This window comes from Mytilus trossulus, chromosome 5 (assembly GCF_036588685.1).
Source record: "Mytilus trossulus isolate FHL-02 chromosome 5, PNRI_Mtr1.1.1.hap1, whole genome shotgun sequence".
NCBI lineage: Eukaryota > Metazoa > Mollusca > Bivalvia > Mytilida > Mytilidae > Mytilus > Mytilus trossulus.
Genome location: NC_086377.1, coordinates 25,383,241 through 25,455,329, shown reverse-complemented (window position 1 = coordinate 25,455,329; position 72,089 = coordinate 25,383,241). Strand labels below are relative to the sequence as shown.

Here is a 72,089-nt window from a genome sequence, read left to right as displayed (position 1 = left end):
CAAATGTGTTTTAAGCTGCTAAATACATGATTCAAACGCTCAGAAAGTCCTTTGTTCTATGTTTTTGCTCTACATTTTTATGCAAAACCTTTTACATTTTTATTTTATTGGTTATTGCTGAAGGTCGTACGGTGGCGTATGGTTGTTAACACATACTTCCTTTGGTTTCTTATGGAAATTTGTTCATTGACAACAAACATACCACATCATCTACTTTATATAAGTATTGTATAAATTACAACGTATTTTGGTGATTTTGCAAAATGATCGTAATCCTGAAAATCGTAAACATATTTTCTTATCTTAAAAGGGGGCAAGAAGGGTTCCATTAACAGGCCAATAAATAAGATTACAGTTAGTTTTAAAAAAAATATTTAAAAATAGGTGTATTTTTTCTCTCATAATAACAGTAAACAGATTCACAACAATGTCAATTTCAAGAAAGCAGACACCAGCTAATAAGTCAATAACAGTACAGCATCAATGATCTTGAATATATGCCACTTTTAACTAAATATAAAAGCACAGAACCAGGACATAAGAGCACAGAACCAGGACCGTTTTTCTTATCACCAGCACAGCGTCAGGACAATTCCGTTTAACGAACTTGCACGACTTTTGCAATATAAAATTGTTGTAATATACTTTGCATGGTACTTATGACACATCTGAGAAAAAATAAGCAACAAAACAGTCGTTTTATTGCCGTTCTTATACAATGTAAACAAACCCACCAGCACAGAATCAGGACCCACCAGCACCCGTCAGGACCAAATCACCAGCACAGTACGTTCTCTCGCAGGACAACCATACCCACCGTGTGAAAGTCGAATATCAACTAATTTACTTTACAAACACCCCGTTTGTAAAGTAAATTAGTTGATATTCGACTTTCAAGTATTAATTTCTTCCTAGGGTTGTTTATGTTGTGCATTCCCCCAAGGGGTTTTCTTGTGTCTTTCTTTAACAAAGGAAACAACTAAAACCGTTCTTATATAAATATTTTATTATAACATCGATAACATTAAATACCAAAAAAATATATTATAACAATATGATGAATATTTAGTATTTCTTATTATATGCGATAATGAAAAGACAAAAATGTCTGGAAAAAATAAAACGAACATTTTATAAATTTGTTCTTTTGATGTGGTGATCGCGATTTATCTTCACCTTTTATAGTTTAACCCAAATATACGAAAGCTTATGATGTTTGAGAACTAAAAATACTCGAGGAGCTATTATAAATATGACCATAAGTTACAACCTAATACAGAAAGTCAATATCAATCTGCACCAGCTATCCTCGAGTCACTCCGCTGCTCTTCATCGTGAGGTACGGAATAGGCCGAGTTGTTACGAATGTATCCATCTGAGGTTATCCATATATTTGCATAATGGAGTTTTACGTCAAACGTCGGTGTTGACATTTTTTTTTATAATCTGATTAGATATCTGCATACGATGTAGTAAGTATTCTCTACAGAAATGGCAAACTGAAGTGCTTTTAATCGAAATATAATCATACATTAACTGTTTATATATATTTATTTTAATTATTTATTGCAAAACAAACAAAAATTATGTGTGGTTATAGCAATACAGACAACAAACACAAGAATATTAGCAATAATAATAATATACATGGTAACAGTTATTGCGGCGTTTTGCATTTGCGTCGATTTTATTTTTTTCATTTGCGCCTATTTTTTTACAGGTAAATTACAGGTAAATACAGATAAATAGATATGATAAGTTTATCAGGACACTCGCCTTCCGATATGTATGACCGCCGATGATAAACGAATTGACGCCTCGGCTCGTTTCAGTGCGCAATATGTCCATCGTATAACAGCGAAGTTCAAGAACAATATGAATCAAAATAAACTTAAAAATGGTCTACTTTTATAAATTATTACTTGATGGAGAGCTATCTCATTGCCACTGATACCACATCTTCCTATATCTATTAATCATAAGTGAACAATGTTGATAACCAATATACCCTCAAAGTATAGTACATGTTAAAGTATTAACTTACCTGTAAATTCAAATAGGAAAAATTATAAAATCGGCGCAAATTAAAAAATGAAATCGGCTTCAGGCTGCGTTGTTTATATTTTTTCGACAGGTTACACATCCTACATAGATATGCGATATTTACCAGAACTTGTACTTATCCAATACAAAATTGGAAAATGGTTTGAGCAACTGTTACACATAATCTTTTTATTTTGTTGACTCTTGTCGAGTTTAAACCAGCTCGACTAGAGAAGTGTAAAACAAAAAATCAAATAACTTTATAATTATTTAATTTATATAGAATATCCTCCTTTTTCATAGGATACACTTACTTTTTAAAAAAAATTTTTTGATGTTTTTTCAATACTACAATAAAATAGTTATTAGTAATTCTGTTTCGAATACGAAAAATACTAAAATTTGAAGCTCTGTCAAATGAATATAATTATTTCAATATAAGGAATATAATTACGAAACTACTTTATATCCAGTTAAATCACAATATTCACATAAATTCCAGAGTTCACTTCTTGCCTAAAATTTTGTTCTGCAATATGATGAATAATCATCATCAGATTTCAGGAAATAAGCTAAATGCTTGAAAATTTCAGACCATAACTTAATACATAGGCGTTAGCTTATTGCCCAGGATTTAAGCTAAATGCCTAATTTCACTTATTACCGCTAATACATATAAGCAATTTGTCTTTTCCCAAATAAAACACCCAAATTGTATTAATGTATTTGATACAACGTATAAGATATACCATATAATCATGATAATAGTTAAGGATGTTCGCTACTCTGTGGAAAAATAACAAGCTTTTTAAAAGACTATTATGAATTGATAGTATATAAATAAAGAAACTTAAAAGTAAAAAAAATGGAGGGTCGTTTTCGAGATATAAGCCATTAAAAATTAGGCGGGAAATAATTCTCTCTAGATTTTTCGTATGTTTAACATTGACACCTTATTTGTTTCAAAAACTATGAAAAAATAACAAGACTTTTATAAAATTTTGAAATATGGCTTTTTAAAATTTATGTAATAATATTATGCAAAAAAAGTAGGGGTTAATGGGCAAATTTTGTTAATGTCAATACATGGATAAAACTAGAGGATTCCTAAAATCTGGCAAAAAATCAAAAAATGGAGGAGCAAACATCCTTAACAAAAAACTAACTATCACTTTCATAACAATCACAAATAACAAACAGACAATAAGTTGGACAAAAAGAATTAAAAAAAAATGATTTTGGTATAAAACATATTACACACATGCAAATGATTTTGGTATAAAACATATGACAAACATGCAAATGATTTGGAGCATATAACTTTAAAATAAATAACCGGGATAGATCTTTTCTGCATCCTTCCTCATAATATAAAGAGACAGATAGAAACAATGCATATAATTCTGAACATAAACCATTCAGAGTTGTCTAATCTGACATGTCTAAGACAAACAAACCACAAGAAAAAGATACAAGAATACCTATTTTATATCTTGAAGCTGTAACAAAGATTGTCAAATGAAGCTACATATATCAAACTGTTAATTAAGGGGTTCAAACTGGTAAGGGGATCAAAAGCTGTAACTGGCATGGAGTTACATGCTAGAAAGTCGGTGTCCATAAATTTGTTCTATTAACTTAAGGTGATTCATTTCATACAGGAAATAGTCTGCAGTCTTCAGTGTCTTTGAAAGTAAAAGTCCCAGCTACTACTGATATCATAATTGGTTAGCGAGGACTGTAATAACTGACATGTTCCGGTTGTTTTTTGATAATTATAGTATTACTCATTACAGTTTCAATAAGGAAATAGTCTGAAGTCTTCAGTGTCTTTGAAAGTAGAAGTCCCAGCTGCTACTCATTATATAATTGGATAGCGATGACTGTAATAACTGACAGGTTCCGGTTGTCTTCTGATAATTATACCCGTTACAGTTGTCACATTGTAAACAATACAGAGCACATCTTATACTGCTTATTATACCTATTCTATCTTCTATGTGTCCAGTTGAACCCTTTGCACCTGCATATTGAATGAATGTAGCCTTTTTATCTGAAAAATAAATTAATTTCGACGTACCGGTTTGTTTGATATTCCACATCTATATACAAAGGAATTTAGATGGTTAAATGTTTGTTTGGTTTACGTATATTTCGAACTCAACACTGCTAGACACCTTATTTTATGCACTAGTATTATGATTAAGGAAAAATAAAAGGAAGGATTGGACAGAAATTCAGAATAAGAGAACGAATTCAAAACATTTAAAAATGATCAAGATCCTTTTCCAACACCTCTGTTTCAATATACTCAAGATACAAATCATGTCAAAACCATCTTATTTTTTAAGACTTATGTAAGTTTATTGGTTTAATGACAGGCGTCTCTGCACTAGGGAACTCAAATGGGTATTGTATTACTGATCGTAAGTAACGGTGTGAAAAACACAAAGTGTTGTCAATATTTTCATTAAAGATGTATATTTGAAACTACTTTGGCTTTCGATGTATGATTTTGATGTTCTATAATTAGTGTTTCATATGGGATAACTCTGAGGAAATATATGACCACTCGAATAAATAGCAGTTTTGTGACAATTTGTTTCATGTAACAATGTCAATATCAATGTAAAAAAGAGACAAGAGATACGAAAGGGACATCAAAGTTTTCAAGTCTACAACAAACTTACAAGGCAATGACAAACATGATAAACGTCCAAAATTCTTTAAGACATGCAATTATATAGAAAAAGACACACAGATAGCTATAAACAGAACAACCCGAATCCAAACGAAACTGGGGTGGATCCCAGGTGCTCCGAAAGAGTACGTGTTTTGATTTTACTTTATATACCTCTATTGTAACCACCACATTGTCCTGTAGTTTCATTGTCACTAGTTATAAATATTGACGGCAAAGTTGAGTCTGGTACTGTTGTTGTTGTTGTTGAGTCTGGTATTGTTGTTGTTGTTTTTGAGTCTGGTATTACTGTTGTTTTTGTGGTTGGGTCTGGCATTGTTGTTGCTGTTGTGGTTGAGTCTAGTATTGTTGTTGTTGTTGTTATTGTTGTTGAGTCTGGTATTACTGTTGTTTTTGTGGATGGGTCTGGCATTGTTGTTGCTATTTGGTCTGGCATTGTTGGTGCTATTGGGTCTGGTATTATTGTTGCTGTTGGGTCTGGTATTATTGTTGTTGATTTTGTGTCTGGTAATGTAGTTGTTGTGGTTGGGCCTGATATTAGTGTTGTTGTCGTTGAATCTGATATTGTTGTGGTTGAGTCTGGTGTTGTTGTGGTTGAGTCTGGTGTTGTTGTGGTTGTTGTGGTTGAGTCTGGTATTGTTGTTGTTGTTGAGTCTGGTATTGTTATTGTTGTTGTTGTTGTTTCCACCGTAGTATTTACTACAAAATTTAAATAAATTTAACACAAGACGGACTGATTGTTCCAGCAGATGGTTTAAGTTGTTTTATTATCCACATTACATTCACACAACCCTTAAGTAGGCTGTTGCAGCTATGAACACAAACAATTCCTATATTTGTCAAAGCATGAAAGTACACGTGCTAAGCAGTTTGAGTAACTAATAAATTGTCCAATAAAATATAAGAAATAAAAATTCAAATTAAGTCATCATTTGTATATTTGTTATTCAAATACCAATACATTCCCCGCTTTTTTTGTACGAGTTTTTAACCAAGTCCTGTGAGTTATTTAACACAGAACGTTTTTTAATGAGTATTACTGTGCGTGTTGCTATCTTAATTCTGCATTAGACAGAGGAAACGGGGTAGTGTTGAGAAACCATAGAGGATTTTCAACCCTGTTACATTTAATGTAAGGTCCATCTCTGCTGATCTAGTAAATATTGTTGTTGAAACCCGCCTGAGGTCGCGGAATTGTTCCTGCATCTTTGAAGACGTATAAGTGACTTTTGGTCGTTTTGTTCGTTTTGGTCGGGTTGTTGACTCTTTGACACAGTTGCCTTTTCCATCTATCATTTTTGAATTTAATGGGGGTAGACCTTGGTCCAGGGAGATAACTCTCTTTAATTCAGTGATGCGTTTGTAATAGTAAAGTTTTATTAATGTATTTTAAGCATTTACCTGAAACAGATTGAAAATAATCTATGTATCCTAGAAGCTTAGAGCGTATTTATGAAAATGGCTGACACAAAAATACTGATGATTTTAAGAGTTATTTCCCTTAATCTAGGTCTACCACCTTAATGTGTATAGGTATACACGTATATGTTTCCTGATAGCGATCCCAAGATGACCTGAAGATATTTTGCTCATATGTTTTGTTTGAATGCCATCAATGTGTTTCCCTTTCGTCCAGAATGACTCTAGTTTAAAAACAACAAACTAAGTTTAGGAATTGTTGAACTCATTTTATGGCGGCTATTCCCTGTTTGTTTAAACAGTTTAAATTTTAGTTTACGTATAACAAGTAGAGTCGAATGTTCTTTAAGTAATATAATACGCAGCATAGACTAAAACAACTAATTTTCGCCATCAATGTGTTTCGCAACTTTCGCGAGCCAAAAAAAAAACGCAAATAGAAATTGACGCGAACATGTCAAACTTGGATTTCTTTTATTATTTCCTTAAGTATTTATCTACTCAAAAATTATAATTTAGCAATATAAAAAACAGTATTTCAATTGAACATACCTGTTCCGGTTAGTTTAATCATGTGACTGCTAGACGTACCCACTGCATTTCCCACCTGACACCAATAAGTACCAAAATCATCTCCAGCATAGTTACGAATGGTTAGGGACGGATGTGTTACGTTACTTCCGGAATATTTCAAAGTGTTTCCTTTGTCTATAAGACCACATATATCCGATATATCACAATGCAGCCATCTAACATCAGGATCAGAGGGGACGTGCGAGTCAGAATAGGTACAATGCAGTTCGACTGATTGACCTATCGGGTCAATATCCAGAGATGTCATGGACGATGATACGGACGGGGTACCTGAAAATCCAAATATTTTTTTCTTAAAACAAATTATATTTTGTAATTGTTGAATAAATTTCCATGTCGATTTTCCTCAAATTTCAATTTCTCGTTAACGTAGTGAGTTATCTGTAATACATGTAACATGCATCCCCTTACGTTCACCTCTAGTTGTTATTTTATGTGTCAGCTGGTCTCTTGTGGAGATTGGCATTCACACTACATCTTTTTTTTTATATATAATGTCTATTTTATGTTCCCTTAAATGAAGATACAAAAGGGGCGAAACATACCAGAGGGATAGTAACACTCATAGGTAGAATTAAACTGACAACGCAATGACTAAAAAGGAAAAAAGGCAAACATACAACTAATAGTACACATGACAGAACATAGAAAACTGAAGACTTAGCAACACGAACCCCACCAAACACTGGGGATGAACTATGGTGCCCTGGAAGGGTAAGTAGATTATAGTCCACATGTGTCACCTTCGTGTTGCTCATGTTATTACAAAGCCAGTACACAGTCTAATTCGGTAGGTCACATTTATCAAATAAGATTAGATGAGCAACCTTACCAATCATTTGAAACAGATAAAACAGAGTTTCCGTTTGTCACGATGTCTATGTTTTAAGTATGCAAACTTCTCTTCATTGCTGTATATCTTTCAAATAAAATAATTAAGATTAAACAGTACAATATTTTTCTTCAATAGGTCCCAAATATAACGGGAATTATGGGATGACGTCATATATGGAATGACGTAATTTTTTTATTTGGACATCTGACGTCACAAATATCAAACTGTGGTTGTGTCTGGCGCACGAAATGCAACATTGAAAAACTACTGCCAGTAAGAGGGTTAGAAATGTTATTCTAGCAATATTGTTGGACGTTTGAAAAAAAAATATTTGTTTACTCACCTGTCTCAGAAAGTATTATAGGTAGTTCAAGATGATAACTATCTACTCCGTCAGAGGCAAAACAATCGTAAAATCCAAAGTCATAATGACCTACTGAAAATATCAGGAGCTCGGACGGAGAATTAAAGAAGTGGTTCACGTCATTTGTAATTGTTGTCTTAGATCCATTCAAATTCTGGAGAACCCAGTTTACTGTAACTGGTGCTTGAGAAAACTGAACATTCATTGAAACAAAATCATTCCGATTTACTGCCATTGTTGATACTGTACTTGTCACTTGAATTATTGCTTCTAAAACTAACAAATACATTACTGTTAATGTATTAACAACAACTATAATTATAAATTTGTAGTATATTTTAAAACCCGATATGAATACCGCCTGTCATAACGACATGTATTTGTATTTCACTATTTGTATAATTACTAGTAGATTTATTTTAAACGAAGTTGCAGAGGTATCATATTTTTTCGTTAGTCTGTTTATCTGTCTTTCTGTCCATCTGTCCGTCACCCCTGTTTCGCAACAGAATTTCATGAAACTTTATAGATAAAAAGGACATACGACGTAGTTGTCTTGTTTCGACAGAAAATTATTATTTAATTTCTTTTTCTAAGAGTTATGCCCCTTTGAACTTATTTGCTTCAATATACTTCTGCAACAGTTTTTCATCACAAGTCAACTGAAACCACGCAACATAATTTCACGAAACTTTGTAATAAGGACATAAATAAATGTGCATATCTCCCATGACAATATGAAAACATGGGGTATGTGAGTGCGCTCAATAAGGTTTTTAATTTTTTTTATCGGCCATTTGTATATTTTCCATTTGATCTACCCAATATTAATGGATCATGTACAGGAATTGATACTCAAATTCATTAGGCATTGAAGTCTTATGTCAGTGCTGCAACGTCTTGTGCTCAAGTGAAATAGCAGTCATTTATCAATGATATGCACAAGACTTCATTCATAGCGCTGAACAATTATTCCAACGTTTTGCACACATAAAAGTAGTTTTACTAATAAATTCGATCTACTTCATATTTTTAATCAGAAAATACCTATACAGTAATGACAAATTGTCGATAAAAAGAATAAGGGCATTTTAAATTTTGATACTGACTTCATCATTTTGAACATAAATTCGCATTAACGAGCTCGCTTGGTATTCTTGTTAATATAGTCAGTATAAAAAACAAGATAACCGTGATTCTAAATTCATCAGTCCATGACTGTATATGTAGTACCCTTAATTTTGATTATTTCTAATTATATAGATGAGTTCAAATACTTTGAATGGTTTTATAATTCAGTATGTAATTTGCCTCATATGAATTAAGAAAGAACTCAGAAACAGATGAAGCACAATTGGTTCCCTGTACCAAATCAGAAATATGACAGTTCTTGTCCATTCGTTTTTGATGTGTTTTGTCATTTGATTTTGCCATGTGATTATGGACTTTCCGATTAGATTTTCCGCTGAGTTGAGTATTTTTGTGATTTTACTTTTTTTTCAATTTAGATGGCGATTTACTATTGAAAAACAGATCCTGTAAACATAAAATTTTCGAAGGAAGTACACATTTTCGATGTTATATAATTTACATAAATATCAAGTTAAATCTGAAAACTGTTTTTTCAAAATATAATTACTATCTCTCATAAAACCATATTTGTATCAAGTGAGCCTTCTTATTTTTAGAATCTAACGGAACTAACTTCAGTTAAGGTTGGTGAATAGCAAAATAAATGTCTTAAATTTTGAATTATACAAAGAAACATAAAACTTACAAATGATGTTGCATAAACAGATTACAATGCACAATATAATTCTTCCCTGCATGGTCACATCTATAATCTATTTCTTGTAACTTTCTTCACATACAGTGTCTGTAAAAAAGGTCTGAATGCTAAAATTATGATAGTATTACACATAGCTAGTTGTTCATATTTCCAAGGCTGAACGTTTTCTCGATTGTATGTCATAAAACGTTGTTCTTTAATTTTAGTAGCATAAAACGCACAAATCGATGCCAGATAGCATATTAAACTAGTTTAAAAACATAAAGTCGTCTGCTACATGTGCTAGTGCAATCGTCAAAGAAAAGTTAGTCATAGAAATCAAAATAAGAAAACGGTTTATTAATAAACAGAGTACACGTACGACACAAGTTAAATTGCCCGTTTTTAAGCGTTTCACGGCAATGCTTATAGAATCATTACATAAGCCTCTGTTATATCATCTGAAAAACAAATTGTTATAATGTCATATACATATTTCTATTTTGTCAGAATATAGTTAAGAGGATACGAAAAGAAAATAAGATTTTAAGTTAGAAAACTCGTATACCCTTTGGTGGATAAATCCTATTGAATGAACTGTATAATGTTACTTGTTCCCTGTCATTTTATTTTAATGTTCTTAAAGGGCGTTTTAGGGAAATACAGAGAGTTCATAGACATTTTAAATTACTACAAATATATATCCGCTAGGTTAGATACTTTTATAATGTTTTACATGTAGTAATTTCGAGCGTTTACTGAGACCACGGTATTTTGGCTTGCATTTATTTGGTGACTATAGCTTATGGAGTACAGTGTTCTGTATGCCTGTTCCATTCTTGTTTGGTTATTTAAACCTATGTAATTCCCCATGGATGAATTGACGGCTGATCAGGATGAGAGGCTGATGGATGAGAGGCTAAAGATACCAAAAAAGATATTTAAACTGAAACTCCAAATCAATCTGAAAACGTCATGATTGCAAAAAAATATAAATGACCAGTATACAAACATCGACATAGACATCTAACGATTGCGCAACACAATTCACAACATAACATGGGTTTTTAACGTGCAACATAATCAGAAGCCATTTCATGCCAAAAAGATGTTACTGACCGTCTTGAGATATATTATCTATATGTTGTTTGTGTTGTGAGTTAATTACTGATGCGATATTGTTAATATCTATTTAAGGTTTCATAGAGTCTTGTATTGATCTGTTAACGCGCAATTTTATCAAACAAATTGAACTTTTCTTACTTGTAAAAACTTTTTAATAAATATTAAAGATTTTGTTAAATTCTATAGCTATGTATAGGTTATCGTACTTGAATCAAAATATGTATGATTTGTTTTTTACAATCATTAACCTTAACAAACGTATTAAAAATACATTCACATCTCTGGTGAGATAAAAAAAAGTTATGACAAACTCTATCGTTGAACGTCTAGAGAATAATCCATTAAACAGGAAAGATGTGATTGTTTTCTTTCCGAATATGAATTGTCGTTACCATGGTTCAAATGAAACTACGATATTTTATCTAAGTGCATGTACTTATCATTATTAAACATTGATTTCGTTTTCATAAGATCGTTTTGATCAACTATCCATTGTTATGATTTTTTTTACAATTCAGAAAGTTCATTGAGGTATTATCATCTTAACAGTTAAACCATGATAATAGTTTCTGTAGTAAAGATGTGAAGTACCGGCTTCATTAATTACTTAAAAGATTTGCCAAGTGCAAAAAAATCAGTCACTACAAAAAAAAAAGTTAAAAGTAAAATAACAAAAGTACCGAACTTCCAAGAAAAATTCAAAAGAGAGTATAATTAAAAATGTCAAAATCAAATACACCAAACGAATGATAAGCAGCTACCGCATTCCTGGTTTGGTATATGCATTTCTGTAATACACAAAAAAATAATGGAAATATGAAATATAAGATTGCTGCAGTGATTAATGTTTTAAGTACAATTACTTATATTTCATGGGTATTCATGCCATTATCAAATAAACGACAACTCAAATAGTGATTTTTGATTTCTGGTTTATTTATATTTTGATACCAATGTTCATGTTTAGTTATTCCATTTTCAGTTGATTTATGCAGATGTGTAGGAAATGCGTATTATCACCAATGTCCACCGGAGAGATATAAGGGATATCAAGCTCTTTAGTTTTGAACTTGTTTGGCTTTATAACTGTTTTGATTTGACCGTTAGTAATGAGTCTAATCTAGACGAAACGCGCGTCTGGCGAATTAAATTATAATCCTGGTACCTATTTACCCCACTGGGTCGATACTACTGCTGGTGGAGATTGCGTCCCCTAGGGTATCACCAGCCCAGTAGTCAGCACTTCGGTGTTGGCATGAATATCAATTAAATGGTAATTTTTATGAATTTCCTGTAAACAAAAATATGAATTTTTCGAAAAACTAAAGATTGTCTCTTTCCAGGAATAAATTACCTCAGTCGTATTTGCATAACTTTTTGGTATTTTGAAATCTCAATGCTCTTCAACTTGACTTGGCTTTATAACTATTTTGATCTGAGCATCACTAATGAGTCTTATTTAGACGAAACGCACGTCTGGCGTAGTAAATTATAATCCTGGTACATTTGCAACTACTTAACCCCACATATGTACAACGCAGTGCGTACAGCACCTCAGACAAAACTGCTGTGCAAGTTTTAAATCTGAAAATGTAACTTTCTTAGATGAAAAGTATCATAGCACATTCGACCGAGTAGAATAATAGATATGTTTAGCATAAAAAGCACGATACCTATCCACAGAAGAACACATACTATTTTTAATTACATTTTTACAACGAAGGCTACAAACAGTATATTCACATTAGTTTCCTTTTCCTCGTGTCTTTTATTGGTGTTTTTATTTGATTAAAATTAGTTACAAAGATAAGCCTTTGTTTACATTTTGATGTAATATTTTATAGTTAACAAGATTACATAATATGTGTACTTACATCTAGATACACCCAACACATTGAGTTTTAAAGTGTCTTTATGTGTTTGCAACATGTTGAAAATTGTAAATTAGAACTATTGGTTGGATAATTATTTATTATAAACATATCCAAACCAGGAAAAACTTGTACTCTAATATTTACAATGTCCTTCCATTTTGAATAAAGCGTAGGATTACAGACACATCAACAAGATTTGTCACAAAAGAAGATTGATTAACTATATGTTTCCCTACCGGTTATTAACAATCATGCGTTATAAGCTGTAAATTGAAAATGTCGTACAATTTTTAACCAATCAAATTAATATAATATTTCCTGGTAATGAACGATAAGAATTGTTCTTTTACTTTTATAATGAATTCTATAAGTATTGCCTTTTTTTTGAAAGCTCCTTTACGATTATCTGACAGTATAGATATTCAATATAACTGTAAACCCAACTCGCACTTCCTCAGAAACATATTATGAATATTGTTCAGTGGTTTGTGAAATTTGATTACATAACAAACTGTAGGTGAACAAACTTTATATTTTCATCATATCAAAACAAATCAATATAGAAAATACCGATGATTAACAAAATGTGAAATACTTCTAACAGATGATGTCGGTTAAACAAAGAGGAAAATTACCCATTGGAGAATATAAATCAATATAAAATCAAAATACTATTTAATATATAACTTTTAGATTTCAACTTATTGATGTTATTGCAACTGCAGAATATATGTCTTTGTGTTTTTCATTTTATCTTGATGATTGTAAATAAATGAAGGAGATGTAAGGCTGACTACACAATACTGGTGTAAGTGTTTTCTCATAAATAGATATATAATATTATAATATTTTGTACAATTAATGACTTTTGATGATGTTAATACAATGATGTGTCAAACCCAGATATATGTAATTCACCGAAGCCAACGTCCGAGGGTGAATTTCATATATTTGGTTTTGATACATCATTGTATTAACTGAAATCAAAAGTAATTTTTTCTTCATTTTGCAAGTAGTTCCTCAAGATACTTTATAAACTTCTCACTGTTTGTATACTAAATGTATAATGTGTTTTGCAGTTTCTTTTTTTCATCAGTTGATATACTCAATAAAGTTTGCTAAAAAATACAACAAAACAAGAAATGGCAAAAAGGACACTGTGTTCCATGGAATATCTATACTTAAGTGCATAGACGCTGTTCCAAATCTTTTATTAACCTCTCGTTATTTTAGCCTCGGTGAATAAAACGTTTTATCGAGGAGGATTTCCTATGTGAGTAAATAGAAAATGTATAGTCATTTAATAAATAATAACGGTGTTCTGTTATTTGTTACAATGAGATGCGAATAAATTATACAGCATTGTCTGCGAGACAATTTCAACAGACGTTCTTGTTACAGGTTCTTTGACAATAAGAGTAAAATAAAAAAAAAGAGTTATAGTGTAATGTGTCAATGAAGCAACTATCTACCAGAGTTCAAAGATTGTAAACGCCTAGATCATTGTACGAATTTCGAAAATGAGTTAAACAACTATATTAGGCCTCGACTTAAAAAAATATGCAATAAATTTTACGAAAAATAAAACAAACGACAAATAAAACGGATATGCATGCAGATGTATGCCGATAACATGAATAAGGCTGGTAAAATGTTTTAATTATTCTTCCTATAAAAAGATTCTAGTGTGCTTAAATAAATGGAAAACGTCAGGTTAATCTAAAATAAGGTATGCAAAATCAGTGAACAAAAACCGCGGGAAAGGAAAATTCATAATGCTGTACCTGCATAAGAAATACTTTTTAGTTTACCCCAAAGTCGAAGACATGTATGAGTCCCTTACTGGTTTTGAACATACACATAAGGGATATATCAGGGTAATCATGAGACATGTTGGTAATTGTTCAATAAAGTTATTGTGGTACTTTGTGTTTCTAAAATTGTGTCTTAAAGCAGTCACATTTAGTAATTATGTTAGTTGCAATTTCTGTATCTATCAAAAATGCATGGCACCCCCGTATTATTAGAAGTATGGAGGCCACTTACTTGTCATATAATGAAGAAAGAAGCTTTAAAGGAAAAGAGACAAGGTACTTAGATTTGTAAGTCGATATTTTTGTTTTTAATTTTCTGACAAAAAACCCTTTTCCAAGCAGTTTTTATGAAATCTAGCGAGGTTTAATGCAAAAACAGTATACTACAGGAACTACAATAAAACATATAAAAGAGAGGCGGAAGGCACCTCAGAGTTTTTCAAACACATGGATTGAAATCAACTGAAAACGCCATGAAAAAGGAAAAAATAAAAGGCAGTATTGTAAAAATCATGATGCCTATCTTTGAAGTAAACCGATGCAGATTAATTCATTCAGAAATGAAAGTGCATCACATGAATAAGATTAAGCATCATTATTTAAAATGGACATCGATAGCCATTGCATATTATTTTCATTTATTTATTCTTGAATCGTTCTGATGATTTAAAAAAGTATGTTTGATGTATTTTACTTCAACTAAAACACTTTTGTTTGCATACAACATAGACAGATGTTAAAACTTATAAATCTTGTTCAAATTGATGTGGTTTGTTTTTCGCTGTATTAAAATAGTTATCAAAGGTACTATTAACACTTTTTTTGTTCATTTTTAAATAGGCCTTTACCGATCGGATCAATGGCTCTTCAATTTAAATGAAAGATGAATAACATGAAAAACTATAATTCACGTTTTTGTATAATTTTCAATAATCGTTTTATACATGTAAATATTACAACATTGGTAATAAAAGAGTTAATTAAATTTTAATGAATTTTATCTTGAAACAGGATGAATAATTTAAAACCATTTAATTTATGAAAAAATATGACCTACTTAGGGGAAAACGTATCTGTCATCATGATTAAACTATATTTGGAAGGTATTTTTAGACTGTCATAGTATTGAGAGCAAACAGCCTTCCGATCTATTATTTGCAACTATCATGTATAATGCTTTGTAGCTGGAGATACCAATATTGTATTATTTATCAAATATATCTATTGGAAGAACTCATCTGAAGAATGAACTGCAGTGGATGTCGGCTTCCTTACTGCAATTATCTATTAATATTTTGTAAAATGCTTTTGAATTAAACACATGTATTCTAAAACCAGTTGTTGGCATTCCCCGGAGGTGGACCTAAGTTGGCTCTTAAATAAAAATGTGTGCTAGACCAGTGAGTATGGATGTCACTATATTATCCATAACACATAACTGAACAAAAATTTAAAAGTATACAAGACTCCTGACTTGGGACAGGCGCAAAAAGCATGATTTGTGAGATTTCAACCTTCCCCCTATATGTCTAGCCAATGTAGAATAAAAGAACACATAGCAATACAGGCTAATACTAAAGAAGAATAAAGGACTAATATCAGTTACGGACATGCCAGCTCCAGACCTCAATTAAACTGATTCAAATATTAAGTTTTCATCATATGAAAATCAATTACAATCCCTCTAGTTAGGGTTTTAGTATCATACTATCTTGAAATACATGATACGAACATGACCCAGTTCAAGATTTTCTCCTGCGTTAAAGACGTATTGGTGGACTTCGGCTGTTGTCTGCTCTTTGATTGGGTTGTTGTCTCTTTGACATATTCCATATTTCGATTCTATTTTCATTGTTCAGTGGCTAACAGATCCTGTACAATTTGCAAGTCCTCGTAATAAACTTTATATATTGTTAAAGTTCTTGATTTCTTTGCAAAAAAGTTCTTTAAAATTTAAATCCATAAACACAAATGAAAGACTTTTAAAACACAATCAGAATTTTGAAAGTCAATTATTTTACGTTTAACATTTCGGGGCTTTTTATAGTTTACTATAAGGGTGTGGGCTTTTCTCATTGTTGAAGGCCGTCCGGTGACCTATAGTTGTTAATTTCTTGTTATTTTGGTATCTTGTGGATATTTGTCTCATTGGCAATCATATCACATCTTTTTGTTTTATATTAACCAGAGTTATTACCTGTTATTAACATATGTATGAACGCCCATGATTTCACCTGTCGTTCATAGACCCATTGTCATACAAAACTGTTTCAAAATTGGCATCTATATAGTTATCAAAGGTACCAGGATTATATTTTAATACGCCAGACGCGCGTTTCGTCTACATCAGACTCATCAGTGACGCTAAGATCAAAATATTGGTTTGCTATTCAAGTACAAAGGTTAAGAGCACTGAGAACCCATTATCTCAGAAAGTTGTGTCCAAAACGTAGTTAAAAGGGTGTCCGAACTCGCTGTCAGAATAATTACCAATCAGTTACTAACATGCCAGCTCTAGGCCTCAATAAAACTGATTGAACTATTATGTCTTCATTATGTGAAAAAAATATCTATAACTGTTAGTTTTAAGAGTACTTTGGAACCTTCATGACCTTCGGAATGAACTTATATAAATGTTGTTTATAAAAATTTTCCTTGCAATATTTTTTTTATTACTTGAAAAGCTTAGACGCACAGTACTAACATCTTAATCTGGATTTGATTAAGCTTTAAAAAACCCGCACATAAATCCGTATTGTAGAATTAGACTTAATTCTTGAAATCTATTGAACTGCCATATAACTATGTACGTAAGAACATCACGAAATCTGACGATTTGATAAAATAAAGTTTTACATACGTGATTGTTTATTCTATTCTCCTTTTTGAAATGTTTTATTGCCACATGATGTTATTGCAGAACCAGATGAATGACATGATGTCTTCTTTTCTTTTTGCTATCAAGGAAATTGATTGATAGAAATATACGACAATCACTTGTGTTGAAGTTGGAAATTTCATTTCTAATAGAGATAGAAAATGAACACTATTAAAATTCATTTGAAAAGCAGAAACAAACTCATTTGAAATTTGCAATTCATTAATCGATTTTTCTTAAATGATGGAGTTGTAATTAGTGTAAAAACCTTGTAAATCATAAATCGAGTGGAACAGTTATGTTATGAAATAGCAAAACAAAACCGAACTCCAATGAAAAATATTGGCAAAAAGTCATTTTTCTAATGGCAAAGTCAAAATTTTAAACACACCAAAGGAATAAAATACAACTGTCATATTTATGACTTAGTTCAGACATTTTCCTTTTTAGAAAATTGAATATTGATGCTAACGAATATGAACGAAATGATTTGGGTTTACAGTGATTGTGCGTTACGGATTTGTAATATGAATAGTAGCAGTCTGAGAGCAATTGGTGTTAATATAATGATTGCAATGGCACCTCAACATTATAATTACTAAAAAGCCGTGTCATATGACTTAGACATTTGACAATTAATCAAATATTTGTGTCTGCTATTGATGACACGTCTTAATTATGTTGCATCTGTCGTGACAGATTTACATACTTTTATCAAGAATAGTAAAAGCCTTAAATGTAAAAGCCGAATGATGTAGAAATTTAGCAGCTTTATGACCATTATGCGTCTAAATTGAATAACCGATTTTTTTTTGCTGGGGAGTTTGAGTCTTTGGTCATTTTAAACTAAATATATGTATGCAACGAGTTGGTATGCATTGACTATTTCATTAGAGTAAGGTACGAGGCCTTACCGTCCACAAACATCAGCATACGCCCAGTGCTAGAAATGAAAATAATACTTATACTATTTTTTAGTACGTTTATGATATTTTCAAATGGATTTTATACTGTAAATCATTAAGTTTTATATATATAAAAAATATCCATTACCTTAAGAAGGAAATAAGTTATTGTTGAATTGTCTAAATGTTTTAAAGTTCTAAACTTCTATTTGGAACTAGAATTCGTATGATAGTTTTTAATGGAATGAATTTTATCAACGAGGTTGGCTCTTGATACGGATAAATCATATTATGGGGATCCTTTTTTTCAAAGTGGTTCATGTTGTTTAGATGAACGTACTAAGTTTTTTGAGGACTTTTATAGTTTAAAAGGGTTATTTCAAAAATGAATCCGAGCTGACACGTTATCTAATTAATTAAATCCCCTTGTACAAATAGATTTTAAACTGTTATATTAGTTTGCCTTATCTTGCCATCTTAATCCAAGCCGTTCATTTAAATTCAATACAATTACAGAGATTTCAAAGATGTATGCATTTTAAGCAATCATGATATGATATTTGAAACTAACTTTAACATGTTTGATTCTGTTGACGTTAGTTAACTTTTCTGATAAATATTATCTTTCATCCCACTGTTTAATTCATGAAGATTAAACATCGAGATTGAATAACACTTTATATCATGTAGTTTAATTTAAATTAAACATGATATAATATGTTTCTCCATTCATATACTGTGGATTCATTAATATTCGTTGGATACCAATTTTCGTGGTTTTCGTTGGTACAGGGGAACAACGAATTTAAATGTTCCATGAAATGCAAATTTTCTAAAGAAATGCATGTGAACTTTTTCAAAACCACGAATTTAAATACCCACGAATATGCAAGTTTTCCTCTATCCACGAAAATTGGTACCCACGAAAATAAATGAATCCACAGTAACAGAAAACACATTGATCAATTGCTGTACATAAGAATATATTCCAGCTTTATAAGCTTTAATTTGTTTTACTTGTAAAGAGAGGTATGTGGATGAGTCATGCTACTATTACTGTAAATTTATTTGTGGTGGGTTGCAGACATTTACAATACAGTCACCATGTTAAAAAGTACTTAAGATATATTAAGGTTATATGATGGAAAATATTCCAGAGTGAGTGAGAATTAAATTTCATTTTTTAATCTGTAACATGTGTTAATCAATTCCAGCTGCAAAAACTTTTAAATCCATTTGAAAAGACAAATAAAATTTTACCATCAACATCAATCTCATGAAGGTTCAAATACCTGGTTAAACAATTACTATCAGAGACTAGTTTAACTAGTTTAAGAGTAAAACTCATGATATTCTAAACAAAAAAAGTAAATAGAAAGATATATGCATAAAGTAAAGTCATAAATGGACATATTTGGCTCGTAATGTCTAGTTCAAAAGGTAAAGATAAAAAAAGTAGTGTATCTTCATTCTAGAGGTAATTGCAAAATTTGTACAAATTGTCTAAAAAATTAAGTAAATTCAGAGCAAGGAAACGTAGAGTGCAGATGAGCACAAACTATAACAATGTATAAGTCGAGCCAAATAATTGAAATTTGATAACAAATATCATATAATATAAAAAAGAAAATAAACAGTTATCATTCAAAATATTTGAATTCAAATAGCTCATCAAAAATAACAGTAAATTGAACTATACCCGTAAAGAAAGGCATGTGCATTAAATATTTTATCTTACATGATTTTGTATTCATAATCTTGCTTATGTATATATATTACAGTGCATTTGTAAAATCAGTGATTTTGTGTGATCCCCGAACTGAATAATGAATTTATAAATCTCTGATATTTACTAAGGATTTTACAAAATAATAGTGATAATTCCGATAATGTTTTACAAATTCCTTTATTCCTGTTATTGAAATCAGTAAACATGTAAAAACAAAATTGGTTTGATTATTTTTTTACCGTCTACATCAATCACACTTAAGAAGTTTAAATTTAGTTCAGCATATGTATAATAAATACTTAATACTAAGTTAAAAAATTTACCAAACAATATTGACAATCGGTAGAAAAATGGCCCAGGAACATACGTTTTTCAATTAAGAGAAAACTTGAACATTAAAATAACTTCAAATAATTCAGGGAAAGTTTTTTTTTTTTTAATTTTTTTTTTAGGGAAAACTTAAATACAACATTGTGAACCAAGAAAAAAATATGAAGAAATCTTATAATTTATTGACCATAGCCACAGAAAAACATACATTTATTGGTACCTTGTTCGAAACTATGTTAAAGTTTATTATTGTATAGTGCTTTGAGTATGTACTGCCACCTATAAACCCCTTATATCAAATTTTATAATCAGATTTCAAGACAGTTCATTACAGTTATTGTCGTTATGGGAAAAGAAAAACACATATCAGTAAGAAATTGATTGGTGTTGGGCTATTTAATCCAGTGGCAAAAAGCACATACATATTAGTAAGAACACATCTTATTGTGACATGAAAATATATATCGATATATAAAAAGTAAACAAATGCTGTATTACTTATTTGCAGCCTATAAATGACATTTTAATCCACAATATAATATTAGTAAAACAATCAGACAACAGATAGATATAGGCAAGCATACTTTGTTTTGTACTTGAATTTCTTACTTTGCATATATCGCATATATTGACATGTATACATGTATTATTTCATAAAGGGATAAATCGTAAAATACGTTATTTACTCTTTAGATCCAATTCAAATGCAAAGTAGATATTTGTTTAATGTAAGGATCTATATGTCGCTTAATTACATCAAAATGCAAATAAAATGCAAATAACGTTAATCACCGCTACAAAAGAATTCAATGGAAATACAAGTACAATAAAAAGGAAGAAGAAAATGGTATGCATATACATTCATGTGACATTGTGAACAACAATATTGTTTTTTATAAAGCTTTAACTTTGATCATTCTGATAAAAGAAAATGTATTTTTGATGCATTTAACTTTCTGTGTTCTTTAAACCGAAGCCTTATTTTAGATAAATATTATTTTTTTCAGCGTGTGTTTTCTATATTTTTGTTGAACTTATAATTAATTGTTTTAATATCGAGCAGACGTATAAGAATTAGATGAGTAAAATATAAATGAAAGATTAATATCTTCTATAAATCACACCTTTCCATTATCGTTTTCTGCATAGTAATTTTACAAAAATGCCAATAAAAGACTTAATTGAAATTAAATGATCTATAGCTTGCAATAAATTCGTTTACGTAACAAATTAAATGCAAACCTGCTTATTTTATCATAAAACGTGACATACTTACGGAGACTATGCAGCTGCCATTATGTTAGCAATTGGTCTAACTTCAGACTATCACACTAATGTAAACAACCTTTGAACTTCCGACTATCACACTAATGTGAACAACCTTTACACTTCAGACTATCACACTAATGTAAACAACCTTTACACTTCAGACTATCACACTAATGTAAACAACCTTTACACTTCAGACTATCACACTAATGTAAACATACTTTACACTTCAGACTATCACACTAATGAAAAACAACATTTACACTTCAGACTATCACACTAATGTAAAAACCTTTACATTTCAAACTATCAAACTAATGTAAACAACCTTTACACTTCAGACTATCACACTAATGTAAACATTCTTTACACTTCAGACTATCACACTAATGTAAACAACAATTACACGTCAGACTACCACACTAATGTAAACAACAGTTCCACTTCAGACTATCACACTAATGTAAACAAACTTTACACTTCAGACTATCACACTAATGTAAACAAACTTTATTTTGATTCGTTGTCGGATAGAGTAAAAGTTAAGTGCTTATAAACTTAACTATCAAAAGATCTTAAAAAAAAAAAAAAAATACTGCAGAGACTTTCGTTTGCTTTACTGTATTATTTAATGTTGACTATCTTCGTTTTTGTTTTAAGAATGTCAGTTCACTTAGCTACCGATTTATTATAATTTTCAATTCCATTTAATAAGATAAAGCATATATTCTATATATTTTTTTTTATCTTTGCCAATCATTTCGCATTGTTGAAATAAATCTACACCGTTCATACATATTGTATATTTTGAAAAAAAAAACCTGTATAAATAAGTGCTTCAAACACCAACCATGTAAAACTCGAATTGTTTTTATATCATAGTTCAGTCAGAGAAATCTACAATGATAAATTATACGTGGTTCTAGAATCTAGAATTCATTGAATAGCCACTTCACTATATCATGTATGTTCTATTGTGAACAATTAAGAATGCATACAGATTTATCCATTGTACTGTTCTTGAGAATATATTCTATAAGTTTATTGTTACATTGTTTTATATATGGTTATTTCAAAACAAGCAATGAAGATATGAATCTACCAGGTGAATTGTTTAGAGATATCATCATTGAATACAGTATAAGTGATGAAGCTAACATTTGCATGTCATTGGGAACGAGTGAAAGCATATAAAAAGATCAAACTAGGTACTCATTCTTTTTTATTCTGAAATAATTGCTAGCTCAACATTTTTCTATAAAATTCATGAAAATGTATGTTAATGATGAAAGAAAATAAACATTATATGACCTTTGTATGTGTAGCGGTTAGTTGTTGTTTTCAACTATTCGTCAAGCAATTATCAGTGGTTATGTTTTTATAAATTACTCTTTGCCCATTTTGTCTTAGTATTTCCTGTTTTCTGATTCAACGTACTTCATGAACTTATCATTTTGTTTTCAGTTACAGAGAACATACTATTTCTGTCTCATAACCTAATTAGCAAATCCCCTGGTCTATATGAAACTAGACGTCTTTCGTCTACGATATTCACTTTGACTTTATTGTCATTCATAAAAGTTCAATTCAAAACCATATATTTAACTGATATATTTTCAACAATAACTACATGATAGTAAATTTTGATGAACGTTATTAAAAGTGTTGATATGATATCTATCTAATTCCAACTGTTCAGATCAATAAGATTAAAATATATTTTACCATTCATATTACATATTACAGGATTAATTATCACTTGCGATACAAAAGATTTTTGTTTTACTTGTAAATAGGGATGCAATGATAATTCCTGTCATGTAATTTTTTTTATGTAAATACACGTTACGCCTGTTCAAGATTTGTTGAATGATGCAATCTTTACAATAATAATACCATTCTAAATGCACACATATACTGTAAACCAACTTATTTTCGCGAGCGATTTATTTTCGCGACTTTCGCTAGTAGAAAAATAACTCGAATAAGTAATACTTGGATCATTCCTTATTGAAATTCAGGAAATCGCGAAATTAAAAAGCCGCGAAGTGGTCTAGGAAAGGTAAAACGCGAAATTAAGTATCCGCGAAAATAAGTTGGTTTACAGTAAATGTATCTATGTTCTGTGGCAGCAACAGTTCTAAATGAAGCAAATTCCATTAACTTAATCTCAACCATAAACTTGTCATGTGAATAACATCAGTCTTTGGGTAACATAAGCTCCCTCATAACTCAATTAGTATAATTTATGACATTACACACATGTCTATAAATGGATGAAATTTGAAAAAAATAGGCAGGACAGGAGTTTTAGTAAAAAAAAAGCAGGATGAGACACTTGCTAAAAAAAAAGACAGGACGACAATTTAGGTAAAAAAAATCAGGATAGGCTAAAAAAAAAAGGGAGGACCGAACAGAGTGAAAAATATAAAAGGCAGGACAGAGATTACAGCTAAAAAAAAATGCAGGACACAATTTTTCATCCTAGCCCCCCATAAAAATCAAATGGTATCTCCCTTAAATGATGCAATATGGTGCAAAGACTAACGAGACATCAACATACGGACAAACATAGATTTAAATAAAATGAAGAGTTGTCATCTGTTTATGTAGTTCATACGTGTTTCTCATTTCTCGTTTTTATATAGATAAGACCGTTGGTTTTCCCGTTTAAATGGTTTAACAGTAGCACATTAGGGGGCCTTTATAACTTTCTGTTTGGTGTGAGCCAATGCTCCGTGTTTAAGGCCATACCTTGACCTATAATGGATATAGGAAGACGTGGTCTGAGTGCAAATAAGACAACTCTCCATCCAAATAACAACAACGGTTTACTTTTATAAATTGTTTCTTGGATGGAGAGTTGTCACATTGGAACTCCTACTACATATTTCTATTTCTATTCAACGTGTAGTTTTTATCAATATCATCATGATTATTCAGGAGTGCAAATACTTTAAAAGTATAACAGAGACCATAGCGTATTTACTGTTACCACCAAAAATTCAATTCATTATAGGTTACATTAAATTGCAAAACATTGTGCATTTTGACATTCATTTTAATTTAAACTACTTTAAGAAATCAAAGACACATGAACTATTCGTCATTTTGAGTCTGTTTCTTTCCTTCGATAACATGTTTCTTAATGTATATTTCATAGGTAAAATACAGGGATATTTTATTATTAATTTTCGCGTTGTTGTTATCTTACCAACATTTATCATGAGAACATGACAAAAATAGTACTATATAAAAACTATTAATTATTCTATATTCCATTGAGATTTTAAATTATTGATAGTTAAAAAAGCTATTCAAATTTTGTTAATATACATTTGTAGCTACTCGACGTTATGAAATCTGTCATAATACAATTGAAAGAGTCATTGATTCCTCAATGCTTTTTTAACTTTGTTCTTGTTTTGGCTTGATAACTATTTTGATCTGAGCGTCATTGACGAGTCTTAAGTAGAAGATACGCGCTATAGGCGTATTAAATGATAATCCTGGTACCTTTGATAACTATGCAGATAAACAACTATTATTCTTTTGATATAATTCTATTTTTGTATCTGAATAAGTGCAAGTAAGAATATTTTAATTTCTAGGGACGTGTAGATCCGAAACAACAACCGGATGCGTTATATAAAAGGTGGAATTCAATAAAGGCAACATCATTGTACCGCTGTTCGAAATTCATAAGTCGATTGAGAAAAATAAAACAGCAAATCCGGTATACAAACTTAAACTTAGGGAAACGCATCAAATATAATACCACGAAAGAGGATATAATTTGAGGCATAAGCACTGAATGTTTTATAAAAATATATATCTATAGAGATCATACTACAGGGAATTATCGGATAAAAACCAATCACAATCGAAAATTGTTTTATACGGCTAATCTTGTCTTATAGATTGTTACATTCCCTAGTATATTTCTATTACGTATGTTCATATATGAATTAACTGGTAATCAAACTAAATAGCATATGAATGATTCGATGGTTTTCTCCGGGGAATCCTGTTTTCTCCCCCAATAAAAACTGACAGCCATGAATTAAAACAATAGTGTTGAAAGTGGCATTAAACACAATTCAATCAACTAATAATGTGTGTGTGTCTCCTTATTTGCAAGTAATATGTTACAACACTATTATTTGTTAATGACAACATTTAGAAAAAGCGATGGCTTAATTTGTCGTATATGGAGAACATTATAAGGTTTAAGATTTATCGTCAATATATTTTAATTAAAAACAGATATAGATTAAACTACTCAAAGATGTAACATTGATATTTCGTTATTAACAGTTCGAAAACAATATTACGTAAGGTTCAGATTTGTAGCATTTATCTACGGAATATGTTCTATCATTCAAATATTTGACATTGCTAGACAATAATTTCTGAATTAATGTTTATTCAATGTAAGTGACAAAATATGTGATTAAATCCATTAAGAATCCAATTTTATGTAAAAGATTAAGTAAAAATGACAGGGCTATCTTAATGATTGGTAATTTTAAAGTTACTACAGAGAAACGTGTTTAAACTGAACCTCTACGGGACTGAAGACTTTGTTCGGTTTTGGTTGGTGTTCGGTTTTATTAGGTTCACAGCGCATACAATTTGATATGACGGTGCCTTAGAACATGTTTTATTTATTCAGGTTTTCGGTTTATGCAGGATTCGGTTTAGCTGTAAATGGTATTTTTTCGAACGTAATTGCACTGACATTGTTATCTGTACTTGTTTTTCTTCACTATAACATTGTTTAATTCTTAGGGCCATCATTTGAATAATATTTTACATAACATTTCATATGTAAATTTGTAAAACCTGTATACAGATTGCAATTCTGTAAAAAGAGACAATGCAATTTCCAAGATTATATCCCAGAACAGAAAGTTGATATGTACTACTATCTTATTCAAAGGTCAACGTAGGGTTTTGTAGCATATTTTCCACATGTCTATGCTCTCAACTTCTAAGAGTTCAAACTTAAACTAAAATTCTTCACTACTGCTATCGGCACTCTTGTACATAATAAGAACTAAATTTTAGGTGCTAAAATTGAGAATGGAAATGGGGAATGTATCAAAGAGACAACAACCCGACCAAATAAAAAAACAACAGCAGAAGGTCACCAACAGGTGTAACATGTTTTTCTATACTGGTAATGTTTGCAATCTATCCTCTATGAGACGAAACACATAGATGATATCTTGAAACCAGTACGTTAACAAATTAACATATCTATAAATATTATATATCTCCCCAAAAGAGGCGCGGTTTGAAAATCAGCTGTATGTTCAAATCGTAACCTACACGTATTGATTATTTTTGAAATCAGGTATACTATCCTCCTTTCGAAGTAGTATAGTCCAACAGACAGATCGATTGGTTTTCTGTCGGACTAGTCTATTCTTATAGTAGGGTAGTTTACCTAAGCTAACAATGACTTCATGGTTCAGCTGACAAGGTTTTATACTTATAGAATGGAAATGTTATACAGATCTGTAACTATCGTATTGTTCTCAATATATCAAGTTTGAAAAACTCACAAATAAAAAAACTCAACTGAAATGCAATTTCAAAACTAAAATTCAAAAATAATTAAACACTATCAATCGAACAAGTTAAAAACAATATCCATGATCTCTGCCTGGTATAGATATTTTTCGAAGAAAATTGTGGGTTACTCTGATGTACAGTAGTCGTCGTTTGTTTATGTAATACATACGTGCTTCTCGTTTCTCGTCTTTATATAGATTAGACAGTTGGTTTTTCCGTTTGAATGGTTTTACACTAGTAATTTTGGGACCGTTTATAGCTTTTTATTTCAGTGTGAGTCAAGGCTCTGTGTTGAAGGCCGTACATTGACCTATATTGGTTTACTTTTATAAATTGTTATTTGGATGGAGAGTGGTCTCATTGGCTCTCACACCACATCTTCCTATATCTATAAACATGTTAAATTTGGTTAAAAATCTAGCTTAAAATCACATGTTTATGTCAGTTGTTTATAGTTGTAACTCCAAAACATGTTTGAAAAAGTATCTAATGATGTTACAAGAATATGGATTAAAAGGTGTATTTCCTAAAAGTTTAACACTATAATATTATTCTACAAGACAATCCACCATTATAACTGCACTTACTATACGTTAAATACGATACGGGAACTCATAAGAAGTAAACATGTTCATTTATGATCAGTCAGGAGTCTATTTCGTCAAAATTATCTCCCCATTACGCCAGTTCATTTTCACAATCGTAGAAATGGAAGCCATTGTAGGGATGACGCGCTACAAATTTTGCTCTTGGAAACCGATAAATTTATCCACATTGCACCCTTATGATCCGTATACGTCAGTTGTATTTTAAAAGACAAATGTATCAACTAGCTAATGAGCATCAGTTAATGATCTTGTCTGCATTGAATACAACTTAAAACTACTGTCTGATCAGTTGTCAGGTGGAATTTTCGAAAATTCATAAACATTAAAAAAAATTATAATTAAATATTTCGTGGAAGGGCAGACTAGATTTTTTTTAGAGTATGAAGACTATTTACTCTAGTTATCACACACAACAAAATAGAATTTTCCGAAGATACGCATTTTCATCATCCAACTTGTAAGACTGTCGTCAAGTACTTTCAGTAAATAAAATAGCTATTCGAACACGCCTTCTCTGTTTTTGTGACTCATTAGATATTTATTTCACTTGACCCATATATTTCATCTTTTAGTATTGTTATTTTTTAGTGTTATAAAGTCAACCTGTAGCTTTAATATATAAAAATGATAGAATCTGAAGCGAGAAAATGTATGAAATATTCTTACTTTGTACGGTATCAAGACAAAATACTCAACTCAAACACGCCCTTACATAAAAAGGTGCACTCGATTTTCTCTTTTCGATACAATTGTTACCTTTTTTTTGGGAATTTTTTCTTCAATGACATTTTGGAAGGGCAGAAACGAAAATTACCGAACTAATAGATTGATATGTTTTCCGTCCATGGTAATTTAAAAAAAAAATCGAAGGTTATGCATTTTTGTCATCCAACTTAAAAGATACCCATGTCGTCGACTTGATATCTCAATGTTCTGCTTAACTATGTACTAGATTAATTGAAAACTTATGCAAATGGTGTTTTTAAAATAAAACACCTCGTAATTGAGAAGAAAATTGCAATTTTGCTTGTTTCTATTAACTTTTTAAAAAATTGTCACTAAAGTAAACAATACAGTAAACATTTATCGCCTTCTCTAACAAAGAGCTTCGATTCTTTTGTTCTATTTCAACCTGGTTTTTGACTGTGATGCCGTTATGAGTTCATGTAAATACTAAGGATAATGATGCTTGTCTTGATGACCACGTGGAAGTTTTCTCCCCTTTATAATATTTTTTTCAATACGACTCGGTACCTAATGTTTAAAGGACCTCGACAACTAATAATTAAATTGTTGCTACTACTTTATTTGAAAACATTTCTTAAATATTTCTGTAAATATTGAATTTAAAGTCATTCCTATTTACATTTCATGAACTGTTGGTTAATTCTATAAAAACAATAAAAACATTTTCAGACGATTTTATTAAAATTTGAAAACAATAGAACCGTTTTGATTTAAATATACAAACGACAAAAATGTCAATTAGATCTTGAAACAAGAGTTCGACATAGATTGCCACTTTCTGTGACAAAAGTGAACAAAGCATGAATTTTTAAATAAAATGCTGCTTAAAATTATTTGATTATCTTGTTGAATCATTGACATATATTCTATAATTATTTGTATTTATATTTGAATTGGCAATTAAAACGTGATTATAGAACATTAATATTGATTTGAAAGTAAAAGGTAACTTATTGGTCCATTGGGCCGGGTGTATTATATAGGTTATTATATTTTGTAAATATTTATATATTCATGCTGATTTTCATATGTTAATATTATTAACAATTTACTTACTTACTTTCCTTAGTTGTATTTGATGATACTTTTCTATTTAACTAGCAACGTCATTACTTAAATAGAAGACAGAAAGACAGTCAAAAGAATATAGCAAACAAATTATAGACTGTGCAACACGAACCCAATGGAAATTGAAGGGGGATCTCAAATGCTCTAACAATGGTCACAATGTGGCAGATCATCTACTTACTTTTAACTTAAGTGAATATTAAAATCGAAATACATATCAAAAGTTATCTTTTATCCATCATTTGCTGACCAATTCGTAATACACTGTTATGATCCCAACATCGATTAGAGTGTGGGATGAATAATTCTTTACTTAACCCCTAAATATATAAGTATATAAGATACATGACAGTAACATTATTAGGTTCCAAAGAGCACATTTTAACTGAAATTTGTGATTTCATAAGTTTGTGTAAAATAGGTCAAGATACATAAGTATATGATCATCAGAAGGAATTAACATTGATGGCTATGTTTACCTACAAATATTTACCTAGTTCCGACAACCTTTGCAAATAAATAAAGTTTTAAGACATGACAGGACATAGATATGTGAACACTCATATAAATGCATTTTATGTTTGAAAAAACGTCGTACATTTGTAGACTATCATTTCTTATATTATTGTTTCTAATTTGTTAGGAATATGACATTTGTTGTCATTTCGTTTGATGTCTTTTATCCTTTGATTTTGCCATTTGATTAGGGACTTTGCGTTTTGAGTTTTCATCGGAGTTTTTTTGTGATTTTACTTTTTTTCTATTTTGCACCAAACACAGCAGAAATTGTATTCAAAATTCAGGAATAACATTCCTAAAATTCTTTAAAAAAAAAAGTATGTATACATGTTTTTCAACTGTTTTTTTTTTTAATTGGAGTATAGAAATGTAGAAGATTTTGACTGGACATTGAGAAATTTCCAATTTTTACTCTTATGAAATTTATTTATTTCACCTCAACTTACTACCAGTATTTATATTTTCTCTCTATTAAAGGCAACACTTTGCCCGAATCATCATAAACCAATAAATAATATAACAATACGCAACATTTGAAGATAAAATAAATCAGGCGTTTCGAATGTTTCAAAACCACTGTTTGTACTCATCTGCAAATTGTATACAAATTATCTGACTATGAAAAAGCCTCAATTTATGATATCAGACGACATGTGTATGTCATGCAAAAATAGCCTCATTTTCATAGTTATGTTTTCGTGTCTTAAAATCTTTTCTATAACTTTTAGATAAAATCAAAATGAGTTATTCGAATATTACTCCTTCCCGCAGCTCTTTCTTACCTGTTTATGCTTATATCCTGGAATTCAAATTGTCGCTGAACATGCAGGTTGCTATTACATTTTAAACTGTTAGATAATTTCCAATAAATTACTAGTTTTTATCACTCTAATTTATTTTTTCAACTACCCTTCATTGAAATGAATAAATAATTATTCGACACACATATACATTGTCATTGTATTTTTGTTTGTCACTATCATATAGATCTTTACAATTTCATTATAATGTATTTAGTTAAAATTAATGCATTGCTTGCGAAATTGATAACAATAGCTATCTACGTTCAACATAATTGCAAGTAATTAATCTTTTAAAATTCACTTTCAAATTGAACTATTTCTGCGTGAAATTTACGTTCTAAACATGCAATTTTTTATTTCTTCTACTTTCATTTAATGGTACTATCGAACAGCCTTATATTGCATATTTTTACAAGATAACTGATTGCTGTATGCAATTCTTGTCCTATACATATCATTTTTACTTGTGATTTTTTATTCGCATGTTAACTTTCCTTTATAATAATTCTCTATCACTTTTATCGGTACATACAGTTTTAGATTCATTTAGTTTGACTGAATGCGTAAAACCATAGGTCCACTTTTGATGTTAAGTCCACAAAAAAGGAAATACAATATCATCGCAAAATCAGAAAAGTCCGAGAGAAAAACAATTAATAACACGACAGCACAGACACACTTAAGGTTGAGCAAAAATAAAATCTGCAAAAACGAGGTATTTACGTAAGAACTATTGCAAAGTATGAATATAAAAAGAGATGTGGTATGATTTAACAACTATAGGTCACCATACGGCCTTCAACAATTAGCAAAGCCCATACCGCATAATCAGCTATAAAAGGCTCCATAAAACAACGTAAAACAATACAAACGAGAAAACTAACGACCTTATATAATTAGGTAAAACAATGAACGAAAAACAAATATGTAACACATAAATAAACGACAACCACTGAATTACAGGCTCCTGACTTGGTACAGGCACATACATAAATAATGTGGCGGGGTTAAACAAAGCATATTTAGCTACAGTACTGCTCAAACACCTGAAACCAAAAGGTGGACCAATTTGTAACTGTGACAAATCTAGTTCTCGATTGAATAAATAAGTCTCAATAAGCGTTAATTTATTTCGGGATTTTATTTATATATTTTCAAAATATGTCTTTATAAAATTGAATATAACCTGCCTCTTTAATTAAATTTGATGATGATAACAATTTTGTCTAACTTTAAGATATGTAAGTAATTTTCGAATATATTTAATAGACATAATTATTTCCTGTTTATATAAAATTTTGATACTGGTATCTATGATGAGTTTATCTGTAAACCGCTTTATTTTCGCCGATCCTGTATTTAGCGTTTTATCCTTTCTAGTCCACTTTGAGCTATTCAATGTCAATATTTTAATTTCCTTGATGAAGTTAAAAAAAGGACCCCGGATAACCCCCCCCCCCCTCCCCCCCCCCAAAAAAAAAATCGCTTGCGAAAATGAATTGGTTTACACTTTCTAGGACATATTTTTGACTTAGTTATCTTACCTGTTTTCTCTTTATCGCTGCACCGTCAGACTGACAACCGTCCAATGCCACAAATGTTATTAATTGTCATAAAATATATAACACGTTTTATCACTTTAATATCCTTTTCGATCAGACTTCATTTATTGAAATAATTTAATAATTATTGGACGTCATTGTCACTTTTGTTTATTATTCACTACCACTTTTATCGGTACATACATTTTTAGATTCATTTAGTTTAAATTAATGTCGTTCTTTAAAAGTGGTGAATTGCAATTTGAATAGAAATGTTATCAATTATCACAAGAAATTGCTGATCATTATTCTTTCAATCCCAACCACACTATATAATCTACTACTGCAATATAACTAATTATAAGGTATGACATTTGATATCAATTTAAAAGGAATCTACTATTTGACATATCAAATGAGTGTAAAACAAGACAATTTCTCTGTAGGTTTGTTTTCTCTCTTGTGTTTGGTGTCTTTTCTTTATACTGTTTAGGAGTTTAGGTACATGTATTTTAATCCCCAAACTAAAGCCTCTAAAGAGCCTGTGTCGCTCACCTTGGTGTATGTGAATTAAACAAAGGAAGCAGACAGTTCATGACAAAATTGTGTTTAGGTGATTGTGATGTGTTTCTACATCTAACTTTACTGAACATTCTTGTTGCTTACAATTACATCTATCTATAAAGAACTTGTCCGTGTAGTTTCAGTGGAAAATGTTAGTAAAGATTTACAAATTTTATGAAAATTGTTAAAAATGGATTATAAAGGACAATAACTTCTTAGGGGTCAATTGACCATTTTGGTTATTTTGACTTATTTATGAGTCTTAAATTGCTGTACATTATTGCTGTTTACAGTTTATCTCTATCTATAATACTATTCAAGATAATAACCCAAAACAGCAAAATTTCCTTAAAATTACCAATTTAGGGGCAGCACCCTAATAACGAGTTGTCCCATTCATCTTAAAATTTCAGGGCAAATAGATCTTGACCACATAAACAATTTTACTCCTGTTAAGATTTGCTCTAAATGCTTTGGTTTTTGAGTAATAACCAAAAACTGCATTTAATCTCCATGTTCTATTTTTAGCCGTGGCGGCCATCTTGGTTGGTAAGCCGGGTCAAAAAACACAATTTTTAAACTAGATACATCAATGATGATTGTGGCCAAGTTTGGATTAATTTGGTCCGGTTGTTTCAGAGGAGAAGATTTTTGTAAAAGATCATGGATATTTACGAAAAATGGTTAAAAATTTACTATAAAGGGCAATAACTCCTAAAGGGGTCAACTGACCATTTTGGTCATGTTGACTTATTTGTAAATCTTACTTTGTTGAACATTATTGCTACTTACAGTTTATCTCCATCTATAATAATATTCAAGATAATAACCAAAAACAGTAAAATTTCCTTAAAATTACCAATTTAGGGGCAGCAACCCAACAATGGGTTGTCTGATTCATCTGAAAATTTCAGGGTAGATAGATCTTGACCTGATAAACAATTTTACCCCCATGTCAGAATTGCTCTAAATGCTTTGGTTTTTGAGTTATAAGCCAAAAACTGCATTTTATCCCTATGTTCTATTTTTAGCCATGGCGGCCATCTTGGATGGTTACCTGGTAAAAAAACACAAACTTTAAACTAGATACATTAATGATGATTGTGGTAAAGTTTGGATTAATTTGGCCCAGTAGTTTCAGAGGAGAAGATTTTTGTAAAAGTTAACGCCGGACGACGGACGACGGACGACGACGGACGCCAAGTCATGGGAAAAGCTCACTTGGCCCTTCGAGCCCGGTGAGCTAAAAATGCATGTTCTTTGAAATATTTGTTGACAGCAGCTACATACGGTTATAAAAACATTATTTGTAAACACTTGACACGTGCAAGAAGCTATTTTCTGCATGTGTAACTGTTTTCTTACATTTCCCAAATATTGACATGTTGCTTAATCTGTTAATCTTAAACCATTAATTCATACCCAGACTGTAAATATTATCATGTATGTTTTCAGATTTACTGAAAAAAATTATGTAACGAGAGGCAGGAGAAAATGTTGTTGTCACAACGGCCTGACCCTCAATCAAATATGTTATTTGTCCTTGGTATGTCTAAGTTTTCTTTTTTTTTATAATAAAATGCAACAATATAAAACCTGTTCTGAGTGATGTTTTTGGATTGTTTTTTTTACTGAGTGGAAGTATGCAATCGATTGCCGTGATTTCTTTTGTTAAATTCCTGCAACATGGCTTTGACGACTTTTAAAAAATTAACTGGAACACATGGGAAGGATTTCCTATTCCTCGAAATATTCGTGTTTTCAGAAATTCATTGTCATTAGACAAACGTTTATTTAAAATATAGTTTTATAAAGAGCGTCTGCTGTTTCGCTTGATGAAATGCAATTCTTTTATGGCTCAGTCGTACATAAATTGAACAGTTGAATATTTGTTCTCCTTTGTAAATAATATGAATTTTATTTCATAGGATTTATAAAAAAAAACCCACTAAGTATTCGACAAATAGTAATTCTACCTCTGTATCATCCATTCAGAAGCCACACAAAGTTCTGTTATGAGTTCTAGCATTTTATGATACAATATAAAATTAAAATAAAAATCATAAAAGATACAATTTTCTAAGCCAGACCCGTTTTTCATCTACAGAAGACTCGTCGGTAATGCACAAACTAAGTAGAAGGCGAAATCAAGGATGAAAATTGAGTAGCATTGAGATGTTGTCAAGATAAGCAAAGCCAGGATGGCTCCATAATAGATGGTTAGTCCTAGACTACAAAATAAAAAAAAAATAATCCTGCTCTATATATGCTTTCACACCCCTCTAATGTTAATAACTTTTATAATGTCATAATGTTAACATCACCGATTGTTTTTTCTGTATGAATAGAAACACATTTGTTTCGTTAAATGTTTCATCTCCCTCACAGTGCCCCATTGCCTTATGTGCAATATACACCAGCCAGTCTAGGTTATAAAAAACCACCATTTTGTCGTTGGCAATTCTTATTGAAGATGTTATCATCAAGAACAAAAATTTCAAGTTACAGGTAAGTATTCTGCTTATATGTTCATTTAGTGTTAAAATTTCTTTAACATTTTTTCTGAGTGAAGAACTTTCAGATTCTACATGCACTTCCTAATATAATGAATATAATATCAGTTTTCATGTATCAGGACCGTACGGTTAGCAAAATAATTGTAACCGTTTTTTTTTTGGGTCTTATATAACTTTTTTTATTCTTTTATTTAAAATGATGAAGATTTAAGTATTTAAGTCAGTTTTGAATACTTTCATCATTGAAAAAAAAATGCAAATTCTCATGAAATGTTCTTTTATCAAACAAGGATTACACACATCATCATCCGGGTAACTTTTATGCTGACTTTACGATATGAGTTTTGCTCACTGTGTTTTTCTCACTATTTTATAGGTCGTACCGCGACCTGTTGTTTTTAACATATTTGTCATTCGGTCTTTGTTGGATAGTTGTCCCATTCGCAATCATTCAATATCTCCTTTTTGTATTTTAATAAATGGCAGTACATTTCGTTCATTTTAAACGTTTCAATTGGGAATATAGAAAACGTGCGAAAAAGGTTTTTCGTGTTTGGTTTTATATGCTTTATCTCAAATATTTAACGCGCATTGCCTTTCAAATAAAAACAAAAGTCGGCGAGGTTTCAGAGGAATATGACTTAGCGACGATTAAAACGTCTCTATTCACACATTATTCATGACATAATTTTTGTTCGATCGATGGTGTGTAGTAGTGATTATATCACAAATGCTCATTTATAATATTACGATAACATTACATAACATGAGATTCGTCAGAACGTAAATTTATCGAGATTATATAACTTAACTGTTTACACGTATAGCTCATATCGAATGATTTTTTGTAGATCAGAGATAAGAAATTAAAATGACATTTCAGATATATTAAATCATACATGAGGTTCTGGAAAGGGGGTCTGTATTGGCTTCTTCTGTTCGTTATTTAATCTGACCAATATTTCCTATACTTTCATATGTTAAAATATTCGTTTATTCTCTATTGTTCTTCTTTCGTGGGTTATTTTGTTTGCACTACTAGCCAATTATTTTGTATTCTTCTTTATCCTATACTATTCACCAAATATTCTCTATTCTGTAAACTCCATTCGTTCTCTGATACAAATATTTACAAATACCTCATACATGTATGGCCAAGTTTAAGAATACATGTATGTAGACTATATTTGTTAACAAACGATCTGCTAAAATTCACACACCTATTGCTTTAATGAAAGATATATATTAGCGTAAACAGGTAAAATTAGGCATTACGCTAAAATCCTAGGCAATAAGCTAACGTCAATACATTAAGTTATTTGCCTGAAATTTTCAAGCATTAAGCTTTGTTTTTTTAAATAAGATGTTGATTATTCAATCTTTTGCCAAGAATCATTTCAAGCAATAAGAACTTTTTGATTTTTGCTTTATCTTCCAAATGAATGTACAATTTGGTAAAATAATCTTGATGTAAAGTATCGTTTATTGTTTATTCAAAAGTATTAAACTACATTAATTTAAAATATCTTAAAATTTATGATTTTTTTCATATTCTTCTCATAATCAACTTAAAAAGTATTTCTTTGTGGAATTTCAAAAATATGTTTAAAATAAGTGAGTGTTTCTAATGAACGGAGGTTGATTGATGATTCTATCTGAACATTATTTAAAATAAATTCGAGAAAACCAACTAACAAAAGTTTGTAACATATAGCTTTCGAGTCCAAATGTGTTTGAGAGTTGACTTTCGATCAAATTGATGTTTTAAAAACTTTTGGCGCGCCCTATAAAGTGCAGAGTGACAATGGTTGTGATTTTATACTTTTGGTTATATTCGAGTTAAAAGTTAAGTGGCCAGAACTTGTGAGTTTCTTTTAGGTAGTTGCCATTTTAAACTTTAGTTATTATCATGTTATGATGTATCAAATGTTTTTTTAAACTTGGAATACATGTCTTTGTATTTACTTGCATTTACATTTTAGGCATCTAGGTTAATGCCTAGACACATTTTCCCGGATTTAAGGTAGCACAATACAAAGATTTTATAACTCCAACTCCCAAGTTTTAAAATGCTGTAACTTTCTTAATAATGCTTGAAAATTGATAAAATTTGTAGTTTTAGATAGCTAACAGATTACTCTTTCATATTAATGTAATGTTAGTATGATGCAACACATATGTCACCAATTATAATGTTAACTGTGTCTAAAATATTGTTCCCCAAAAAATTAGCTTCTGCATAGCTATCCCTAGAGGGTTGATTTTATTATGATGTTCCTGTGGCCGTTATCTACAAAAGGATGTCTCAGATTTCAGATAGAATGTATACAACATATTGTACACCTAATTAAACATTATCTTCTTTTATGTGGTTATAATGTTTACACTTATCACAGATTTATGAGAGAATGGAATACCATAGAGACAATATGAGACACCCTTTTGAACCCCATGATGTGTTGATTAAGATTTCGTTAAAATTTTCTTTATAGTTAAAGAGATGACAGAGCTAAATTCAATCAAGTGAACTTACCCAGATGTTGCCACTAATTACACAATAATTGATTGCATAGTAATTGCATAATAAAAATATTGAATTCATTTAAAAGATTAATCTTTTATCTACCTATATATTTCTCTTTTATTATTTCCTTTGCATTTATAAGAAAGTTACAGCATTTCAAAGGTTAGTGATTGGAAGAAAAAAAATCTTTGTATTGTGCTACCATACGCTAATATCCTAAGACTTAAAAATTAGGTGGAACATCATTTAGGCAATTGACCTACTGCAATGGCGTTAGCTTATTGCATATGAGTTAAGCTTAATGCCTTATTTTCACTAACATATACAATATAACTGCATAGTGTAGTTAAAAAATATATCAGAAAAGAAAATATCGAAAAATGTTTTCCCTATGACACGGGTTTAATTGCTATTTGCTATATAAAATCAAAGAGAGTTATCTTTGTTAAATAAATAAAGTTAATTAACTCCTTAGAATTTTTAGTTAACAATCCATTTATAATGTCCGTTTATAAAGGGGCATTAGCTACAAGGTATAAAAAAATAATAAAATAAGATTTTTTTGTGTCAATCATTTATAAAAGTGAAATCGTGAAATGATAATTCGCTTTTAGCAGCCAGTTTGTTTCAATTTTGTAAAAAATGGCTAAGTCACATTCTAATGACTAGAAAGACACGAAATGATGTTACATATTATCGAGTCCGTGCATCGTAAATTGTTTACAAAATTTAAACTATTTATTATTTGGATGTATGTTTACTATAAAAATTCGGATTTTTTTTGTGTTATTGCAATTAGCTGTTACAAAATATTAGAATTTTTTTATAGATTAAGGAATGTATCTCCCTCATGCAAAGCTCTGATTCTTTTCATGGATTTGGCTATACTTTCTGGACCTTTTGGATTATAGCTCTTCATCTTTTATATAAGCTTTGGATTTCAAATATTTTGGCCATGAACATCACTGAAGAGACATGTATTGTCGAAATGCGCATCTGGTGCAAGAAAATTGGTACCGTTAATTTTATTACTATGTTATAAATGAAATGTTAGAATTTGAGTGATATCGGTGAACACGAATTTGACAGGTAATGCCACTATAATAACCGAGTAACAATAATAAAAAAAATATAACATATATCAGGTTATTTCGACGTCGATATTTATTCGCTATAGGACACTAAAATATTCTCTCTGTTCCATTATATGCGTTTTATAACCTTGTACATTGTATTTAATTGAACACACAAATATTGGCGTTGGCAAAATTTATCATGTACTGAAAAAAAGGCATATGCATTAGATAACAAGCTAAATAAATTATTAAGAACATGCAGCAATTCAAGTATATTGAACCTTACGTCATAAATCAAACTTAAGTGTTCTGAAGTGACCAGACAATATATGCATTAACTTACTTAAAGTGAAGACATAGACACAAAACTAAAAAGATACGTGAAGATATTCATCAGCATTTGTATTTCTTCTGTAAGTACAAATCAAACGGACATAAGTTTCGTTCGGTGATGTCACATTCGAGAAAAAGTGGACAGGGTTGTGGTTACGACTGTTGGAACTTATTCGCGAACAACCAACTCATAACGGTGTCCGTAAAAATTAAAAAATCATAAAGTCGTTATACTATTATTATTCGAACTGGTTCAAATTCCGTTTTTTCTCTCAATGCTGTCTGTTTTTTACATAGAAGTCCAATATTGGAACCTGAGGAATATGCAGAAAGATTTTCTTCAACTGTGACGAATGGTTTTATTGCTTTAGAAATAGCAATAGGTCATAAACTAGGGCTCTTTGGTTCGCTGAATGAATTTACTTCCCCAGTTTCACCAACAGAGCTCGCTGCATCATGCAAATTGAAAGAAAGGTAGGAAAATACATGATATTTTGTAGATTTTAATTTACCAATAATAAGTCTTGTCTCAAGAACTTAAAAACAGTCCCATTACATCTCTGGTAGAGTTGACATAGCTGAATACGGTTATTCTTTTCGGGTCAATTTTGATCTCTAGAGTTTCTATGTGTTTGAACATCCCTGGTATTCAAATGTATGTGTTGAGTGTTTCTAATGAATGTAATTTATAAAGTTTTAACTTATTTCATTCAAACATATATGCATACATTTTGAAAGGTATTTACGCTAACACAAATATTACATAATTATATGTGATTACTAAAGATTTATTACGATGTATTTGTCAGTATGAATTATGATACCAACGAATACATGTTCTCATACGCTTGTATCTTACAAGAATAACTTAACATTAAACGAACCACACATTTGCCTAATCAGAGTTACATGTATGAAGCTGATTATTTTTTTAATGGTTTAACATACTTGTGGTTTCAACACTTGTTCCAAATGTAAACACGTTTGGAATGTTAAAATGTATACCTGTCAAAATGTGTAGTAAAGTACCGAGCAGTCCGGTAATAAATTATTTACAAACAGGAAAATAATGAAACATGTATAACTGAATATCTTTGTTGTCCCAAACGAACGCGTTACGGGGAACATAGAAATGATTATATGAAAAATTGCGTTGCTAGCGCTCTAATGTGAACATTTCTTGGCAGAAAATTATCAAACTTATATCATAGGGTTATATAAGCAATGTCTTGGACGAGTTCGAAAAACGGTTCCGATCAATGATTTTAAAATAAGTTATACTCCTTAGAAACATTAATATTTTATTGAAATTTGCGTCGTTAGCGTACTCATGTGTACAATTCTTAACAAACTTTTATGAAACTTATATCATAGGTTTATATCAGCAATGTCTCAAATAAATTAACTAATAAATAAACTAATTAGACAAATTTAAAAATTAGTGACGATCAATTATTTTTTTTTAATTATGTCCCTTTGAAATATTAATTGTATGGAAAATTGCCTGATTAGCGCTCTAATGTGTACAATTATTGCCAGATGTTTTTAAAATTCATATTATAGGTTTATATCTTAAATGTTTTTGACGAGGTCGAAAATGTGTGCCGATAAATGTTTTTTTAAAAGAGTGAAGCCCCTTGAAAATATTGATTATTTGGAAAATTGCATTGTCAGCGCTGTAATGTGAACAATTTCACCAGAATTTTATGAAACTGATATCTTAGGTTTATGTCGGCAATGTCTCAGACAAAATAAAAAAAATAACCAGACCGATCTTTTATTTTTTTCAATAGTTATGTTCCTTAGGCCTATTCATTATATGGTAAATTGCGTTGTTGTCGCATTCAAAGGTACAATTCTTGCCACATCTTAATGAAACTTATATCAAAGGTTTAAATCAGCAATGTCTTGGACTCTTTCGAAAATCAGTGCTGATTAACTATTTTGAACAAGTAATGCCCCTTGGACAATTAAATGATAACGGCGATCGCAGCTTTCATTTTCCTAAAAATATTTACAAAATGTTTTAAAGAAAAATTTTTTTTTTTAGTTATTATCCTTGTGACTTCTATAGATTATCTGTAGCGCGGGGGACATGGAAACTCTTCGTTTGTTAGGTGTTAACTTAACTTTCAGTGCATGGCAAGTATTTCATTGATATCAAGGGTAAACTCAGCTATTGTTTTATACGTTATATCAATTCAATTCAAATCTTTATTTTGTTCCACATTTATAGCATGCGACACAACATAAGAAAATGAAAACAAACAATATCAACAAGATCATTTACATACATAATGAAAATAAATATTTCAAGAGTCAAGCAATAAGAACTTTTTGATTTTTGCTTTATCTTCCAAATGAATGTACAATTTCAAGAGTCCTCATGTCCGCACTTTAAGAGACTGTTTTGAAAAGGACCAAAGTTTATTTACCTGAATGTGTTACCTTTGGTTGAGCATAATGAAATTTTTAAATATCGTTGCAAGTGTGAAGTGTATACATGTATTTTTATTCATTAAAAAATGAAATAATTTAATGTAGTTTGAAAACCCAATGTATCTTTACAAATTTTTAGGTGTAACTTTTAAAAGGTGTTTTATCAATGAAATAAAAAGGGTCAACTGTTTTTTTAAATAATTTGCTCGTTTTTGGCTCTAAAATATTTTATATAGGTATCCAAACATAAATCTGAATTATATAAGGCTTAATAACTAATTATATAAGGCTATTGATTTAACTAATGAATTAAGGAGATTATGTGCGAATTTAGCTCCTATATTATTCAATGAAATAGTATATGACTTCATACCAAAGAGAACATTCCACATTCATTTACTGTTTCATATGAAAGACAGTTTGTAAAAGATTTGATTGATTGATTGATTATTTGGTGCTTAACGCCACTTTCGTCACTTTATGCTTTATCGAAAAATCGATTTTTTTATTGATGGATGAAGATCGGGAGTGCCCGGAGAAAAACAAACGGCTCTCAACAAGAAAACTGGAAATTCTAGTCATAAAGGATCCGCGTGCCCGCAGAGAAACACCGTCCTTTGTCAAAAAAGTGGCAATTCTAGTCAATAAAGATCGGCGTACCCGGAGAGAACCGCCGTCCTTTGGCAAGAAAAATGGAATTCTAGTGAATAAAGATCGGTGGGCGAGGAGAGAACCACCGTCCTTTTTCAAGAAAACTGGCAATTCTAGTCATTAAAGATCGGCGTGCCTGGAGAGAACCACCGTCCTTTGTTGATTATATTCAATAAAGATTGGAGTCGAACGTACCTGCCGCGTGTGTGGTTTAAGCGCATACGATACAGTTACAGGGAAGGTTATGACGTTGCTAACGTCAAGTATTAGTTTCGCGACGTCAAACTGTGACATATCGACGGGTTTTTATCATTCAAACTGATTAAATTGGAAAACGAGTGCATGAACCCCTATTTTGTAAAACGACATTTTTTTTCATTTTGCAGCTAGATTATGTAGACGAAATTTTATTCATGACCATTTCTGAATAAAAAATACATAAAGTTTTAGGATACTTATAAAATACAGAAATTACAATTTGTTTTAACAAAAAACAAGTTGTGTTTATCTTTCAAAAGAAAAAAAGTTATGTCTTTCTTTCGAAAGGAAAAATACGGCCACAAATCAAAATTGTGAGCAAATATACAAAATTTCGACCTCATTAAACTCAAAAAGTAGCACATGAACATGCTGAAGGTATGTTTTTTATTACATTTTTTATTTAATAAGGCAAAAAATAGCCTATATGGAAATTTTCATCAAACTGTAAATACGGGATCAAGTGTATCGTATGCCCTTAAACACGCAACTTCGTTTTAGACAGCTAATGTTACAATAAATGAACTACTCAGACCACTTAGCCTTCGAGGGCCCTCTATAATGTAAAACGGGCATTACAGTTTGCTTAAATATATATTCGTTTTTCATTTACATTAGACCGATGGTTTTTCTGTTCGATTGGTTTTACACAAGTCATTTTGGGGCCTTTTAGAGCTTGTTGTAGGTGTGAGCCAAGGCACCGTGTTGATGGTCGTACTTATATTTTAAATGATTTACTTTTTAATAATTGTGTCTTGGATTGGAAGTAGTCGCATTGGCACTCATATCATATCTTCGTATATCTATAGATATATTTTCACTGTCAGTGGCGCTTGTGGAACAGAAGTTCAAGAAAAAGACAGTATTTCAAATGGATTTGTTTCTCTTTTTTCCCTTAGATATGTCAGAGAATGGTTAGGATGTATGTCAGCTGCTGGTTTCGTTAGTATCTCATCCAATGATAAATACTTTATACCGGAAGCGTGCAAACCTCATACAGAATCTAGTAAACTCGTCAGTGCTTTACCGCAATTAGCTGCGAATACCTCCTCAGTATTAGAATGTTTCAAAGAGGACGGACCAAAGGGTAAGCTATATATCAATTACCTTTTTAGGTTGCACCCTGTAATTACAGTTGTTCCTCAAAACAATCCTCTTTTGGGGAGATCTTGAATATTCATAGAAAATTAATTTTGTTGACATACCGGTTCCCAGTTATCATGGTTACGCTCTCTGTGTTCCATCTCTCATATACATAGCTTTAGAAAGTTACCAGTACATTTACATGTGCATATTGTTTACATTAAAATCTGTTGTAGCCTTTCATTCGAGGTAGGGGTTGTTAAGACATTTTGTGTTAGTTTAAACTTAAGTAGCTCAGGGCATATAAACGTTCAAAATCTGCCGCACAGCCCTATATTTTGACCCTTTGAAAAAAAAATCAATTCTAGGATAAGATTTTTTTCAAAACTTCATAGTAAAAGTGGTACAGTTTTAGCCGTAAAAGGAGATCCTATGGGAAATTGCATTGTCAATATTTACAGACATACAACCTTTAAACTTTGTTCCTTTTTAGAATACTCGGTTATTGACGTATACCAAACATGGTTTTGAAAAAAAAAATCAATTCTAGGATAAGATTTTTTTCAAAACTTCATAGTAAAAGTGGTACAGTTTTAGCCGTAAAAGGAGATCCTATGGGAAATTGCATTGTCAATATTTACAGACATACAACCTTTAAACTTTGTTACTTTTTGGAATACTCTGTTATTGACGTACACCAAACATGGTTTTGAAAAAAAAAATCAATTCTAGGATAAGATTTTTTTCAAAACTTCATAGTAAAAGTGGTACAGTTTTAGCCGTAAAAGGAGATCCTATGGGAAATTGCATTGTCAATATTTACAGACATACAACCTTTAAACTTTGTTCCTTTTTGGAATACTCTGTTATTGACGTACACCAAACATGGTTTTGTTTATTTTCTCTACTTAATACTTGTATATGGTCATAATCCTACTCTATGTCTATTGATCTAAAACTCAATAGAACAATTTCTGGAATAAAAGAAAAATAAGAATAAAATTAACCAATATTTATAAGCTGCTAATACATATAGCATCTTAAACACACATCTTTTATCCTAGGCGATTAAGAAAATGTGTATTTCTATACTTATAATAATTGTTAAACGTTCTGCCTTATCAATCATATGTCAGTTTTCTTATTGGCAGCTCAATGTAGTGTTCAGATCGCTAGTTTAATGATCCTAATTGGTCGATCACTTACTGATCGTACGTTTACTTATCTTACGTTTACTTATCTTGATCCTTATTAGTTGATACACATATTGTGATTACTTATCATACGTATTTTAATACGCCAGACTCGCGTTTCGTCTACATAAGACTCCTCAGTGACTCTCAGATTAAGATAGTTATATAGCGAAAAAGATACAAAGGGGTGCCAAATACGGCGAAGGTATTCTATGCATGGGATAAGAAAATCCTTAATATTTCGAAAAATTCAGTTTTGTAAAAAAATTACCATACATGTGATATTCATGTCAACACCGAAGTGCTTACTACTGGGTCGGTGATACACTCGAGGATGAAACGTCCTCTAGCAGTGGCCTCGGCCCAATGGTTTAAATAGTTATCAAAGGTACCTGGATTATAATTAAATACGCCAGAGGCGCGTTTCGTCTACATAAGACTCTTTGCAGACCATAAGCTTACTGATCCCCAAAAGTCGTTAGCGTACAAATCCTTAGTAAAGTGTAAGCTTATATACCCTTTATAGTCGTTAGTCGTTAGAATACTGATTCCTAATAGTCATTAACAGACTTATCCTTAACAGACCGTAAGCTAACTGATCCATACAATAATCGTTAGCTTACTGATTCGTAACAAACCTTAGGCTTACTTATCCCTAATATTCGTTAACATATTGATCCTTTCTCGTCGTTGTGTTACTGATCCTTAATATACGTTAGCATACTGACCCTTTATTGATAGATAGCTTCCTGATCCTTACTAATCGTTATCCCTATAAGTAACTTACTGCCTGCGTGTAAGGTTTCATACCCTTATATGTCAACGCGTAATGATCCCTAGCTTACTGTTACTAAATGGTCATTTTAGTACTGATTGTTAGTTAACGGATTCGTTTGTTGTCACTAGCTTACTGTCCGCTAGCTAACTTATTCGTAGTGGCTACTATCTTACTGATCATCGATGGTCATTATCTTATTTATTGTTAGCTAACTAAAACGTATTGACAATATATACTAGTATTAGCTTACTGATTGCTATCTAACTAAGTGAGCACTACCTTTTTTTTGCTATCGAACTAATTCTAATTGGTCACTTGCTTACTTATTGATTCCTTTTGACCATCAGCATATTGATTGATAGCTCCTGACCCTAACAAGCATATAGACCATTAGCATCCATTTTTGATACAAGCTCACTGATCCTTGATGGTCATTATCTAACTGACTTTTTTTTCCAAGTAAATATTTTTTATTCGAGCGTCACTGATGAGTCTTTTTTGCAGACGAAACGCGCGTCTGTCGTATATACTAAATTTAGTCCTGGTATCTATGATGAGTTTGTTTACAACCACTGGGTCGATGCCACTGCTGGTGGAGATTTATTTCCCCAAGGGTATCACAAGCTCAGCAGCCAGCACTTTTTGTGCTGACATGAATTATCATTGATATGGTTATATTTATTAATTCACTGTTTACAAAATTTTTAATGTTTTTAAAAACTAAGGCTTTTCTACCTCAGACATAGTCTACCTTAGCAATATTTGGCAAAACATTTAGGAATTTTGGTCCCAAATGGTCTTCAACTTTGTACTTTATTTAGCCTTTTTAACTTTTTTTGGTTTCGAGCGTCACTGATGAGTCTTTTGTAGACGAAACGCGTGTCTGGCGTATATACTAAATTTAGTCCTGGTATCTATGATGAGTTTGTTTATTACATATTTGCAGTTTTAACAATTTACTCGGGTTACAGCGTTAGCCCGAGTATCCCTGTTATAAGTTACTGAATTTCCAGGGAAAAGTTCAGTTAAGTATACTAAATTATTAAACTGTTAATTATATAACATATACATTCTTTTAAATACAGTGTAACTGATTTTTAGCTATCTGATACGTATAATAATCTATTAGCTTACTGATTGCTAGCTATCTGATACGTATAATAATCTATTAGCTTACTGATTGTAAGCAAACTGCGCTGTTATAACCATTGGCTTACTGAACGTTTATTGGTTACTAGCTTACTGGTTGCTAGCTAGCTGAAACGTGTTGGTGGTTAGCTCATTGGTTGTTAGTTTCGTGGTTCACACCTGATCTTAAGCATACGTGTTGTTTAAGTAGCGTTTATTTATTGCTTTGTTTAAGCCACCAGCTTGCTGTTCCATTTTAATCGCTAGTTAACTTATCCATATGTTTCGCTATCAATGAATGCAGTAATGTTTAGTAAGCTGTACATATCAAGCGGTTTTATCTATTATCTAGGCCTTGGCCTTAAAAACAATTGATGGAATTATTTCAGGATATAATTACAGTAACCAGTTTGATACGTTGATGTGGTTGGACGATGATAATCAATCATGTGACAGTAAATGGATTACAGAAAACTTATTCCCTGTCGGATACAAGGAACCAGGTATTAAATTATACTATTATATTTTTTACAACTACTTGCTTTGAAAATTTGCCGGTACGACGTTTAATATTAACACAACTCATATATCAAAACACAAGTATTAGACTGGACTATTCGAAAAAAAATTGTCGAATAACACTAAGTCATTAATAAAACATAAAGATTTTGTTTTTTTCTAGCCTAATTTGGGTTACCAAATACTAACTTACTGTGTTTATGTATGTCAGAACAAGTCACGTGATTCAATGGTTACAAAACAAATACACGGGATCATAGTAACATGTTTCCTACGCTAAACATAAACATTGTTGAAGGCCGTACGGTGACCTATAATTGTTAATGTTTGTGTCATTTCAGTCTTTTGTGGATAGTGGTCTCATTAGCAATCATACCACATCTTCTTTTTTGTAGTTATAAAATGAAATGTGTCATGTAAATGTAAATTTGTTTCATCAAATTGAAATATTTTCTTTTCAACGAAAATGGTTACTTTATGAGTGTTGCTCTTCTTTACACAGATACAATAACCAATGTTTTGGATTTTGGATGTGGGCCAGGCAGTTTAACTATAAAGTTAGCTAAATATTTACCAAATGCCAAAGTATACGGCGTAGATATCGATCGAAATTCCATTGAAAAGGCTAAGGAGAATAAGGCAAAAGAAAATATACCAAATGTCGAATTCCTTTTACTTGAAAACGACCACATGGATGAATCCTGGACGAAGAAATTCGATTGGATAACTTTGGTTGATGTACTGCATGACCTTCCAAATCCGAATTTCAGTATTTCAGACATCAAGAGGGTTCTGAAGGATGATGGAATTGTATCTGCGATAGATCCATGTGTCCATTCTGATCACAAAATGAACCAAGGCAACCAAACTGCTGCCATGCTGTATGTTTTTAGTACATTTCTGTGTCTCCCATGTAGCATGTCACGTGAACCGGCAGTTGGTAATGGCGTAGGATGGGGTGCAGAAAATAGAGCGGAATTTCTTAAATCGAATGATTTGAAGATTTTAGGGGACGAACATAATGGTCTTGTACAATTTCAAAAAGCATAGATATTCCGTAAAACATAAAAACAACATATTAACATTTCCATTATCTGGAAGTACAGACTGAGTTGTTTTCGGGCTTTTTATTATATACTTTCGACACATATATTGTATAGAATTGAATGTAACCTTCTTCTTTAATAAAAATGTATTAAGGGTTATTAATAATTTTGTCTTACTTTAAGATATAAAAGTAATTTTCGAAAACATCTAATAGAAATAACAATTTATTGTAAACAACGCTATGTCTGCGGATACTTAATTAGAGTTTTACCCTTGCCAATGAGACAACTCTCCACCGGAGACAAAATGACGTAGAAGTTAACAACTATATGTCACCATACGGCTTTCATCAATGGGCAAAACCTATACTACATGGTACTACAAAAATGACAATTATGAAACAATTTAAACGAAAATATTTTTTGCTTCCAAATCATTCGATACTATGTGTACAAACATGTTTAACCCCGCCGCATTTTTGCGCCTGTCCCAAGTCATGAGCCTCTGGCCTTTGTTAGTCTTGTATTATTTTAATTTTAGTTTCTTGTGTACAATTTGGAATTAGTATGGCGTTCATTATCACTGAACTAGTATATATTTGTTTAGGGGCCAGCTGAAGGACGCCTCCGGGTGCGGGAATTTCTCGCTACATTGAAGACCTGTTGGTGACCATCTGCTGTTGTTTTTTTTATTTGGTCGGGTTGTTGTCTCTTTGACACATTCCCCATTTCCATTCTCAATTCTATTAAGGACCAAGAGCAAATATCAATCTGCTCCGAGTCAAAATAATGTGTCCGGGTAAGGTGACAAGTAATCCTGTGGACTCTTATCGTGTTAACAAGCACGTTAAAAATTCTGCTCAGCGTGTTGGTATAGTACAAAGCAGGGTAATATTCACAAAACACTGACGGCGGCGTCGGTGTAAACTATTTGTCTAAAGATGCATACTTTATACATGTTTGTTACGTAATTTCCGTCGTACATACGTCTATTTTCCTTGACCTTAGTATGATGGTTAATTGCTTTTTAGCTCACCCGAACTGAAAGGTCAAGTGAGCTTTTCTCATCACTTGGAGTCCGTCGTCCGTTGTCCGTAAACTTTTACAAAAATTTTATCCTCTGAAGGAACAGGGCCAAATTTTACCAAACTTGGCCACAATCATACTTGGGATATTTAGTTTCAAAAATGTGTCCGATGACCTGGCCATCCAACCAAGATGGCCGCCATGGCTAAAAATAGAACAAAGAGTTGAAATGTATATTTTGCCTTATTTCTTTGAAACCAAAGCATTTAGAGCAACTCTGATGTGGGGTAAAATTGTTGATCAGGTCAAGATCTATCTGCCCTGAAATTTTCAAACGAATCGGACACCTCTTGCTGGGTTGCTGCCACTGAATTTGTAGTTTTAATTAAAGTTTGCAGCTTTTTGTTATTATCTTGAATACTATTATAGATAGAGATAAACTGTAAATTGCAATAATGTTCAGCAAAGTAAGACCTACAAATAAGGCAGCATGAACAAAATTGTCAGTCAACTCATTAAGGTGTGATTCCCTTTATAGTCAATTTTTAACATCTTTTCGTCATTTTTTTAAACTTGTACAAAAATATTCTTCTCTGAAACTACTGAGCCAAACTTAACTAAACTTGGCCACAATCATCAATTTAAACTAAGACATAAGGCTAATCTTTCACGATTTAAATGCCCATCAGAATAAGATCTATCCCCTCACAAATTTTCAGATGAATCGGACTACTTGTTGTTAGTTTGCTGCCCTAAAATTGGTAATTTTTTTTAAATTTTGCTGTTTTTGGTTATTATTGTGAATACCATTATAGAAAGAGATAAACTGTAAACAAATAAGTCAACATGACCAAAATTGTCAGAGGACCCCTTCAGGAGTTATTGCCTTTTATAGTCAATATTGAACACCTTTTCGTCATTTTTGTAACTTGTACAAAAATCTTCTTTTCTAAAACTATGGGCCAAATTTAACCAAACTTGACCACAATCATTACTAGGGATCTATTAAAAAAGTGCCTAATGACCCCGCCTACCAACCAAGATGGCGGACATCAGTAAATCAAGTAACAGGTGAGCGACCCAGGCTCTTGGGAGCCTCTAGTTTTGTCGTGTGGTTGTCTCACTAACTATAAGTTATCTAATGATCCTTGCAATGTGTACATGTCTATCAGAAAGGATTGACCTAACCTCTACATCTTTACCTTTCATGGATCACTGAACAAGGTTAAAGTCACACGATTGGGTCCATTTTGAAGATAACTTTAAGTTAACAATATGGCCGTATTCAAATGAACTGAATTTGGTGTGCAGATGGTATCATTGGTTAACTAAACTCTACTGCGTTCATATTGATAAAAATCGATGTCCACATATTGTTTCAATCAGGTTTTGATAACATGCAGTCGGTAGTAAATGTTGGCCTTGTGTGAGTTGAGTTTACATACAACTGGATATTTTCTATAAACGAGATTAACGAAAGAAATATTTGTTTTAATAGATAGGCGAAAAGTATCGGAGATATCCAAAGTCATAAATAAAAAATAAACTAACTAACAATGCATGACTATAAAAGAAAAAAAACCAAAATGACAGTCAAAAGAACATAGCACACAACATAGAAAATTATAGACTGAGCAACATGAACTCGATCGAAATCGAAGGATGATCTCAAATGGTGTAGAAATGGTCACAATGTAGCAGATCCTCTACTAGTTACCTTTAACTTAATTCCATATAACTGTCCCTTTGGTATCTTTCGTCCCTCTTTTAAAATTAAAATCAATATTAAACATATTTTGGGAAATTATCTATATTAATCATAAGCTGACAAATTCGTTAAAAACTATTATGGTCCCAACATCGAATGAGAGTGTGGAATGAAAAACATTTTACTTAACTCCTAAATCTCAATAGTTGTTGTTGTAGTTGTTGTCTTTTTTGTATTTTGAAGTCCCTCCCCCAATTGTCATCGCTGCTGTACATTGTCCAGTGTGACGTTGTCTTATGATGACGAAGTATATATTTACATTTATTATAAAAGAAATACTAAACCAACCCAAAAAACGTTTCCGCTATCCACATGCATAGTATATAAGATACATGACAGTAACATTATTAGTTTTGAACATCGTACGTTCCAGACAGCACATTTCGAATGATTTTTGTGATTTGATGAGTTTGTGTAAATAGTAAGGCACCAGGATTATAATTTAATACGCCAGAAGCGCGTTTCGTCTACATAACACTTATCAGTGATGCTCATATCAAAAGTATTTTTAAAGGCAAACCAGTACAAAGTTGAAGAGCATTGATGATCTAAAATCCCAAATGTTGTGCCAAATACGGTTTAACATTGGTCAGGATACATAGGTAAAGGATCACCAGGAGAAATTAACATGCATTGCCATGTTCAAAGTCAAATATTTATCTAGTTCCGACAAAACTTTGCAACTGACTAAAGTTTTCAAGACATTCCATGACGTAGATATTTGAACATTCATTGAAATGTATTTTATCTTTTAAAAACGTCGTACATTTGTAGACTATCAGTTCTGATATAATTGTTTATATTTTACAACACACATAGCATAAAGTTTATTCAAAATTCAGGAAAAAACATTTCTATAATTCTAGAAAAAAGCAAATATTTATATTTTTTGATTGAGTTAAGCCTTCTAATTGATATTTTATTGTGTGTTTTTCTATGTTGTGATGTTTTACTATTGTCTCAATAAAAAGGAGGAAGGTTTGGTACCATTAAAACGTTTAATCCCGCTGCAAATGTTTGCATCTGTCCTAAAACAGGAATCTGATGTACAGTAGTTGCTTTTTGTTTATGTAATTTATACATGTTTCTCGTTTTTCGTTTTTTTAATATAAATTAGACCGTTGGTTTTCCCGTTTGAATGGTTTTATACTTGTAATCTTGGAGCCCTTTATTGTTGTTCGGTGTGAGCCAATGCTCAGTGTTGAAGGCCGTACCTTGACCTATAACTGATTACCTTTATAAATTGTTATTTGGATGTAGAGTTGTCTCATTGGCATTCATACCACATCTTCCTATGCCTGTATACATGTTTTCAAATTGGTTTCTGAATAAGAAGATATAAATTAAGACAGATCTGACTGAACAATTACAAATTTAAAATCTTCATATACTTATGGAGTTGATTTACTTTCACCTCAACTTACAGCCAGTATTCATATTAATTAATAAACTCATCATAGACACCAGGACTAAATTAGGTATATACGCCAGACGCGTACAAAAGACTCATCAGTGACGCTCGAATCCAAAAAAAATTAAAAAGGCCAAATAAAGTACGAAGTTGAAGAGCAGTGAGGACCAAAATTCCTAAAAGTTTTGCCAAATACAGCTAAGGTAATCTACGCCTGAGGTAGAAAAGCCTTAGTATTTCAAAAAATTCAAACATTTGCATATGTTCTCGCTCTTAAAAGTAACTCTTTGTCAGAAACATTATAAACCAAAAAAGAATATAGCATTACGCAACAATTGAAGATAAAATGATCGGCTTTTGAATCATGCGTTTCGGATGTTTTTGAACCATTATTCGTACAAATTAAGTTGAAAATTGAATACAATTAAAAAAATATAGTATCTGCCTATGATCAAGTGTTTTTCATATAAACCTCATTTCCATGAAAAGAATTGGATTATCATTATAATGTTTGTGTGTTTATCAATCTTTTAAATATAATCAAAATTAGTTATAAGAATATAACTTCTTTCAGGAGACCTTTCTACCTGTTTATGCCAATATCTATGAATAAAAATTATCCCTGAGCATACAGGTTGCTTTAACGTGTTGAGATGTTAGATAATTTCCAATAAATTACTAGTTTATATCTTTCTAATTTCATTTTCCAATCAAGTATCCTTTATTGAAATTAGTAAATATTTATTCAATTACACATGTACATTGTTCTTGTATTTTCCCCCCTATCATACCGATCTTTACAATCCAATCACGTTAGGTTAATATAGTTGAAATAAATTGTTATGTTTATTGCATTGCCTGTGAAATTGATAATAAAATTATCAGCGTTCAACATAATTTCAAGTAATTAATCTTTAAAAAATCACTGTCAAATGGCACTATTTCTGCATGAATTCTCTTACAATTTATTTTTTCTCGCTTATACTGATACTAATGTACACTGACAGCAAATACTATTGTTTTACCTAATCGTCTATAGATTTATGGGGATCTGACTCGTTAAAAAAACTACATGTAGTGACTACATTAATTTAGCATACGGTGTCCTAAATAAAGGCAACAGAAGTATACAGCTGTTCAAAACTCGTAACTCTATGGACAAAAAACTAAACAAACTAAAACTGAGGGAAACGCAGTGAATATTAAAGAAGAACAACGACACAATATTAAAATGTAAAACACAGAAACAGACTAAGCATAAGACAAAATCCGATGAGAATAAAAAATATAACATCAAAACCAAAAACATGAATTTGGGTAGAAAAGTACCGTGACACGTCTTATATATAATATAGTAATTCGAATTCACACTCGAATATAAGAGAAAACAAACGACACAACGGAAACACAGCTTTAAAATGTTACACACACAGAAACGAACTATGATATAACAATGGTCATAAACAAAACATGGTTATTAACCATGTAGGGTAATCAACAACATAGGGCAAGTAAGGAGTTACTTCCCTTTCAAAATAAAAAAGAAAAGAAATCTGAAAGGTTTAAACAGACGGAAAAACTGGTAATGAACGATTGAAATACAGTATTTAAAACAATTGTAAAGCTAACACGTTGTTAGTGTTGCCATTGGTTTTTGTATAGACCAATGGAAGTAGGTTCTCAAACTAAGCATTGAAGATTTAATCACTTTGATAGGCCGATAGTCTAAGTAGCACATGTGAGGACAGTGGGTAAGATAAATTCGTTACACGGTGTTCTAGTGACCTAATACGATATATATAGATTTTACTGACCCCACATATATCGCATTTGGTCACTAACACACCATGTTACTAAACAAGATAACTGATTTCTGTATGTATTTTTTTCCCTAAACACAGCATTTTGGCTAGCGATTGTTTTTTCATGCAAAAAATTAACCGTATGCTTAAAACCGTTGGTACACTTTTAATGTAAGGCAACACAAAAGGAAATACATTATCGTGCCAAATCAGAAAAGTCAGAACGAATTAAATAAATAACAGTCAATAACACGACAGCACAAAATCACTAAAGGTTGAGCAAAAATAAATCTGCAAATATGAGGTATTTATGGAAGTGGTATTAGATAGTGTAAAGCATATTTAAACACAGGTCTGGTCAAAAACTTGCAATGCAAAAGAGGACCAGCTTTTAACTGTGACACATCCATTTTTTTACGTTTGTCAAACAAATAACGAAAACAGTTTATCGATTGATTAAATAATAGTTATCAAAGGTACTAGGATTATAATTTAGTACGCCAGACCCGCGTTTCGTCTACATAAGACTCATCAGTGACGCTCATATCAAAATATTTATAAAGCCAAACAATTACAAAGTTGAAGTGCATTGCGGATCCAAAATTCCAAAAAGTTGTGCCAAGTACAGCCAAGGTAATCTATGCCTGGGAGAAGAAAATCCTTAGTTTTTCCAAAAATTCAATTTTAACAAGTAAGTCACACTCAGTGTTAATTTAGTTCGGGCTTTTGATTATATACTTTCGACGCATATATTGTATAGAATTGAATATAACCTTCTTCTTTAATAAAATTTAATAAGGATAATAATTTTGTCGTACTTTAAGATATCAAATTAATTTTCGAATAAATCTAATAGAAATGTATTATAAACAACTCTATGCGATACTTAATTTAGAATTTAACCCTTTCAAGTCCACTTGGCAGCTATTACATATCACCATTTTCTAATTTACTTTATGTAGTTAGCAAAGGAACCCCGAAATTAGTCCCAAAAAAATGTCGCTTACGAAAATAAGTGGGTTTACAGTACCTAGTACATATGATGTTGATTTAATGATCTTACCCTGTTGCCACTCTATCGTTGTATCCTTCAGACTGATAAACGTTCGATGTTACAAATGTTATTAATTGTCATACAATATACTACACGTTTTTATCACTTTAATATCCTTTTTCGATCAGACTACATTTATTGAAATGTTTAATAATTTTAGGACGTCATTGCCACTGTATTTCAATATACACTATCATTAATATCGCTACATTCATTTTTATATCATTTAGTTTTAAATTAATGTCGGGTTTTAATAGTGGTGAATTGAAATTTGAATAGAATTGTTATCAATTATCACCACAAATTGCTGATCATTATTCCTTCATTCCTAACCGCACTATACAATCTACTCCTGCAATATTACTGATTATAAGGTATGACATTTGAAATCAATTAAACATGCTTCTACTATATGAATTGTCAAATGAGTGTAAAACCTAACAAAAGAGGGACGAAAGATACCAAAGGGACAGTCAAACTCATAAATGTAAAACACAATGACAACCCCATGGCTAAAAATGAAAAAGACAAAAAGACAAACAATAGTACACATGACACAACATAGAAAACCAAAAAATAAACAACATGAACCCCACCAAAAACTAGGGGTGATCTCAGGTGCTCCGGAAGGGTAAGCAGATCCTGCTCCATATGTGTCACCCGTCGTGTTTCTTATGTGATAACAAATCCGGTAAATAGTCTAATTCGGTAGGTCACACTCATGAATGGGAAGGTGATTGAAATTACGACGTAAGGAACATATCCGATATCATTTGTAAAACGGTTATTCCATAACGTTCAACCAACTCGTGTTAGTTTGTTTTATTTCTTGTTATTTAATTTGACCAGTATTTCCTATTATTATATATATCAAAATATCCGTTTCTTTACTTTTTTTATTTATTCGGCACTATTTGCCCATTATTCCATTTCTAATCTTTCGGTATTTATTTTGAACTATTTAACAATTATTCTCTATTTTTTAAACCCCATCTTTCGTTTTTTGATACATATATTTACATATATACATTATACATGTATGTCAAAGTTTAAATAAAATACATGTATGCATTCTACATTGTTAACAAACGATCGGTCTACTAAAATTTACACACCTATTGATTCAAACAAATATCAATGTTAGCGGTAATTCGTAAAATCAAGCATTAAGATTAAATTATAGGCAAAAGATATTGCCTGATCATTTCAGACATTAAGCCGATTTCCGGGAAAATGTTTGCTTCACAATTATTCGATACTTTGTGTGATGTTTCTAAACACATCGTGTTTTTGGTGTTTTAATAGATTGGCGTCATGCCTATGTTATACGTCCTTTGATCAAACACAATATTTGTTATCATCTTCATTTTGTGTGATTAAAAAGATGGATTTGACTGGGAAAAGGCATATCGTTCAAATGGTTTTAAATTAAAAAAAAACAATAATTTATAATTGTCACCATTGAATATTTTGTTTCGTAATTTACATGATTCTTGGTTCATTGTATGCTTGAACACCAAACGAAATACAGACTTACACACTTGGTTTAATATACATTGTTTAGGTCCCGATCAGGAGTCTCGTGGTAGCCTGGTCGCCATGACTGTGGGAAAACGTGGGTCTTATCCCGACCATTTCAAACCAAAGTTAAAATAGAAATTTGCTGCTTCTAACAGTCGGCATAAGGAAGTTAGAGTAAAGACTGGTAGAGTTGAAGTCATATTTTTTTACAGCTAAGTCGGCCTCATATCTTGACTAACATCTACAAGTTGACAATGAGGGTCGGTTGATAACAAAATTTTACGACAAAAGAGATGATTCCATTTCTAAGTAGCAACATTCCAGCAGCATCTGAATATATCTCCGAATTGATACGATATTCCCGTGCTTGTATTCCCTATGTTGATTTTCTTGATAGAGGGTTGCTGCTAACATGCAAGCTATTAAACCAAGAGTTCCAAATGTGTTAAATTGAAATCATTCCTTCGTAAATTTTACGGACGCCATGGTTAACCGTTATTGAACTACCGTTTCACAAATGATATCGGATATGTTCCTTACGTCGTATCAACAATCAACTTCCCTTTCATGAATGTGACCTACCGAATTAGACTATTTAACAGGTTTGTAATAACATTAGCAACACGACGGGTACCACATATGCAGCAGAATCTGCGTACCCCTCCGGAGCAATTGAGATCACCCCCAGATTTTAGTGGGGATCGTGTTGCTAAGTCTTCAGTTTTCTATGTTGTGTCATGTGTACTATTATTTGTCTGATTTTCTTTTTCATTTTTAGCCATGGCAATGTCAGTTTATTTTCGATTCGGTTTGTCACTATGGTATCTTGCGCCCATCTTTTATACATGTATATACATGATATAGATGACTTAAGTATTGTACGAAATTACATACATCTATTATACTTGAATTCTTTATGATGGTTCATCGACATTTTTCTCTTGTGACTGTCCTTCTTTCAATGAGTAATAAAACGGTCATATTTCGTATTTAGGATCCTTGCCAGATGTGCATAGCTAACAGACTACATCTACACATTTTATAGATCAAGGTTAAAGTCACATGATTATGTCTGTTTCGTAGTTACTATTTACAGTAAAGTTAGTAAATTGAACAAATTGGTGTGTCGTTAAAGTCATCCTCACATTTATCAAAATCATTGTGCATTTATTTTTTGAAAATCAAACAGGTTTTGATTACAAGCAGTCGATAGTTATTGTACGCCTTGTAAGTATTAATTGTACATACAACTGGATATATATAAAAAAAAAAAAAAAAACATTAATTTTATTATGAATATTAACAATGATTAAGAAAGAAACATTTGTCATTTGAAAGATGTATGATTATATATTAAAGTATTTGTCTAAACCATAAAGGCTTAGTTACTTAAATAATTGTTTAAAAAAAATTACTTACATGTACCTGAACATGTTTTTTTTTGAAATTTCAGAGGACTCACCAAGACACTAGAGCATTGTGAAATTATTTGAAGCAGGACCCTATGTAAACAAGTAATATTATGTACAGGAAAAATGATATTATTTGAGGATTTGCAAACTATACCCGAGGGAAACACATCAACGTTAAGATGAAAAAAAAAACCGCCCACATATATAGAAACGGCCAGACTATTTGATAACATTAATTACACCTTTATTAATAACATGTCATTAGTATTTCTTTCCAAAGATATATTTCCCCCTTTTATTAATTTTTATTCTGTGCAGATCTGTTCTACATCGTATAGATATTGAGTAGAAGTTAATAAATGTGGTAACCTTTTATTTCACATTATTGATAAATAAAGGCAAAAGTAGTATACCGCTGTTCAAAATTCATAAATAAGTTGAGAAAAAAACCAAATCCGGGTTACACACTTAAATCTGAGGAAAACACATCAAATATAAAAGAACTACGACACAACAGCAACACAACATTTATAAATTTAACACACACAGAAACGAACTATAAAACAACAATGGTCATTTTCGTGACTTGGTACATGACATTTAGAGAAAAAAATGGTGGGTTGAACCTGGTTTTGTGGCACGCCAACCTCCCGTAATAAAATGATCAATCAGAATTCTGGGTCTTTTTGTGTAATATTAATTATATAGGAAAAAAGTCATAATCCTGCGATGTAGTCTCCTAATGTGAGGCTATTGCTATGATATAATGTTTAGGTATTTTGAGACTTATTATTTGGTGTTTTTTTGTGTGTATGTCAATTTAATGAGGTTTTTTTCTATGCAAATATAAGCAAAGGATACCCAATAAGTTTCAATTTATGTGTGGGTGTATCCCTAAGAATATTTTTAAGTTTCTGGATCTCGGTAACAGTAATAATAATAACAACAATAGTATGTATACTATTCAATAGTTCCGTCAATTTACACTAGTAACCCGACTTTAGCTTGATATAAAATAAGTATAAATGCTATTTAAAAAATATTGATGAACTTTAGATAAAGATAAACAAAAAAGAAATGTTTTCATTCATTTCAATCAATATAAGATTATTTTTAATACCAGTCAAATGAATTCCCTTGCAGTAATTCAAGTTAGTTGAAGGAAGCACCTACAAAACAAAAAAAAATCACTCCAAATTAGACAACTTTGAGCTGATGTTATTCATTTCATCCTACTTTATATTTTTTTTAAATAAGATACCAAAAGAAAGAAGAAAGATTCATCTTTCAAATTTCATTATGGCATAATTATTACATTATCAATTGTTATGTAACTAGTTGCTTTATTGTGATTTCCACACTTGAATGAATTTAGCGTCTTCATAGCATTCCAAAATATTTTATAGATTCTTGTCAAAGACAGTTTGACATCCAAAACCGTGTCTTCATTCCTCTGGGTAAAAACTGTCTGCCTTTCCATACAAACTCTTCTTATTTTCATTGGACTCGTCGTTCCTTCAGACAGTTGTCAATCACAAGTCAGATCATTTTTTTTCCATATTAAGAAATATTAATGATGTTCTTTCCGTAAACAGTCCTAACTTATCTGATTGGGATCTGTTTATAACTCCACAATTCAAAATAAAAGAAACAACAAAAACAATTTTCTCTGCCTCATTTTTATATCTATATTTCGAATTGAAATAAGCGATGTGTTTGAACTTTTGATTTTGGCATTTGATCAGAGAATTTAGAACTTTTCTCGATGGTTGGTTTTTTTTTGCTTTTTTGCTTTTTGAACAAAAGGGCAACAAAGGTTTATATTATTTTATGGTTACTTTGACATCCATCGTGAACTAGTTCATTGATTATTTTTTATGAAGTTGCCGTGTAATTTACAATATTGTAATTGTAGCAGATGCTGATTCAAACTGCATGAACTGCTACATGTATATATGGGGAAAAAGATCCAAATCCTTGTCTTTAAGATTCGGATAAGCCTAGTTCCGTGTAATGGTCTTCGCTCATGTTGATATTCATGCATTTATAAAGCTAGTCACACCATTTATCTTCCTTTGCCGCTAAACGTTATTTGGCTAATGTTATAACCAGTTATCAAATGTACCAGGATTATAATTTAGAACGCCAGACGCGCGTTTCATCTACATAAGACTCATCAGTGACGCTCATATCAAAATATTTATAAAGCCAAACAAATACAAAGTTGAAGAGCATTGAGGATCCAAAAGTCCCAAAAAGTTGTGCCAAATACGGCTAAGGTAATCTATGCCTGGGATAAGAAAATCCTTAGTTTATAAGTTACATCTTCTCAAATCATTATTTACTCAGTAACATATACTCATACTTCTAGCTTAATCAGAAACGCTTTTAAACACTAAACCACAATCATTACACGAAGGCACCATTTCTCTCTCCTTTGGTAAATACTTCTGTTCACTTTGAAATATTTCTGCAAACTTAAGTGTTCCTCATCATATTCTGATGTATCAAACACAGTGTCCATTGAATTAGTTAAGCAGTCAATTCAACACGTGCATTAATGGTTTTGGATGCATCTATGTGAATAAGATCGCTATGGTCTAAACGATGATATCTACATAGTCGGAAGTTGATATAAGTATTGAATGTTCATTTTGTCCAAACCTACAGTGGAGCTAACTTCTACCTCTCATTGTAACTTTTATAATAATCTGTCATAAAAATGTTCTAAACTATCATAGAACGGGTCTACCATAGAACTGTTATAAAAAGGGCTGTCAGAATAAGTTCTAAGTAGAACTGTCAGGATCAGTTCCAAGGCAGAACTGCCCGAAACATTTCTAGGTAGAATTGTCAAAATCAGTTCTAGTCGTAGAACTGTCGAGGGGCTGGACAGGTGTAAGTTTCTCCGTGCTCCCGTCCCTCTTCTCCTTTCTCCTGTCCTCTTATCTCTTTACCCACCCCTCTTCTACATTCTTCCTCGCTTTTCTATCTTCATTTCCTTTTTCCGACACACATTTCATTAAAATGCATTAAACATTCAGGAAGAGCAACCTCCAATATTTTCGATTTTTCACAAATGTTCCACGAAACCTCTTTCTAAATTATTAACATCTATTTTATCAGCAATCAAAGACGGGCTTCAAAGTTTATTGTTAAACTGCATATTCTAGAGGTGGCGTGAATCAGATGTGGATACGTAAAAAGTCCAAAGATCTTTTAGAGTACATATAATCTAACTCTCTTTCATCTTGTTACAGTATTAAAACATTTGACTTTTCTACTCTTTACACAAGAATTCCACATTCCAAACTAAAAGTCAAATTGAAAGAGTTGGAATTGCTTTGCTTCATAAAAAAGAATGGCCAACGTAGATACAAGTATCTTGTCTTATGGAGGGAGAAAGCCTACTTCGTAAAGGATCACTCTGATTCAAACAAAAAACTCTCTGAAACTGATATTATCAAGATGCTTGATTTCTTGATTGACAACATATTTGTAACGTTCGGAGGACGTGTTTTTAACAGACTGTCAGCATTCCAATGGGAACAAACTGTGCCCCTTTACTTACCGACTTGTTTCTTTATTATTATGAGGCTGACTTCATGCAGGAACTTCTTAGGAATAACGATAAGAAGTTAGCAATATCCTTTAACTCTACTTTCCGCTATAAAGATGATGTTCTTTCACTTAATAATTAAAATTTTGGTGACTTTGTGGAACGTATCTATCCCATCGAACTAGATATAAAGGATACTACAGATACAGTTAAGTCTGTCTCATATCTTGACTAACATTTACAAATTGACAATGAGGGTCGGTTAAAAACAAAACTTGACGACAAAAGAGATAATTTCAGCTTTCCAATTGTTAACTTTCCATTTTTAAGTAGCAACATTCCAGCAGCACCTGCACACGAGGTATATATCTCCCAATTGATACGATATTCCCGTGCTTGCATTTCCTATTATGATGTTCTTGATAGAGGATTGCTGCTCACAAGGAAGCTATTAAACCAAGAGTTCCAAATGGTGAAGTTGAAATCATCCCTTCGTAAAATTTACGGACGCCATCACGAGTTGGTTGACTGTTATGGAATAACCGTCTCACAAATGATATCAGATATGTTCCTTACATCGTAACTACAATCCCCTTCACTTTCATGAATGTGACCTACCGAATTAGACTATTTACCGGATTTTTTATCACATAAGCAACACGACGGGTGCCACATGTGGAGCAGGATCTGTTTACCCTTCCGGAGCACCTGAGATCACCCCTAGTTTTTGGTGGGGTTCGTGTTGTTTATTCTTTAGTTTTCTATGTTGTGTCATGTGTTCTATTGGTCTTTTTCATTTTTAGCCATGGCGTTGTGAGTTTATTCTAGATTTATGAATTTGACTGTCCCTTAGCTTTTGTATCTTTCGTCCCTCTTTTAGTGCAATTTCGCAAGAAACCAATTCGTTTTAAAATGGTAGCCGAAAAACGCTGCTTGCAAAAATTAAAATAAAATTCTTTAGTAAAATAACACGGGATATAATTTATCGAAAATACATAGTACAAGCAGTCGTTGAAAATCAGACTGAAAATGATGTTTGGAATGGAATTATCAAAGAAGAAGAAGAAAATTGTCCTTGAACTTGGTTATTTTGGCGCACAACTTTCCCTATATTTTCCAAGTGTTACAAGTTTTGGAATATTATTTGAATGAACAGAAAATATGGTTCCGGAAGGTTGTAAAAATGGTTGCCAATACTGTAATCGTGTAAGCGCATTTTACACAGGACAGCAACATCGGAATGAGAAAAAAGTTAACAAAGGCCTGTCATTTTGGGAAGTCAACACTTAAAGCGCACCTGTTGTGTCAAAATACAATTAGATCATTCAGACGTCGTTACATATTTTTTCTTTCAGTTCCGTATTTCTAAAATTATTTCTTGAAATTTACAATCACATGATTCATTGAATAAAACCCAGTGGCCAACAATAAATGAATAATTGGAATTTTGATGAAGATAAACCCAGAAAGGCGCTCCGAACGCAAAAAAAATTTGAAGAGATATGTGTGTTTGTCTATATTTCTTCAAATGCAGAAACAAACTGAAAACACTTACATTTTAATATTATTTTGGTACATGTTAATTTACACTTGACTATACAGGAATGGGTGTGTTTTGTTGTTGGGTTGGACATGATGTACAGTTAAGATTTCCTAAATATATTCCACTATGAGCTTCTTATTCAATCATAAATGTTGTCACCAAATGCTTGGTAATGACGGCGTCACACATTGTCGAATAGACCGGCGTGTACCAGACGTACAGAGAAATTTTACAAAGTCGGTATACCTTAGTTGTACTCTAGAGGAACGCTAAACAATCGTTAAACAGGAGTTGAATAAGTTTGAAGTACGTTGAAAGACAAAAATATACGTGAACGCTATAATTAAAGGCAATTGATATGCAGCTTATACCGGCGTCACACATCAGCGTATTGTTCCTACGTACACCGGACTTGTTTTAAAATTATGTATGCTGCCAATACGCTAGTAATTTTGGAAGCTTTCAACCTGTCAATTATATCTGTAACGTTAGCACAACGAGCGTTAAGTGTGTATTGGGCGTACGAGAATTTTTTTATGGGGTGTTTGTTACAAACACACCTGCACACGTTTTAGTTAAAGTCGACGCACGCAAAACATACGATATAAACGCGTTGAAAACGCTACCGATAAGTTTGAGACACGTTTAGGACACGTTGTAAACGCTTCAAGATCGTTCGACTTTAAATAAAACGTATGCGGGTATATTCGTAACAAACAGCCCATAATAAAACGTCCCAGATACGCCATAAGCACGGATTATCGTCCCAGATACCACCGTGACGCGTCTCAAATATATTTAAGAGACATTTTTTCCTTCGTAGCGTGCAAAATTCCATCTACGTTAGACAAACACCAGGCATACGCCAACATACGTTACTTGAGAGCCCGATAACCGCTTAGGTAAGCTTCTCGTTTAAAGCTCGTTGTGCACACGATAAAGATATAATTGACAGGTTAAATGCATCCAAAATTTCTAGCGTATTGGCAGCGTGCATGACTTTTTACCAAGCCGATATAAAATAGAACACAATTATAAACGCTTATTATATATATTTTGGTCCCTCGACAAAATGCCTAGAGCGTACTATTTTACCCGTGCCCATTTGACCACCTGTCCCTCACGTAACGGTATATAGTATATAGTTTAGGGTATATACAACTTATTTCGAAGTGCTACATTTTCTTTATGTCAACTTTAATAAAAAAAATATTTATACCAAAAGAGTGTATATTCAGTCAAGCCAATTCTTAAATGAAAGTGACCGCATTTGTGTCCATTCTTAATATTGAATTGTAAGTTGTATTTGATGATAATACAAAACATATATAAAGGTTAGGGATTAACATGGATGCGGCCACTTTCATTTTTGACAAAAACCATCTGAAAAGTGACAATTCTGGCATATTTTATAGGTTTTTCATATCTAAGCTTGAATCGGATCTTTTTTGATGAGTAAATCAGTTAAAATCTTTCACATAAACTAATAGTAATTGCATCAACTAAAATAGACACTTAAGTATTAAAAAAGGGTCCAAAATCTTTCATCCGATAAACCTGAAATCTGACGCCAGATTCGGCCCTTACCGGACATACGCCTTTGGTATTTTGAAAATATATAAAGGCACGCACAGCACATAGTCCGATTTCCTCCTTCTTCAGTGTACAAAATCTGTTCCAACCATAGAACTGTCAGCAGAACAAGCTAAAATTGTTGTAGTCATAGTACTGACTAAACCAAATATAAAAGTAGAAATGACCAAATCAGTTTTAATCGTAGAGCTGTTGTTTTGGTCAGTTCTAGGTATAACTGTCTAAAACTGTTCTAGGGTAGAACTTCCGTCAATGTCATCATATTCGGGATTATCAGGTACTGTCGGAACGTAAGTCTATCACGGTCTGCTACATCGCAGTGCAAACAGCTTTGTCTGGTCTCAGTCGTTTTGCACTCTGTAATTGTTGGGACTCTGACGTGAGTATCATTGACGAATTTCGTATTAATAACGGGACTGTTCAGGAACGGTTTCGGCAAAAAACGGTTCACAATCGACAAGATCTGAATGCAATCTAGAACATTGTTAGGATTTTGATCCAATACAGCAGAATCTGTCACAACATATTCACGCTTGTAGTTCGACTAGACAAAATCGGCTACGTTTCCCCGAATGCTACGGGACGCACCTAATTATCGGGGTGCTTCGCCGAACTATATGAACCATTCCGGACCCGTAGGAATCTGTGATAGGACAATGATAGGACATTCCAGATAATGAGGATAGTAATTCAACTTTTTCACCTTTCGTGTCTTATCGATGTCTGATCTTAAACAGGAGCATAATCGGCAATGTCTGAACCACACATTACGGCTGATTATGTATACGTATCTACCACATGTTCTAAGGGATGCAATCCTGTCACATATACACATTCCATCAATTTGTGATCAACAATAATGCAACGTTAAGAAGATACCTATTTTAGGTAATTAATGTAAATACTTTAAATGAAAAATTATATATGACAGTATCTGTATATATATGAATCTAGTGTGATTGAAAATGTTTGTTTATGCCAAACCATGATTATATTTACGTAATATGGTTTGAGTTTTGTCTTACTACATCGTAATGGGAGTGGAGGAAATTTTACAGGTTTTGATATAACTATTTTGATATAACTATTTATACCACTTGGTCGATCCATCGATGCCACTGCTGGTGGACGTTTCGTCCCCGAGGGTATCACCAGCCCAGTAGTCAGCACTTCGGTGTTGACATCAATATCAACTACTCTAGTAATTGGTCATTTTTATAAATTTTCTGTTTACAAAACTTTTAATATTTCGATGGATTTTCTTATCCCAGGCTTAGATTACCTTAGCTGATTTGGGCACAACTTTTTGAAATTTTGAATTCTCAATGCTCTTCAACTTTGTTCTTTTTGGCTTTATAACTATTTCAAAATGAGCATCACTGGTGACATGGATGAGTCTTATGAAGACGGAACACGCGTCTGATGTATTAAATTATAATCCTGGTACCTGATCAGCAAGCCTTAACTATTTGCATAATACAAATAATTAAGGCTTGCTGATCTCAATAGTTACACCCCAGTTTTACTGGTATAATTCATAGTTTCTCTTTCTGAAACAAGTGTAAATTTAATAGATCTATTGTTGCAAAAAGAAATGGATTTTGTTATTCTTAACAAAGGATTTTTTTTTTTAAATTAGCATGCACAAAAGAAATTACTTATAGCTAATATAAAAAAGAAGATGTGGTGTGATTGCTGATGAGACAACTCTCAATAAGAGACAAAAATGACACGGAAATTAACAACTATAGGTCACTATACGGCCATCAACAATGAGCAAAGCCCATACCATACTGCTTAGTGTTCATTACAAAATGTTTCAAGATCATAAAAAACACATTTCAGGAAATTCCACTAGCGAAACATTTACGCATCTATATAAAATACAAAAAAACCTTCACATACTCCTTTGCTTAGTTTATTCCATCCCACTCATATGTCTCTATTCGGAATCATTTATCATTAATCTAAAAAAAAAATGGAATTCTATCTCCATAATATTGCCTTTATTTTTAGTCTCGTCTATCAAATCCCACGCTTGTCACAAAATGTCGCCCGTCTTATACCCGTCCATGTTGACAACGGTATACAACAAGGAGCGTGATGTATTTTTTGTTTGTAATAAGAATACACGAAACAGTCAACCTCGACCTGGTTATCCATATTAGCACATGGATTCAACGGGAATATCTAAAACAGTTGTAAAATATACAAAGTTTGAACGCAGATAACAAAAGAAAGGTTTCTTGTGAGGTTTCATGTAATACAAATCAGGGTTTGAGATTGTCAATAAATACATGTAATACTATGCTATCGTTTTTTTTAGACTTAATAGTCAATGTCAAATATAGGATTTATATAAGGTGTCAGTTAGTTATACACCTCGAAATACAGCGTGTCTAGATAAAAAAAAAAACTCCTTGGGTGTATAACTTTTACTTCATGGTTAGGATACATTTCGGAAAAGTGGAAGCTTTAAAAAATTAACAATTTTCCTACTTACATACACACAGTCATACACTTTTCACAAACCCCTACTGAGTTTAACTTTTTCTTATTACGTACTTTTAAAAGTTTTGTTTACTGTATGAACAGAAATCCTAACTGATCTCAACTTGTTTCTTCCTTAAGGCGCCCCATTGAAATATATCAACAATTTTAACTGAAGAGGTTATAAATTAGATCGTACCGTAACTCTTCACGTTAAGGTAAGTATATAATATAGTCCTACATTTAAGCTAATTTAGTGTTTTTATTTGATGCTTTACGTTCTTTACAATATTATACATAAATGATTTTCATTGTTTACATAAACTACCGATTAAAATGTATAATTTTGATTGAATATACTACATTTGTACTATCAGATAAATCCGTGTCCAATGTACATTTTTAACACAACTTCAAGAAATCAACGTCACGATATAATATTTTATAACAATTCTGAATATTGTGATTAACATGATTGAGGTGTAAGTGTTAAGGTGAATCCAATTTCATAATATATATTTAAAAAAAAACCAAATCATTTATCAAAAATGATGAAGCAAATAAAGATGTATTGTCAAATATGATTTGGTTTTGTTCATTGTGTTATACAGTTATAAATAGGTCGTACAGTGACCTGTAGTTTTCTTTGTATATATATTTAAACGACATACCCATAGCCAGGGGGTTCAGGGGGTTCGAACGACCCCCCTTCCCTTGAAAACAAATAAGCACTGTTAAAGACAATGTTCTGTTCGAATTGTGACTGTTCAGGTCGAGTTTGTGAGTCCAACGACCCCCCCCCTCCCCCCCCCCCCCCCCCCCCCCCTTGGAAATATCAGGCTACGGGCCTGTACGATTTCGTTTTGCTTATTGTGTTATATAGTTATAAATATATTGGTTTATACAATTATAAATAGGTCGTACATTGACCCGATTTTGTTTGTATATATATAGGGGGGGGGGGGGGGGGGCTATACACACGATACATGTAGTTGTTTTGACGCTGACCAGAAATGACGCACCGATTTAGTTTCCGGGTTTATATTTCTAAATAAAAGCCGTGGCGTCATCAACATTAATGTTCATAACATGATGGTGAAGTGCATCTGACTACACTGAACAAATTAGGATAACTCTGCTCAGAAATGTTATTTTTGCTTGATATATAAAAGACAATGCAATTTCCGCCATTTTTTAAGGTCTAAAACATTGTGCCCTTTCCCGAATCATTATCAGTCCAATTTGGTCTTAATCACATACTTCCGTATTTTATGTTTATAAATCACGCGACCGTCATGTGACATGGTTTTACATTTAAGCAGGAATCAGTGTAGAACAATGATCGTCGCGTATATAATTTTCTATTATGGTTTATCGGGTTTTTTCTTTCAATGTATGCATATTATAATTGTCAATATTGTTTAATGAATGCATTTACTTTCTATTTTCAAATATATGGAATAAATATATATATATTTCACTTTAATCAATTTTGAAGAAGAAAAAAAACCAAGTTGCTTTCTTTAAAAAAAAAAAGAAAAGCAATACATGAACCTAAGACCGCTGACTGCCGGGTCACCAAAAGATTGTTGCTGAATTTGTGTTTGCTAATGAATTGAAATAATTGACTGTGAATAGAAAAAGTCAGTTGAAAGTATATATTTACAGCTTCTATTTGAATAGTTATTTTAAAGCTCGACTATTTTATTTATTACTTGGGAATATACATAATATTTCCGATTGTAACTCTTTGGCAAATCCTAATTTCTACTAACCGGGTGATTTATGCAAATTGCACAAACCTATCGCAATATAAATTTATGCACTCAGTTTGCTTAATGATCTAAAATTCTGGATGCATTTATTTTATCTATCATATCTTTATATTTTGTTCTCATGGTACATGTAGGTGTTGTATGCGGTGAAACCTGTGGCATGCAATTGATTGGGACCTCTTATAGGGAAAGCGGTAGTATTTAATTTTCCCAGCATTAGGTTGGCCTTTTGTGTACCCAAGACAGGTGAAGGAAGTCAAACTAGGAGCGCTGTGATTGGATGTAAGGGTACAATATATTTTTTTATTTATCTATGAATAACTGCAGTGTGTAAATTTATGATATAAATTTTAAAACCTATTGAAATATTTTCTAGAGAATTATTCGAAAAGGCTTCCAAAATTTCATAAATTTGGTGCAAAATGACGGTGGGCAGGGATAACATAAACAAGCTCCGTTGGAAATTGGTCATCATACTATTGGGCTTCAATTTTTAGAATACACTAATAAAGTTCTAACACCACACATAACTGTTTCATCCAGGTTTTTATTATAAAAATTGCTCACATTGTTGGCAATTCATGCAGCAAATATTTCAATAGTGCTTCATTTTGTAGTTTCTATCTTTTTTTATATCAGGCATATATAATTTGCCATTTCGTACGGTTTGAAAGGACTTTTGTTGGAATTTAATACTCCCAAGGGACATAATTCAGCTTTTTCGTAGATTAATACAGGCAACAAAGGCAACTTTACGGCTGAGTATTTTGCAGATTTAATGTTTTAAGTGTCTAATATCCTTGTTTTTATCATCTCAAGACAGAATAATGGATTTTATTTAACCAGCTCTGAAATTTTGAACCACAATATGGCATATACTAAAGCATGGACTGGAGATTAGTATGACAAATCTTGAATTTGTGCTTATGTTGTAAATTTTGGATAAAATGTATACAAATTGAATGGAACTGTCATTTTTATCTGTTTAAATGGAAATGTTTATTATTCTTTTTAGATAAGATAACATATAGTTGGATACAGGTTGTTTGTTAAGCCTTATCTGAAAGAAGTAGAGAAAGAGGTAAATCAGCATTTAGGGGTGGGGACATAAAATTATCCATGTTTCTTTAAGCAATGGGGACATACAAGTATTAGTTATAGTCAAGGTTTCCACGATAACCCAGTATTGCTTTAATGGTGTCATAAGAATTCTTTATAGCTTTGTGTCACAGTATAGGGAAAGCGGTAGTATTTAATTTTCCCAGCATTAGGTTGGCCTTTTGTGTACCCAAGACAGGTGAAGGAAGTCAAACTAGGAGCGCTGTGATTGGATGTAAGGGTACAATATATTTTTTTATTTATCTATGAATAACTGCAGTGTGTAAATTTATGATATAAATTTTAAAACCTATTGAAATATTTTCTAGAGAATTATTCGAAAAGGCTTCCAAAATTTCATAAATTTGGTGCAAAATGACGGTGGGCAGGGATAACATAAACAAGCTCCGTTGGAAATTGGTCATCATACTATTGGGCTTCAATTTTTAGAATACACTAATAAAGTTCTAACACCACACATAACTGTTTCATCCAGGTTTTTATTATAAAAACTGGTAAATTTAGAAAATGTTAGTATTGTCGCCTATGGCAGAATAAATAGTACCGTTTTCCCTATAAAGAGACTTATATGGTCTCATAAAACATCTCAAATTTTAAGGATTTCCTGATTTTTCTTAAATCAATTCAAACAGTATACAGAACTTAGTTTTGCCAAAGAATTTCTTAATTCAGAAGTTTATGAATACCTTTACACACTTTCGAAATAACCAATTTATATATAAAGGTTACTGGCATGTAGATATAAAAAGATACCAGAATTAAAATGATGTTCGCCAGACACGAGTTAAGTCTACAAGAGAAGCATCAGTGACGCTCGAATGAAAAAAGTTAAAAGGTTAAATACATGTAAATTACAAATTTAAGGAAACTATTCTTCGGGTAGACAATCCTTAGCTTTTCGAGCAGGTCAAAGTTTATTATAGAACAGTGACTCAAAAAAGAAATAAAATAGAAACAACTCGAGGTCAGAATACCGTTAGTAATGATGACCGTGCTTGAAAGTAACATGTATAGCTCTTTATGTCGTGTCCTGTATTTAGATGACAAAAACGAACATAAGCTTTCACGAGTGAATTTAATAGTATTGCATGCAAGTAGTATTTTAAAGAACGAAATAGTAAATAGAAAGCATCTCACTGATACTCAGGAAAATCTAATATATATATCTTAGCTAGTGCCCCTTTAACAGGCAATCATTCAATGTTTCAAATTCTTTTAAATGGAAGACTAAATGCACAGACAAACTTGCGTCATTTCTTGGGGATACCATTGGCAAATACACGTTATCCCCGTTTTTATGTTCAAACGTTCAATTTGGAATGAAAGAAATTAACGTACCAAAACGGGGCTTTTTATGTTTGATTTTTCTACCTTTATCTCAAACACCACGCGTT

General features: G+C 31.7%; 3 protein-coding genes across 3 annotated transcripts in view; 2 read left to right on the top strand and 1 right to left on the bottom strand.

The window, feature by feature from the left end:
* Positions 1 to 4,889: 4,889 nt before the first annotated feature.
* LOC134717783 (uncharacterized) lies at positions 4,890 to 17,496 on the bottom strand. The gene is made up of 5 exons (XM_063580277.1): positions 17,398 to 17,496; positions 9,734 to 9,832; positions 7,936 to 8,232; positions 6,716 to 7,027; positions 4,890 to 5,443 (listed from the first exon to the last, which is right to left on the bottom strand). Exons 2-5 carry the CDS (start codon positions 9,783 to 9,785, stop codon positions 4,890 to 4,892), a joined length of 1,215 nt encoding a protein of 404 aa, XP_063436347.1. The 5' UTR covers positions 9,786 to 9,832; positions 17,398 to 17,496.
* A 17,998-nt stretch (positions 17,497 to 35,494) lies between these two features.
* LOC134718696 (S-adenosylmethionine-dependent methyltransferase Rv2258c-like) lies at positions 35,495 to 48,771 on the top strand. Its single transcript, XM_063581360.1, has 5 exons — positions 35,495 to 35,586; positions 39,825 to 40,001; positions 43,775 to 43,962; positions 47,447 to 47,560; positions 48,079 to 48,771. Exons 1-5 carry the CDS (start codon positions 35,552 to 35,554, stop codon positions 48,624 to 48,626), a joined length of 1,062 nt encoding a protein of 353 aa, XP_063437430.1. The 5' UTR covers positions 35,495 to 35,551; the 3' UTR covers positions 48,627 to 48,771.
* A 19,171-nt stretch (positions 48,772 to 67,942) lies between these two features.
* LOC134718695 (S-adenosylmethionine-dependent methyltransferase Rv2258c-like) overlaps positions 67,943 to 72,089 on the top strand; it is an 11,334-nt gene continuing 7,187 nt past the window's right edge. Inside the window, exon 1 of the mRNA XM_063581358.1 lies at positions 67,943 to 68,019. The gene's annotated coding sequence lies outside the window, so the exon portion shown is untranslated. The remainder of the gene's footprint in view (positions 68,020 to 72,089) is intronic.

Bases quoted from the DNA above. Each gene is read 5' to 3' on its own strand.
- LOC134718696 (XM_063581360.1), top strand. From the start codon at position 35,552: ATGTTATCATCAAGAACAAAAATTTCAAGTTACAG. The intron at 40,002-43,774 runs GTAGGAAAATAC...TTTTTCCCTTAG, and splicing joins TCATGCAAATTGAAAGAAAG to ATATGTCAGAGAATGGTTAG. The intron at 47,561-48,078 runs GTATTAAATTAT...TTCTTTACACAG, and splicing joins TGTCGGATACAAGGAACCAG to ATACAATAACCAATGTTTTG.
- LOC134717783 (XM_063580277.1), bottom strand. From the start codon at position 9,785: ATGCAGGGAAGAATTATATTGTGCATTGTAATCTGTTTATGCAACATC. The intron at 8,233-9,733 runs GTAAGTTTTATG...TGTATTTGTTAG, and splicing joins CTGTTTATGCAACATCATTT to TTTTAGAAGCAATAATTCAA. The intron at 7,028-7,935 runs GTGAGTAAACAA...TTGGATTTTCAG, and splicing joins TATAATACTTTCTGAGACAG to GTACCCCGTCCGTATCATCG.